Source organism: Aethalodelphis obliquidens, unplaced genomic scaffold (assembly GCF_003676395.1).
Source record: "Aethalodelphis obliquidens isolate GAN/ISIS:26980383/991018 unplaced genomic scaffold, ASM367639v1 scaffold43, whole genome shotgun sequence".
Lineage (NCBI taxonomy): Eukaryota > Metazoa > Chordata > Mammalia > Artiodactyla > Delphinidae > Aethalodelphis > Aethalodelphis obliquidens.
Window position 1 is genome coordinate 652320 of NW_020837987.1, and position 67524 is coordinate 719843.

Genomic DNA, 67524 nt, shown 5'->3' on the forward strand with positions numbered 1-67524 from the left:
CAGCCTCTGTTCCTACTGCATCAACTCTGTCAACTTTAATAATATAATAGTCAGATATTTTACGACCAAAAGCAAATTTATTTGGGAATAGCCAGAAGAATTGCAATTGGGGATATGCAAACTATGGTAAACCATAGGCAAATCCAGAGAACAAGGAAAGGGAGCTGGCTTTTATAGGGAAAAGGAGGGAGTTGGGAGGGGCTGTAATAACCAGAGTCCATTGAAGGAAGCTGGGAGCCCAAAGTATGAAGGCTTCTCATTGGTTGGGCTGCTGCAGTCTCAGATTGGCTGGGCTGTCAGAGTGGAGAGAAGTTTCCTTCTTCCTGCTTGATAGTAAGGTGGGTTACACCTTCCTGTCAGGATGTAGGCATCCTGTTGGGGGTGGGGGGTGGCGGCGGGGCGGGGCGGGAGGCTATGACAGCTCCCTCTACAGGCCTTCTTGACTCCAATTTTAGCTGAGGTTTCTTTAATTCCACAACTCCAATGGAATGCCTGGCCCATCTTTAATTCGCACACACCCACTTGCAAATGTGCTAGGCTTTGCTTAAGGGAGTCCTCTTAGGTTAGGTTCCCTAGCAGCACAAGAGGGGGCCAGATTTTGCACCCCCTTTGTCATTCAGTCATCTGCTGTGGGGAACAGGGGTGTGTAATCAGCTTGGGGCAGTTCCCCCCAGAGGGGGCAGCAGCTAACATTCACAGTTTGGGGGTGGGGGTGTGAAGCAGCAGCCCAGTAACCCTGTAACTGGGTCTGGCCGGGCACCACCAGCATCTGAGACAGGGCTGACATAGAATGGTGCTCTGAGGTTTCCGTCACAAAAACACAGCTCCATGCTCAGCATCAGACACCCAGTTCTTACAGTGTCCCAGGCCCGCAGCTCAGGGTGTCCCTCAGCCGCACGACTCCACCTTCATGCCCTCCTGCCCCTTTACTCCTGTTTTCCGCCCCTCTTTCTGCTATTTCCCCTCCCTCTCTGGAAAAAACAATTTTCATTTTCTTCTGTAGAACAGCTTAATCATTCTTTTATTCTTCTGTTGCCTGAGCTGCTGCTAACACCCTCTGTATATGGTGACCACCATCCTGGTTCACCAGTTTTAGGACTAAAAGTCCCACATCCCAGAAACCCCTCTGTCCTGGGCAATGGAACACTTGGTCACCCTCCAAATTGCTCATTCAGCCACTGTGACTTATCAAGGCTCCCTCCCAAACGGACATTAAGTTCGGTGTTTGCTAACATGGCTAATCATCTTTTCTTTGGGATCAGGAATGAGTGGTGAATTACATCAAATGCTGCTTCAACCTGTATTAAGAGACTCACATGATTTAATCTGCCAGTGAAGTAATTACATTAGTATATTTTCCAATGTTGAATGGTCCCCTGTTGCCGGAATAAGCCATAGTTGAACACACTATATGTTTCTTATGATCTCATTCTTGATTTGATGATATAGTAATATTTTGTAGATAACTTGTTTCTAAATGAGGTTCATCTACACTTTTCTTTTGCTGACTGTGTCTGATGTTGGTGCCTGGAATAGACTCACCTTGTAAGCTAAGCTTGGGAACCTTTCCACTTTTCTCACACCCACTTCCTTCCTGCTCAGCCTGAGCACATGAGTGAAAAATGAAAGAAGAGAGATATTCAAATATATAACACAAGATATTTTCCTCAAGATGAAGAACTTAATTTTTGCACCCAAAAAGAACAACATGTTCAGGAAAAAATGTGTTAAAAGTGATAGATATCAAGAAACAGAATAGTTAATAAAGAGAAATAATTCTTTGTGCATTCATAGAGGAAAAAGTCATTTTCAGAAGGAGAGAGGTTCATGAAATCATACTGGGTTCAGATTTTTCCTCAGCAATTTTCAATCCAGTGGATAAGAGAGAAATGTCTACAAACTGCAGTGAAAATGTGAACCTAAAATGCTATGACCATTCAATTTGTCATTTGAACAAAAAGAGCAACAAACATTATGAAAGAACATGAAGGGACTCAGTAAATATAGCACCCAGGAACTTTTCTTTAAATATCTAATTGACAGTTATATATAGGCAAAGTATATCCAAAGGAAAAGGAAACTGGAGAAATCATGATATTAGGGGAAACAATATAGAGAGGTGGGGGGGGGGGTTTGGTGTAACCTGGGAGTCTCTAGAGCATAGCTGAGGAAAGGCAGCTTTAAAGGCAAGACTGTATATGTTTCAGGTTGTCCTTGAAATATAAAATCAAGAGACAGGCATTTCTTAGCATGGAGAACTCAGGCAACACAGCACCAATGATTCTGAAAAGAAAAAAAAAAGCTATTTCACAATAAAATAGAACATCAAAATAGAAAAAAAATTTAATGGAAAAATAATGAAAAAATGACAAGCACTGAATATAATAAAATATAGAAATAAGAAACCCTGTAGAAGAGAATTCAAAAGTTATAAGCATAGACAAAGTAAAAGAATAACTTTGTGAATAAAAATTGGCAGAGAATCTTCAGAAGAAAAAAAATCTGCTAATTTCCTCATCTTTTAGAATCCAAAGGCAGCTCAAATTGTCTAGAACTGAAACATCCTTAAAATAAAATGACTCCCAGCTTATATTGTTTTTCGTAACTTTTTTTCTTAATCTGAGGCACTCTTTTAGGAATGATGGATTACGAGGTAAAGAAATATTGTTTCCATTTCACTTCAGGTTCTTCATTGCTGCTATTAAATTCAAGTAAAATCTGACAATTTTATTTTTAAATAGCATGTTGAAATAATCTCATTTTATCAAACTTTATTTATGAATCTGTACATGTTCCTAGAGAGATATCTAGAATGACAACCACCTAATTTTAACAGTTATGCCTGGATGGAGAGATGTTAGCTCACAAACAGGACTTCTCTTTTCCTCTTCTTTTTTTTTGCCTCTCTCTTTTGCTTGAATTGTTTGTGATCATGCATTATCTTTGTGAAATCAATAAAGCCATTATTCTTAAAGGAAAGAAAGCAAGAGAGAAAGAGAGGGAGGAAGGCAGGGAAGGGGGATGGGAGGAAGGGTTCAAGTATAGAAATGTGACTCAAATTGGTTGATGGCACTCACTCCTACAAGTACTGCTAGAACCACTGGGGAAGGGGAAGGGGGTCTCTTTCTGCTTGAGCAGCTAACCTGGTCAGATGACAGCACATAGACAAAGGGGGCATCCACGTGGGGGAGCATGCAAGGGGATTAAGCTCAGAGAGAGGGAAGGCAGATAAACACATAAAAATAGACAGCAGTTGAGCCCCTGGATCAAGCCATGCCTGAAACCTAAGCCTTCTGGTTACTGAGTCAACACATTTCCCTCTGTCTAATCCAGGTATATAATGATTTTCTACTGCATACAACTGCAAGCATTCCAAAAAAGCAGGCTCCGAAGGCCCTCCTAGTTTAGATCTGGGAATCCCTTTAACCTATAAACACCTCCCTGCTAAGCTCCTGCCAGTACTCCTGATTAAGTCTCAGCTGCACATCCTGTTCCGAAGGCTAATTGTCAAGTAAAGCAGTAGTAAGTGGCAGAGGCCCACTGAGCTGACACTGAGGTGGAATAGGAGGCTGCATGTGACAGTTCCCACATGACTAAGACACCACTCACCAGCCTCATATAGACACTGCCCTGGCAGGCCTTACTCCGCTTCAAAAGAACTTCAAGGGAGGACTTCAGCTCTCCCACCAATTTCCAGGAAGAAAATTCTGGGGTGGAAAGCAGGAGGAATTTAGGCCAAGCATCAGTTTGAAGGTGACTTTGATAAAGATCCAGGCTGACTTCCCCAAGGAAGATGGTCCTGTGGGAGTGTTGCCTGCTGTCAGCCGCAAAGGCTGCTCTTGGTGAGGACAGTGAGTTAGGAGCTCGAGGCTCCCAAGGGTCCCAGAAATTGAGGAAGGGAGTGAAGGTGAGAGGCACCAGCCTGAACTTTCTCCCGTGGCCTGCCGAGCCCCACACTGCAATTCCTGGCTCCCTCCCTGCTTTCCTTGACTTATCATAGGGGCCTACCTCTACCTCGGAGTAAAGAGCTGAAATCTCGGAACACCTTCAGCCTAGCCCCCGGCCTAGCCCAGTGCTCAGAACTGAATGAACAAATGAATGAGTGAATGAATCAAGCAGGTTCTGTGTACCTGGCACTATTCTTGGCTCTGGAGATTCCAGAAGTTTAAAGCAGGCAGGGTCCCTGCTCCATGGTGCTCACATTCTTTCAGATCACACATCTAACTGAGAGAAAGAGGCCATCTGGACAGGAGCCTGGTGTTGGGGACATCAGACCGCCTTGGGCAGTCTCTGCCAGTGAGAATTGCCCAACCTTATAAGTAGTGCCAAATGTCTCCTGTCCAAGCCAATTTCTTCAAGTGTCTGCCCCAGGAGACAGGGGCAGCTTTCCCTGAGCAGCAGAGCTGACGCAGGGAAACAGAGGGAAGAGACTTGGGGACAGGAGCCCAGGAGGAAGCAGCCCTCTCCTTTCCTGAGCTCCTATGGTGACAACTCAATCTGGTCTCAACTGTCTGTTTCAGCAATGGGCTTTTCCATAGAATCTTCACGTGCAGATGAGTGTCATGATCCATTTTATTGGAATCTAGAACCCATAGCTATGGCCAGACTTGGGTGTGACACTTCAGGGGGTTAGGGCTGAGGGGGTGTCTATTCAAGTAAGTCCCCTCTTCCCCAGCAACCAGCCCTGGGGCTAAGAGGCCAGAGGAGCAGGTCCTGAGGGACCCCTTCTGCAGGGCCATAGCAACCCCCTCATTCTCTGTTTGTATGATAAGAGGGCCACTCAGGTGCTCAAGGTCAAATAAGTTCAAGGAATTTCTATGTCCATCCACAGAGAGAGAGACAGCTGGCCGACCCTCCCCTTTAAAAAGTGAGTTGTGCGAGCTTCCCTGGTGGCGGAGTGGTTGAGAGTCTGCCTGCCGATGCAGGGGACGCAGGTTCGTGCCCCGGTCCGGGAAGATCCCACATGCCGCGGAGCGGCTGGGCCCATGAGCCATGGCTGTTGAGCCTGCGCGTCCGGAGCCTGTGCTCCGCAATGGGAGAGGCCACAACAGTGAGAGGCACGTTTACCGCAAAAAAAAAAAAAAAAAAAAAGTGAGTTATGCATCGAAGCATCCGAGATGTAGTGGGGGAAGGGATCTTGCTCCCCAACTCACCAATGGAGAAACTGAGGCCCAAGGACGGGAAGTGATTTCCCAAAGGTCATGTAGAACCTCCTCTGTGGACTCCTGGCCCAGTGTTCCTCCCTGTGCTGCAACCTGGAAGATGGTGGATTTTTTCCTCTCATACTGAAGTCACTAAAACAACCCAGTTGTCAAAAATATCAGGTGCAAGAAGAGGCAAGAAGATTCCATGCAAAAAGCAGCAAAATTTGGTGATTCTCCAAAATTTTCTAGTTATTTGAAAACTACTCCCTTCTCTAAAATTTCCCCATGCCTAACATGTTACCAAATTTTTTAAAGTCACAGATCAAATTGTTTCTGATATTTATTTTCAGAAGCTCCATGTCAGAAGTTGATGTTAATATTTCGTGAGAGACAGGCACAGTGGAACAAATGCAAAATCAATGTCAACTGTCTTCAGGGAACTACTCGAGATTCCAGACATCAGAAAAGCCTGATGCAAGCAGCTGAGAAACGATAGCCCCACAGAAGCGTGGAAAGATGGAAAGGGAAAAGATCGGTTTCCGGTCAAGAGAAATCCTTTGATTGTTAAAAACAAAATTAGTGAGATTAGGCCATTTCTGAATGATTCTTCCTTCTTTAAAATCCTCAGCCCAAAAACAACACATTATAACACATTCAACACATTTTGAAGCAGGATGGCATGTGGTCAGACAGCAGGAGAGACTTCCTCAGTAAAGAGATGTGGAGTTCAGGAATAAGAAATCCAGTGAGGGGCTTCCCTGGTGGCGCAGTGGTTGAGAGTCCGCCTGCCGATGCAGGGGACACGGGTTTGAGCCCCGGTCCGGGAAGATCCCACATGCCGCGGAGTGGCTGGGCCCGTGAGCCATGGCCGCTGAGCCTGTGCGTCCGGAGCCTGTGCTCCGCAACGGGAGAGGCCACGACAGTGAGAGGCCCGCGAACCGCTAAATAAATAAAGAAATAAGAAATCCAGTGAGGCTGATCAATGTGAATGCCCATTAGCCCAGGGCTGGGGAACTGCACACGATGGCCTCCCAGGGCACTTAGAAGCCAAGTTTTCCTGGAAGGCTGGCTCGGCAGGTATACAGTCAGAAGCCAGCTCTGGGAACTCGGGCAGAGGGAATGGTTAGAAAGAACCTGAGGACTCACAGACTCACCAGTGAACCACCTGGGCTTGGGAGATGGGCCAAGGTGGCTCCAGAAGTCCCAGCTGCAGGACGCACGCTCCAGACCTTAGTGGGGACCGAAGTGTGATGATGGCAAGATGTGCGTGAATGGGGAGCAAGGGGCAGATTGCAAATCAAGGGAATTCTGGCCCGTGGGTGTCCTCATCACAGCCATGGACCATCTGGCAGCCACGCCCCATACAGCTCTGTGTGCTCCAGTTTCCCTGCGTGTCAGCGACATTTGCTGGCCGGGCACACAGAGCATCCCCACCCCACGGTCCCAGCTCCTCCATCTGTCCAGATCAGGGTCTCCTCTCCCAGACAGTGCTGAGTGGGTGCCATGAGGTTAACCGACAGCTCCCCCCCGACACCATTTCCTCTAACCACGTGTCCCGCGGCAGTTGAAGGGACCACACCTCTTGTCCCCTTCGCTCTCTTTTCAGCCTGGTTTCCCTGAGGACTGCCTCAGTCCTTGATTGGATTGGGAGCTGCCTCAGTCAGAGAGCCCTTTGGTCATAAATGATGTTCACTGAATGGTTGAATTGGAGCAGATCTGCCAGGACGGGCTGATCTGCAGGACGGGCTGCAATGCTGCTGCATCCATCAGGGGCACAATGAGCAAGGGAGCCTCGGTGGCTGGATGAAGATGTCTCAATGTGGGTTGACAGGACCCAGGGTGACAAGTGACAGAAACACAATCCAAGCCAGATCTGGCAAAGAGGGAGGATGTGTGGGCTCAACGGCAAACCCCAGGAAGGGTGTGAGTCCAGAGGGGCCTTGGGGACGACCTGGGTCCTCAAGACTCTGCTCCTCTTCTCACTCTGGCTCTTCCCAGGTGAGCAGCATTCTGTCAGATACGCAGCCTCCACGTGGCTGGACCGTGGTAGCCACAGCTGCCGGGCTCACAAACCCCCAGCTTTCGTAGGGATGACGGGGTGGGGATGGGGCTCTTCCCTTGGCTCCAGATCGAAAATTCCTCCTGGCTTGCTGGCTTGGTTCACATACCCTCACCCCAGGAACTGCACGATGGAGTGAGGGGAGAAGTTCTCCCAAAGAGGACGGGTGCTATTGTTAGAAAAGAGGCAAAGGTACCATCCATCCAAGCAAAGTGAAGGATGCCCATGAGAACCGGACTCCAGCACACGCTGAGGAACCAGCTCCATCAGGGCTCCCACACTGGCAAGAGTTGGCCCTGGGTGTCAGTTATACACCCTCTATTATCTGGCCAGGGGCTTTTCCTGGCTCCATCCCAATCCGTGGAGCTGCTGGCAGCAGTGGAGAGGGGGTAGTGGGGCTCCCCTCCCCACATGTGGTCTGAACAGGGCCCTCAAAGCTTTACTGTCAGCTAAACACAATCAGCTCGCTGAGCATGTGTATTCGCCAGCGGGGGCCACCACGACAAAACATCACAGACTGGGGGTAACAGACATTTATTTTCTCACAACTCTGGAAGCCAGATGTCCAAGGTCAAGGTGCCAGCAAGGTAGGTTTCATGCTGAGGCCTCTTTTGGTTTATAGGCAGCTGCCTTCTCTGTGTTTGCTCACATGGCCTTTACCCTGTGCTTAGGGTGGGGAGAGAGATCTCTTTTCCTCTTCTTAAAAGGACACCAGCCCTATAGGATTAGGACTCTGAACTTATGACCTCATTTAACCTTATGACCTCCTAAAGACCCTATCTCCAGATACAGTCACATTGGATATTGGGAATTAGAGCGTCAACATATGAGGCTGGGGGACCCAGTTGGGTCCATAGCAGCATACCAGGCACCAAAATGAGTGGGGGCAGTGGAAGATGCCTGAAGGCAATGTGTTCCTTATGCCCTTCAAGTCCCAGGCACTTCCCAGCCCTGGCACCAGGCTGAGGGCAGGTACACCTCTGAGTACACTTCCAGGCACACGGTCATGCGGTCAGACCCCGCCCTACAAGTTGTCCTCCATCCTCTCCAACACTCTGACCACCCATGAAGCAGACCTGAGCCAGGGCTTAAGCTCCAGTAGTTCCGTTAGGGACTGGCAAGGAGCAATTCAGGATGTGGTAGTGAGCAGGTTGCTGCTGTGGGCAGCCCACTAGGAGACTGCAGACCACATGTCAGAGCTGTCCTACCCAAAAGGTGAGGAAGTTGGGGTGTTCATCCATCAACGCCCACTTGTCACTGCTGAAGGCTGCTCCTGGGGGCATCAGTTCCTGTGCATCTCCAGGCACGTGCTCCATGGCTAGAGGGACAAGCAGGCAGAGTGGCAGGTACCCACAGCAAGAAGCTGCTGGTGAGCAAAGCAAACATGAGTGACAAGGAGATACAGGCTGGTCACTACACTCTCCAAGCAGACACCTCTATGGGGAGAAGGTAGGCACCCCACAGGGCTTAGTCTCTATGGACAAGCCCAGGACTCGTTCAAAAATGACCAAAAGCCACCATGGGGACCTGGGCGCCTCCCGAGGACTCCCGCCCTCCTGATGCGAGTGTGGGAAGCCGTGTGCCCAAGTTGGCTGCTCACAAGTGTCTCTTCCCTTCCTGGGTCTGTGTGCACAGTGGGACCAGGACAAAGACTCAGTCTACCAAGTTAAATCAAGTCAGATAATTCTCTTGTCTGCATCATAATTTGCTTTCTTCAGAGGAGCACATTATGGCAAAATGTTGGGGAATTTTTTTAAAGAGAAGCCATTTTTCTCCCTAGTTTTATTTTTAATGAGCTAAGTGGTGCTAGTTTTTAAATTGTAAGAGAGAAAATACACACACACAGAGTAGATGACAATTTTAATTTTCAACAATTGTGATTGTGAATAATGCTACTAATGGCTTCCACAGTGGTTCATATTCATTTGCCTAAAAGCCAAACCCCAAACTTCCATATTGAAGAATAAAAAGATGACTTGGGCCATTTAGTGACAGTCTTGTGCATCTCGCCAGCCCTTCTCTGGAAAATCATTCTGTGATATACCCATTTTTCAGAATCATGAGATGTACTGGGGACCTTTACTGGGAAGTGGAACAGTTTGGGGGAAGAGGTTAAATTTAGACCTTCTGGCTCATGACCTGAATCAAGCATAAAGTGGGGCTCGGCCACTCCCTGCAAATGATACTCCACTGCCAAGAATATGAAATGCTCCAACACAAAATAATCAGATGGAGGGCAAGCGGCAACCAGCATGCTGTGGGCTCCTTTAAAAACAAGCCCCATGTTCCCCAACTATCTATTAATAGCTTTAAAGAATCTGCTCCTAATTTGGTCTTCTCAAATCAAGAAATCTTCCCTTCCGTTCCCTCCAGGGCCGGGAGGAAATCAATCAGTCAAGCAACGAAATTTATCAAGCAACAGGCACACTGTGGCCCAGAGCCCGGAGCTGTCTGCAGTCTGACCCAAGCCATCCAAAAGCCCAGGTCTGCAGGGAGCATGCACCCTTTCTCCAGCCCAACATCCTTCATCCTGCACACTCAAGCAGTGCAGAGACCACTAAGGGAGACCCCAGTGTTGGCAAGTCCCACCCCCTTCAGTACCCAAGAGCCCTCTGCTCCATCTCCAAGGGTCGGCTGGTGCACCAGATCCTGACTCCGAGCATAGCCCCCATTGGACTCTGCCAGTAACAGGCAGCTCATTGCTTCTCGGGGTGATTCTTCTCATCCCTGAATATCTACGACTATTAAACACACCTAAAACCCATCTCCACCAGTAGGTCTAATTCTGCTCTCAGGGGCCACGTATAGCAGATCAATTCTTCCTATGATAGTCCTTCAGCTATTTGAGGAGAGATGTCTGCCTGTCACTACAACTCCTCTCCAGCTTTGATACCTGGGTAGCAGGGGGCTGTTATGGACCCAATGCCAAGACAGGACAACTGAGTCTAGTGACATAAAGAAACAGGGTGGCTTTGCTTCATTTCTGGGCAGCACCCCCGAGTGTTCATGTATCCCCCCTCCACACCCCTCCTGCAGTCCCACACCTGCAGCTCACCTTCCCTGCACGCCATGCTCACTCCCACCCAGGGACGTCGCCAGCCCTTCTCTCCACACAGCATGATTTCTCTAGTTTCTACATTGCCATGTAGAAATAGTTTCCCATCTTTCAGGTCCCAGGTCCACAAGCAGCCTTCCCCAAGCTCCCTGCTAAAAGGTACCCCCCATCATGCCCAGGCACATCCCTCTGTTTTTAATTCTCTATAGCAGTGAACACTATCTGCTTTATTTTTCTTCCTTTTTATTCACGTGTTTATTATCTATCTCCCCCTCTAGGATGTAAGACCATGAATAAGCACGGGGTAAGAACTCAATAAATGGTTGTCATTTGAATAAAGAAAACAGCTTTCCAGGCAGAACAAACAGCAGCTGGAGCCAAAGCGCCCAGAGAAGCGGTAGAGCCTTTTGATTCTGAGCACAAGCTTTGAAATGAGAAAGATTCAGGTTAGCCAGCTGTGTGGCCTTGGGCAAGTTACTTGACCATCCTGAGTCTCAGCTTCTGCACCTGCAAAGCGAGGACAATAACAGCACATGCCTTCCATTGCTATGAGTGACGTGGTGTCTGGGGAGCATTTGGCAAAATGACAGTTCAGAACAAACTCTCCACCTATGGGGCTATGGTGAGTAGTGGGGGTGCCCAAGGAGCCCTGCCCTGTGGAGGGAGATGAGGCTGGGCTGGGCAGTGCGGAGGGGACAGCACGGTGGGAGGAGCTACCCAGCCCGTGGAGCTGAGGGTAGAAGAGCCAGAAATAAATGCCACCACTGAAGCCCAGACTAGGAACCCAGCCCCGACCCTGTCATCTGTTTCCCACACTTCTCCTTTTCACCCCTTGGAAGAGCCTCAAGCCCACTGGTGGCATCAAAGTCAGGGAACGTGGCTAAAGGGGAGCAAATCCACAGCCATCTCATCTGCTGCTCACATCCCCCAGGAGTGCAGAGGCCAGTGAGAAAGGAGCCAGGCCCAGCACTTCAGACACAGCCTTCAGCACCCCTTTCAGGAGGCTCAACGCCCTCCCCCTTGGCCAGTGTTGGCTCCCCATGGGCAGGGCTGTGAGAGAAAGTGGAGGCCCTGGAGAAACAGACTCCCTGAGGGCCCCGCCTCCAACCTCCCAGGCCCAAGGCCCCCCACAGGTCCTAGGCCAGAGCCAACGCACTTCCGTTGATCCCTGCTTCCCCGGGACACAGCCAGGATTGTCTGGCCTGCTGCAGGCGCCAAGCCACAGCTGAGGGGACAAGGCCCAGCTGTTCCTGGAGACAAGCAGGCAGCTTTCTTTCCACAAGAAAAAAGAACCTGTGTCCCCTGGGGGAAGGAGAGGAGCAGAAGGGAAGGGGCCAGGGCAGACCCAGGCGGGGCTGTAAACATCTCCTCGGGGTCCCCACTGTGCCCTGGAGCAGGGCCAGGAAGGGGAAGGCAACAGGGGTCCTGAGCAAGCTTCCCAGCCTCCTCACAGCCGTGGGCTCAGCCCTGCCGGGGGCCAGACAGCATGCCAACAGGGTTGAAAGATGAAACTGTGAGCACACAAACAAGGGCTTCTAGAAGGGGGGGCTCATTTATGCTGGGCCTTATTAAAAACAGCAGTAGCTTCTATTTAATGAGTAATTTTTAACTGGGGATAAAGACCTGGACAGATACTGCCGGAACTCTTCCAGTAGGAACTGACAGAAAACTGCACTCCAACTGGAGTGTACAAAGGAGGGTAATGGCCATGGAATTGAGGAGTCTGGGGGTGCACCTCCTTCCAAGTGTGGCTGCACCAGGGACTCGAGCAACTTCGTAGGATCAGCTGGGTGTCTGCTCTGCCTTCCCCCCAGAGGGAGGTGGCTCTGGCCATCTCCACAGCCCACCATTCTGGAGAACAAGGAGTGCTGCCCTCCCAGTAACTCTGGCCAGACTCCTTGTCATGACATGGACATTACCTCCAGCCAGGGTCCTGGGCATCCCTGGACCTAATCTTGTGGTCAGGAGCCAGAGTGTTCTGATTGGCAAGATCTGAGTCACATTTCTACCTCTGAAGCTGGGGAATGAGGTTAACTCCACTCATCCAATAAGGATAGGCCGTGCAAGAAAAGGCCATGTGGAAAAGCTGCAGGTTTTTTCCTTTAAAAAAATCAGCCATTGGCTATAAACGTGAACAGCATGCCAATATCACCCTTCCCCACATGGAGGGGGAGGGGTTGGGGGGTGCAACCTGCAAGAGTAGAGGGAATGAGGCTAACATGCAGAGAAAGAGCCTACAGAAAACAGACAAGAGTCCTGATAAATTCATTTGTGTCCCTCAATCAAGCTCTGCCTGAAAGCCATTCCAGTTATGTGAGTCAACAGATTTCATTTCATTTGCTTGTTTTAAATAGTGTGAATTGTTTTTCTGTCACTTGCAACCAAAATGAAAGTACGTTTAAATGCCTGCCCCTCCCACCTAGATGGTGAGCTCCAAGAGATGAGACAAGACACCATATCTTCTCCATCTCTGTACACCCACCACCTAGCACAGGGTTTGACATTGAGTAGATGCTTAAAGAGTGCTTGTTGGACTGGCCCCAGCAGGCTGTCGGGCGAGGCCAGGTTGTGTCGCTAAGGAGCTGGAGGCCGGCATCAGCCTCCCTCAGTGGAAGGAGCTCCCAAATATGGCTGCTGCCAGGATGAGCCCCAGTCTCTCCGCCTCAACCGGAGACCTTGCAAGACCAGCAGGTGCAGCACGTGGGATCTTCGTTGCTGCCTGCGGGATCTTCAGTTGAGGCATGTGGGCTCTTCGTTGCTCTATGTGGGATCTAGCTCCCTGACCAGGGATCAAACCTGGGGACCCCTGTACTGAAAGTGTGCAATCTTAACCACTGGACTGCCAGGGAAGTCCCTGTTTGTTTCATTTTAAAAAATAGCTATTGGCTTCCCGCTTCGCCGCCCCACCTGCTCTCCCGCGGGCTCCGCCGGCCTTCGGACTTCTCCGCGCAGCACAGCCTAGTTTGGACACCTCCCTCTAATGGCGGGAAAAGCGTTGGGGACACGACTCCGGATAGTAGCCGTGTGGAGGACAGGCTCGTGGTGCTCCAGCCAGGCATCAGGCCTGTGCCTCTGAGGTGGGAGAGCCAAGTTCAGGACACTGGTCCACAAGAGACCTCCCAGCTCCACATAATATCAAACGGTGAAGATCTCCCAGAGATCTCCATCTCAACGCCAAGACCCAGCTCCACTCAATGACCAGCAAACTACAGTGCTGGACACCCTATGCCAAACAACTAGCAAGACAGGAACACAACCCCACCCATTAGCACAGAGGCTGCCTAAAATCATAATAAGGCCACAGACACCCCAAAACTCACCACCAGATGTGAACCTGCCCACCAGAAAGACAAGATCCAGCATCATCTACCAGAACACAGGCAATAGTTCCCTCCACCAGGAAGCCTACACAACCCACTGAACCAACCTTAGCCATTGGGGACAGATACCAAAAATAACAGAAACTACGAACCTGCAGCCTGTGAAAAGGAGATCCCAAACAGTAAGTTAAGCAAAAGGAGAAGACAGAGAAACACACAGCAGATGAAGGAACAAGGAAAAAAAACCCACCAGACTTAACAAATGAAGAGGAAATAGGCAGTCTACCTGAAAAAGAATTCAGAATAATGATAGTAAAGATGATCCAAAATCTTGGAAATAGAATGGAGAAAATACAAGCAACATTTAACAAGGACCTAGAAGAACTAAAGAGGAAACAAGCAATGATGAACAACACAATAAATGAAATTAAAAATACTCTAGAAGGGATCAATAGCAGAATAACTGAGGCAGAAGAACGGATAAGTGACCTGGAAGATAAAATAGTGGAAATAACTACTGCAGAGCAGAATAAAGAAAAGAATGAAGAGAGTTAAGGACAGTCTCAGAGACCTCTGGGGCAACACTAAATGCACCAACATTAGAATTATAGGTGTCCCAGAAGAAGAAGAGAAAAAGAAAGGGACTGAGAAAATATTTGAAGACATTATAGCTGAAAACTTCCCTAATATGGGAAAGGAAACAGTCAAACAAGTCCAGGAAGCGCAGAGTCCCACACAGGATAAATCCAAGGAAAAACACACTAAGACACATATTAATCAAACTATCAAAAATTAAATACAAAGAACAAATATTAAAAGCAGCAAGGGAAAAACAACAAATAACACACAAGGGAATCCCCATAAGGTTAACAGCTGATCTTTCAGCAGAAACTCTGCAAGCCAGAAGGGAGTGGCAGGACATATTTAAAGCGATGAAGGAGAAAAACCTACAACCAAGATTACACTACCCAGCAAGGATCTCATTCAGACTTGATGGAAAAATTAAAACCTTTACAGACAAGCAACAGCTAAGAGAATTCAGCACCACCAAACCAGCTTTACAGCAAATGCTAAAATAACTTCTCTAGGCAGGAAACACAAGAGAAGGACAAGACCTACAATAATAAACCCAAAACAATTAAGAAAATGGGAATAGGAACATACATATTGATAATTACCTTAAATGTAAATGGATTAAATGCTCCAACCAAAAGATATAGATTGGCTGAATGGATACAAAAACAAGACCCATATATATGCTGTCTACAAGAGACCCACTTCAGACCTAGGGACACATACAGACTGAAAGTGAGGGGATGGAAAAAGATATTCCATGAAAATGGAAATCAAAAGAAAGCTGGAGTAGCAATTCTCATATCAGACAAAATAGACTTTAAAGCAAAGACTATTAGAAGAGACAAAGAAGGACACTACATAATGATGAAGGGATCGATCCAAGAAGAACATATAACAATTGTAAATATTTATGCACCCAACATAGGAGCACCTCAGTACATAAGGCAAATACTAACAGCCATAAAAGGGGAAATCGACAGTAACACAACCATAGTAGGGGACTTTAACACCCCATTTTCACCAATGGACAGATCATCCCAAATGAAAATAAATAAGGAAACACAAGCTTTAAATGATACATTAAACAAGATGGACTTAATTGATATTTATAGGACATTCCATCCAAAAACAACAGAATACACATTTTTCTCAAGTGCTCATGGAACATTCTCCAGGATAGATCATAGGTCACAAATCAAGCCTTGGTATATTTAAGAAAGTTGAAATCGTATCAAGTATCTTTTCCGACCACAACGCTATGAGATTAGATATCAGTTACAGGAAAAAAATCTGTAAGAAATACAAACACATGGAGGTTAAACAACACACTACTTAATAACTAAAATATCACTGAAAAAATCAAAGAGGAAATCAAAAAATACATAGAAACAAATGACAATGAAAACACAACGACCCAAAACCTATGGGATGCAGCAAAAGCAGTTCTAAGAGGGTAGTTTATAGCAATACGATCCTACCTTAAGAAAAAAGAAACATCTCAAATAAACAACCTGACCTCACACCTAAAGCAATTAGAGAAAGAAGAACAAAAAAAACCCAAAGTTAGCAAAAAGAAAGAAATCATAAAGATCAGATCAGAAATAAATAAAAAAGAAATGAAGGAAACGATAGCAAAGATCAATAAAACTAAAAGCTGGTTCTTTGAGAAGATAAACAAAATTGATAAAGCATTAGCCAGACTCATCAAGAAAAAAACGGAGAAGACTCAAATCAATAGAATTAGAAATGAAAAAGGAGAAGTAACAACTGACACTGCAGAAATACAAAAGATCATGAGAGATTACTACAAGCAACTTTACGCCAATAAAATGGACAACCTGGAAGAAATGGACAAACTCTTACAAAAACACAACTTTCCGAGACTGAAGCAAGAAGAAATAGAAAATATAAACAGACCAATCACAAGCACTGAATTTGAGACTGTGATTAAAAATCTTCCAACAAACAAAAGCCCAGGACCCGATGGCTTCACAGGTGAATTCTATCAAAGCTTTAGAGAAGAGCTAACACCTATCCTTCTCAAACTCTTCCAAAATATAGCAGAGGGAGGAACACTTCCAAATTCATTCTATGAGGCCACCATCACTCTGATACCAAAACCAGACAAAGATATCACAAAGAAAGAAAACTACAGGCCAATATCACTGATGAACATAGATGCAAAAATCCTCAACAAAATACTAGCAAATGGAATCCAACAGCACATTAAAAGAATCACACACTATGATCAAGTGGAGTTTATCCCAGGAATGCAAGGGTTCTTCAATATATGCAAATCAATCAACGTGACACATCATATTAACAAATTGAAGGAGAAAAACCATATGATCATCTCAATAGATGCAGAGAAAGCTTTCAAGAAAATTCAACACCCATTTATGATAAAAACCCTCCAGAGAAGAAAGAGGGAACTTTCCTCAACATAATAAAGGCCATATATGACAAACCCATAGCCAACATCATCCTCAATGTGAAAAACTGAAACCATTTCCACTAAGACCAGGAACAAGACAAGGTTGCCCACTCTCACCACTATTATTCAATACAGTTTTGGAAGTTTCAGCCACAGCAATCAGAGAAGAAAAAGAAATAAAGGGAATCTAAATTGGAAAAGAAGAAGTAAAGCTGTCCCTGTTTGCAGATAACATGATACTATACATAGAGAATCCTAAAGATGCTACCAGAAAACTACTAGAGCTAATCAATGAATTTAGTAAAGTAGCAGGATACAAAATTAATGCACAGAAATCTCTGGCATTCCTATACACTAATGATGAAAAATCTGAAAGGGAAATTAAGAAAATACTCTCATTTACCATTGCAACAAAAAGAATAAAATATCTAGGAATAATCCTACCTAAGGAGACAAAAGACCTGTATGCAGAAAATTATAAGACACTGATGAAAGAAATTAAAAATGATACAAATAGATGGAGAGATATACCATGTTTCTGGTTTGGAAGAAGCAACACTGTGAAAATGACTCTACCACCCAAAGCAATCTACAGATTCAATGCAATCTCTATCAAACTACCACTGGCATTTTTCAAAGAACTGGAACAAAAGATTTCACAATTTGTATGGAAACACAAAAGACCCCGAATAGCCAAAGCAATATTGAGAAAGAAAAATGGAGCTGGAGGAATCAGGCTCCCTGACTTCAGACAATACTACAAAGCTACAGTAATCAAGACAGTATTGTACTGGCAAAAAAACAGAAATACAGATCAATGGAACAGGATAGAAAGCCCAGAGATAAACCCACGCACATATAGTCACCTTATCTTTGATAAAGGAGGTAAGAATATACAATGGGGAAAAGACAGCCTCTTCAATAAGTCATGCTGGGAAAACTGGAGAGCTACATGTAAAAGAATGAAATTAGAACACTCCCTAACACCACACACAAAAATAAACTCAAAATGGATTAAAGGCCTAAATGTAAGGCCAGACACTATATAATTCTTAGAGGAAAACATACGCAGAATACTCTATGACATAAATCACAGCAAGATCCTTTTTGACCCACCTCCTAGAGAAATGGAAATAAAAACAAAAAATAAACAAATGGGACCTAATAAAACTTAAAAGCTTTTGCACAGCAAAGGAAACCATAAACAAGACCAAAAGACAATCCTCAGAATGGGAGAAAATATTTGCAAATGAAGCAACCGACAAAGGATTAATCTCCAAAATTTACAAGCAGCTCATGCAGCTCAATAACAAAAAAACAAACAATCCAATCCAAAAATGGGCAGAAGACCTAAACAGACATTTCTCCAAAGAAGATATACAGATTGCCAACAAAGACATGAAAGAATGCTCAACATCATTAATCATTAGAGAAATGCAAATCAAAACTACAATGAGATATCATCTCACACCTGTCAGAATGGCCATCATCAAAAAATCTACAAACAATAAATGCTGGAGAGGGTGTGGAGAAAAGGGAATCCTCTTGCACTGTTGGTGGGAATGTAAATTGATACAGCCACTATGGAGAACAGTATGGAGGTTCCTTAAAAAACTACAAATAGTACTACCATACGACCCAGCAATCCCACTACTGGGCATATACCATGAAGAAACCATAATTCAAAAAGAGTCATGTACAAAAATGTTCTTTGCAGCTCTATTTACAATAGTCAGGACATGGAAGCAACCTAAGTGTCCATCAACAGATGAATAGATAAAGAAGATGTGGCACATATATACAATGAAATATTACTCAGCCATAAAAAGGAACAAAACTGAGTGATTTGTAGTGAGGTGGATGGACCCAGAGACTGTCATACAGAGTGAAGTATGTCAGAAAGAGAAAAACAAATCCCGTATGCTAACACATATATATGGAATCTAAATTTTAAAAAAAATGGTCATGAAGAACCTAGGGGCAAGACGAGAATAAAGATGCAGACCTACTAGAGAATGGACATGAGGACACGGGGAGGGGGAAGGGTAAGCTGGGACAAAGTGAGAGAGTGGCATGGACATATATACACTACCAAATGTAAAATAGATAGCTAATGGGAAGTAGCCGCATAGCACAGGGAGATCAGCTCGGTGCTTTGTGACCACCTAGAGGGCTGGGATAGGGATGGTGGGAGGGAGGGAGATGCAAGAGGGAAGAGATATGGGGACATATGTATATGTATAGCTGATTCAGTTTGTTATAAAGCAGAAACTAACACACCATTGTAAAGCAATTATACTCCAAGAAAGATGTTAAAAAAAAGAGTGCTTGTTAAATGAATGAGTAAATATTATTAATGATGATGAAATTTTTGTCACTGTCCTCTGCAAACTCCTAGAATTTGTAGAACATGTTCATCTATTTCATTGCACCTGAACATACAGCATCTTCCCCAGCCCCCACAATGTCTCTGGGACTCAGGTGGGGCAGCTGGCCTGGCGCCCTTTCTACAAGAATGAGGGCTGAGGAAATTACCCAGCCTTCTTTCCTCAGGGACTGTCATTTTTTGTGTGCTGATTAAGATGTCTTGGAGAGGCCCGTTCACGTTACTAGAGAGCCACCTTTTGGACAGGTGGTGTCCTTGCCTCCTCAGAGGGTATCCCCTCTCCAGGGTCTCCCTGCAGAGCTAGTGAGGCACACAGGCACCCACTGATGTGGGGCTCCTGCAAAGCAAGGCAGGCAAAGCATCGGACATGTTTTAAGAGTGAGATGGAAGTTGTTAGCTCCCATTTTAATTTAACAAGCCCAATTTTATAAATAAGAGTAAATTTTCCCAGGCTATTGTTTCTAATTATGCATTTACATCAATTCACATTATGCGGTTGATGAAATGTTAATACCAAAGGCAATTTTCTGCTGACGGGTGGCATGGAGAAGAGCTTTCTTCCCATTACAAGTCAATATTTTTGGAAATAATTACCAAGTTGCTCACCAACGTCTGCACTGACTAACCCAGTAGCTGCGTCTACACAGCCCCCAACTGGAGATACTAAGAGGGGAAATCCCCCAACGGAGAAAGAAGGAGGAGACCAAGGACAGGAGGAGCTGAGCCAGGGACCCTGGACAGCTCCAATTGCTGGCCTCTGCTGGCAGAACAGGCTTCCCTCAGCTCTACCCAGTACCAGAGCTGTGCACTTGGCTTATGTTACTAAATCGCTCCAGAACTCAGACTTTTCATCTGCATAATGGGAATGATAATAGTAACTCTCCCATACGGTGTTAACGCATTCATGCCTTCATTCATTTATTTGTTCAGGAAGAATTTATTGCAGATCTACTCTCTGTTGGTACTCAGTAAATGGTAAGAATGATTATGAGGAAAAGAAGGAAACACACTGGACTTCCTGACAGACCAGGCTGGTGGGTGCCTCTCAGTCCTAAGTGACAACACATCTCAGGACTGACGGAGCCTTGCAGGAAAGAGCCAGAGGCCCACCCTTCAGCACAAAGACCCAGCAACTTCACAGAGCTTCTTTCACAATAGAGGCAAATGCTAGGTGCGGGAGACCTCAGCATGGTCCAGGGATGCCCAGGCCAGTTACTGAGACAGAGATGACCACCACGTTCGCAGCAGACCAGGCTTGTGGAGGGAAGTCATGAGCCTCAGGTGGACATCATGAGGATCCTTTGTGACATCTACATGGAAGCCCACAAAGACAAAGGACCACCTCCATCTGAGCCAGAGAAGAGGGCCTGGGACCAAGTTGGGCGGACTCCAACTCAGCAGCTTGGCAAAGATGAGCAGCCAACAAGGAGACTGAGGGGGTGTGGCCAGAGCAGTGGGAGGGAAGCCAAGAGACAGTGTCGCAGAAGCCCAGGGAGCAGGTGCTTCAGGGAGAAGAGCATGCCCAGCCATGTTGAATGTGCTAGAAGGTCCAGATTAGGACTAAACAGTGTCCCTTACATTGGAGAATCTTGAGGCACTGAGGTATCTTTTTGGGAGCCATTGCAATGAAGGGGTGAGGCCATGCTGAGAAGGACTGGGCAGCAAGGACACAGACACAGAGCTGCCCCAAGGAAGGGAAGAGAGAGGTGGATGGTGGCCTCTGTGGGCCTCTGCAGGAAGGCCTAGGAACAAGACATACCATCTGCCCTCCCTAGCCTGAGACCTTCCATCCCAGGAGCGGGGGGACAAAGCGGGCAGCGCAGGACCTATAGGCCAAGTTCCTCCTTCCTGTGTGTGAACCCAGCTTCCTCATCTGTAGAAGGGACAGGAATTCTAGACACAGGGTTGCTGGGAGGGTGAAACAAGGGAACAGAGCCTGACTGGCACCAGCTGCACTTCCCACCCCTCCAAGGCCACTGCTTCCCTGCAGCCAGCACCTCCCCAGACAGTCTTTGGGCTCAAACACTCTGGCGCCAGCACAGGTAAGAGACCTAAGCAACTGAAAAAAGAAAAAAGCCCGATTCAAGAATAACATTCTCACCTGAACTTGAAATGGAGAGAAAATTCAGGTGAGTCTGAAAAATCCACGAGTGCCGTACCTCATAGATACCTCCGGTCTCACAAGCGTCCCCACAGCTGGCACAAGGGTGTCAGTGTCAGTCCTGCGTCAGTGACTCCGCAGTTCCAGTGGGAGGGTGAGGGCCACATCAAAAGTGTCTTGCCTCTGGGGCCTCGGCTGGGACTGCTGATGAGGCATACTGGACCCCGGGGTCACATTTAGCCTGAAGACCCCGTAGGGTTTATTTTTGTTGTGAAATCAACTTTTAAAAATTAGATTTTTCATAAAAACCTGGATTTCCTAGCTTCATCTAAAACACTAGAACATCAGGCCTCTCAGGGTCTGCACTGAGCAGTGCCCCCCACCAAGGTGGGGTGTGACAGCGAGGGCTGCCCTGTCCTGGGTACTCCCCAGCACCTCTGGGACCAGCTGCCTCACCCCTTCCTCGTCTGCCTGGCCCCGCAGGCCGGAGAATGCACATGCTGAGCTTCGGGCCTCCAAGAGAGGCCTGGGACTCAGCATGAGGGATGAGGGAGTATCCATGCTCTGCAGGCAGGTGGGCCCTCTTCTGGCCACCCCAAGCCTGTCCAGAGTCCCCATCCACTCCCCCAACCAGAGCCGCCAGGCACAAGATGGAATGGCCCAGAGGAAGGAGGAGGAAGGGAAGCTGGCTCAGATTTGCAGTCCTTGGAGAGAGGAGAACCATTAAAAGGAGAAGAGGAAGGAAGAAAGGAGTGAGCTAGAGTCAAGGGAGGGAGAGAAAGAGGAGGAAGTGAGGGAGGGGGAGGGGAGGCAGGACAAGGAGAGCAGAGTCTCCTGCTTCCTGTTAGCCAGCCCCCTGGCCACAACTTGCCTCCCTGCCTATGTGTGTACCACACACATGCTCCACTTGCACACACACTGTCTGGGCATAGGCACACCATTTACACACACCCATGCTGTCTGCTCACACCAGCTGTCACTCATCCAGGCAAACGCTACCCGTGCGCACAGAGGGCAGTCTGTCTGTGCACAAGTGCCCCATCCACACACACAGACACACACACATCCTCCCTGCACATAAACACACCCAGCATGTGCCTACCACCCCTGTCCTGAGGGCGCAGCCTGGGACTCCAGTCCGTGGAAGAAGGGTTGGGGTAGGAGGTCGGGCCCATCGGAGACTTGTGGAGACAGAGGCTGCAGGATGTAAGAGGATGCGCACAAGCGATAGGGCCTGGCCATGCTGAAGGCGGAGGTGGGGTGGGCTGCCGCCCCAGTCTGAAGGCCAGGCCCAGGACTGCAGGCAGGTGTGGGGAGAGCCATGTTCCTTCGTCACCCCAGCCCGGGTTACTCCAGGTGCACTCAGCCATTCTTTCTTACCACAGAGCACTGCCAGCTCCTCAACCAGAGTGCCAGACCTTTCACAGCTATACCAGCCCCTCAACCTGGCCACCCTGGTCTCCCTCCACCACCCTCAGCCGGGTGGGCTCTGGAAGCCCTCCTACCTCAGAGAAGGCCCACAGTGGATGCTGTTGCGCTCCCGTGGGGCCAGACCTCCCCGTCCCCGCACCAGGAAGCTCCACACGTACTCAGAGCCCCTGCGCCTGCTCCTCTGTGTCCAGGCTTGATTTTCCCCCACTGGGCCATGCACACAGCAGGTGCTCACTAAACACTTGCCAGGCTGAGCTGAGTCTCTAAATACCACCTCTCTAAATGCCACGGCACAAGATCAAAACCTGACAAAAATTCTTGCACCCACACTCCACCCTGGAATGAGTAGGACTGGAGAGGGCAGGGCCAAGCCAGAGAGAGGAGGAGAGGGGCACAGGCTAGTGAGGGTCGGGGCCTGGGGTCTCCCCAACTCAGACCTCTTCCCAAACCAAGAATCTCATTCAACAGTTTTGTTTTGGTTTTTTTGGAAAGAGAAAAATGACATTTTGAAACATGACTGTGAAAAATTAATTTAGGTCTGAAGCATCAAAGACATTTTGTAAACAAAACCAGGGCATTTTGTGGCTGGCCACTGCCTGAGTTTAAACCCCCAGGCGCCTTGGCCCAGCCATGAGTCCCCACAGGGAGAAGCAGCCGCACCCATCCGAAACTGCTCTCCTGGGTAAAGTGTGGCCTGACTCCAGAGCCCAGGGGGACAGAAGAGTAATCACACACGTTCGAAGCCTTGGCAGCCCCTGGCTCCCCAGGCAGGGTGTCCTTTTGTCAACTTCGGACAGGAACACAAATCTACCTACCACCACTCTGGATTGGCCTTGATTGGATCAAAATCCCATTGGAAAACAGGGGTGGGGAGACAATAAAACCTCCAGAATTGATACTAAACCACTGACATTTCACAAACCGAGCAGCACACTGGCAGCTGCCAGTCTAACGGCAGGAGGAACTCTAAAGGGGCAAGTCAGGCATGAAGGTCACCGCTGTGCTGTGGAGCCTCTCCCAGGCCCAGGAGTTAGCACCGAGGGGGCAAAGGGCTTAGATGGCCAGGGTGGGAGCTCCTGCGTGACAGATCTGTCCCTTCTGCACCCTGTCTGTGCGCTTCCCCAGGTGCACCCAGGCAGGGGACGTGAGCTGACCTCCAGAGTCTCCCAGACCAGACGCTCTGAGGCTCTGAAACCAAAGATGATGTTGAACTCAGAACTTGTGCCCATTCCCTACTGTACCTACTGTAGCCCCAAAGCGGGGAGGGGCCACCATCTAGTATGAAACCGGGAAAGGTCCTTCAAAAACAGCCTGGCTCTGAAATTCTCCGCGAGCCGTGTAACTGCCCGAGCTTCCTGCCACATGCCAGGCAAAGTGTCCAGGCAGGTACAGACAAGCGTTCTTTTTCTGCAGATAACTCCACTTGGGCAGGAGCAGGGAGGCAGGCTGAAATATGGTGCCACCAGGACCCTGGCACCGGTCCCTGCCGCTACAGTGAGCCCTCCGGTTCACTCCCAGGCTCTGCCAATCCCAGGCACAGACCTTCGTGTGCTGGCCTTGAGGGGAAGCAAGAAGAGGAAGCTCTGTCCAGAGATCAGGGAGCCCAGGAATTCACTCCAGAGATGGCATATCCCCTGCTCCCTCTCAGCACCCCCATGCTGTTGGCAGACGTCACCAATCCATGACAGCACGCTTCCCTGCAGAACCCGGCTGTGCACCCCTGCTCTCCTCAACCAGAGCCCCAGCAGGCACCACCACCTCACAGGAGTCAGCCTGTGAGATGAGAGCAGGTCTAGGCCTTCCTGAGAAGAGAGCTTAACCCAGGCATGATGGACAAAACGCAAGGGCAGCCAAGGGGAAGGAAGAGACCATGAAGAAGGCTTACTGGAGGAAGAGGGTCTGGCTGGCTGGAATCAGCCAGAAGAGTGGGGTGGACAGGCAGGTGAGCAAGCCTGAACTGCTTTGGCAGGACCACAGGGGGCTGTGAAACGGGACTCGAGTCAGCATCCTGAGCTCAGCCTTGGGGCTTCTAGGTGGGGCCAGAAGTGAGCCTTCCCCCAGACCTGCAGGGGCTGCCTCAGCCCAGGATGGTCTCAGTGATGGAGAGCCCTGCTGCTTCCCCTCACCCTTCAGAGCCACTCACGACACCAAGTCCAGCACCACTTCAGCCCACCCTGCAGGGAGGGAGAGGGAGCCGCCAAGCACCCGGGAGCCTCCTGTGGGCCACAGTGCCTCTCACTGGCCCCAAGGCCCCCATAGGGATGCTCTGGGCTGAAACTTCTAGGTGGTGGCTCAGAAGGATGTGGAAGGAAAGATGCCAAAACCTTAGGGACCTGGAAATGAAGCCATCTGTAAGCCCAACTGGCTTTTCCTGAGTGGCTCCTGAGACCCAGAAATGCAGAGGATACTGGACCATAGTCATCAGCATAAATCCCCCACCATGACAATTCACAAAGCTGCTTCCCAGACTTCAGCTCATCACTTCCCATAGCAGCCCCAGGAGGCAGGGATCCTGGTGACCTCTGACAGGGGGAGCTGAGGCTCAGCTCAGCATGGCAGAGAAACAGCCAAGATTCCCAGCTTTGACCATCCCATCACTGCCTCCATAGCACTGTGCCCCAGGCCTCTGGGCTCTGTGCCTGTCTTGGTTCCCTGACTACATGACGCCGAGTCTTCAGAAGGCTGACTGGTCAAAGGTACTGGGAGGTCACCAGAGGGGTCACCTCTGGCCCCCAACAGCATCTCCAGTGGAACCATCAAACAACATCTCGCCAAGGGGGAGATTCTCATGGGTCTAGAGAAAGCATTGGAGCCAGAGACCCGGCCGGCCCCTGGTCATTATTAGCCAGCTCCATGTTTTCTAATCACCATCCTCACCATTAAGGTGAAGAACACTCATGGGGAAATGAGAGTTTTACCTCAAGCAGATCGATCCACTCAGATCCATCTGCCCCAGCCTCTTAATTCTCCATAATGTCAAAGCAACTTTTGGTTAAGTATACAGTCTGTCCTGTACTAAATTAAACTAATAGATCCAGTGGGAAATAAAACCCCAAGTGTATTGCGAATATTAAAAACACACAACTCTCCGTGGGTCTGTAAGATTTACTCTGGCAAATAATTGTGTACATAACACACACAAAGGCTATAATAAAATCCATCAGAGGACACTCAGCTCTACTTATCACCTCCCCCAATAACACCATCCCTCCCAAGTGCCCAGGCTCAAGGAGAGCCAGTCAAGACCCTGAAATCCCCCATCCAACATTGTCACAACACCAAAGTCAGATAGGCATGCACTTTAAAATGTGAACTGTTGCTGTTAGTACTACATCCCAGGTGCTGAGTGATCTGCTGTAAACACTTTATCTTAAAATCAATCCTTCTATTCACCCTCTGCAGTCAGCACGGCTGGTATACCCTTTTTACAGATGGGAAAACTGAGGTTCCAAGAGGGCCAAGGCAAGACCAGGATCTGAACCAAAGCCCATCTGACTCCATAGCCCTGGACACCACCTTGCTCTGCTTTGTTTTGTTTTGCATTTGTCTTAACCATTGAGCAATGGATAGCCCAGGCCATGAGGATGATGCTCATCAGAGATGGTATCTAGAGGCCCTGGAGCCTGCCCACATACTACTATTCCTGCCAACCCTGGCCTAGCACCATGGGCATCTCCATGGAAGGTGGGGGAGGGAGAGCAGATAGGGCAGAAATTAGAACCCATATTGCAGTTGGAGAACCTGAGGCTTGAGGGCTTTCCCAACCAAGCCCAGAGGTCCAAAGACCTCAGCAGGTCAAGGACCCAGGAAGGGTAGGGTGAGGCACTCTGCTGGGGACTCGGGCACCATGTGGTTCACCTGAAACCCTCACACCTTTTTTGGGCCAGGTGTGCTGCTGTTTTGTCAGAGCCAACTCTCAAGTGCAAAGGGAGTGGAGAGAAGAGAACAGTGACAGGTGAGGACTCATCAAAGGCCCCTCCTTGGAGCTGTGTCCAAACAAGGAGCGGTCTGTGGCAACTGCCTTGCACCTGCTCCCAGCTTCCAGACCTTGTCCATCTTTGAGACCTCCAGTTTCCCTGCTCCCACCCCTACCTCATGCTGCCATCAGGGTCAGATTTCCTCCTTGTCACCTCCAAGCCCAAAGCCTTAGCCTGTCCTGTCCCTCAACTCCACCCGATGATGCTGTCACTGGACTCTTCTCTTTGTCCCCAGACCTGCCACCTCCCATCCTTGCACCAGCAGCTACTTTGGGATGCTGACGCACCCAAACCCTGCCCCCACACTCAGTCAAAATCCTGCCCTGCGCTCAGGGCTGAGGAGTTCAGGAAGTCTTCCCAGGTGGGATCCACCTGCCACCTCCCTGAAGGTCCCCTGCCAGGGCTGGGGTCACTCTGGACTGGATTTGTATTCCCACTGGGCTCTGAGCCCCACTCTTCTAGGCCCAGAAATCCTTACTGTGGCTACAAGGCCCCGCATGCCCTCACCTGCCTGCCCTGCCTCCTAGCCCCACCTGAGCCCCTCATTCACCACGCTCTGCTGCCTCATACCCTCCAACCCCCTTTACCCTACCCTTGGCCTCGGCATTTGCCATGCCTTCTGCCTACAGCACCCTTCCTCTCCCAGGTCTTTACCTGGCTGACACTTCATATCTTCCCTGACCACCGGGACTCCCACTGTGTGTGTCTGTGTGTGAGAGCATGTTCGTGTGCGGGCTGTGGGCTGCACATTACACATCACTGGCTGAGAGGATGAGGCTTAGTTTTTGTTTCCTCTTTGCGGGTGTGTCTCTGCCCCCTTCTGGGCTGAAATGCAGGCAGGATGAAATGTAGGCAGGATGCTGTGGGCTCCCCAGCACCGGGCACACAGTTAAATTGGTGCCCACAGATATGCATTGGATAAATGAATGAGGACGTTCTCAGGACACGTTGGCTAAATAAATGTTTGAGGTGAAACAGGCTCTGCCTGGAGTTTCTCTCCCTTATTCCATCTCTCCAGACAGTCTCCAAGTCCCAGCAATCCTGTCTCTGACGCAAACAAATAGCCCCAGGCTCAGGGAACCCAGCGTGGTGACACTGACACAGCATCCATGGGCCAGACCCTGGGGCCTGATAGCTATGGGTCCCCAACTGCTGCCAACCCAGAACGAGCTGACTGCAAGTCAGGCCCACTTTGCGGTGTGCACACAGGCAGGGGCGGTCTCACCTCCCTGGCGGCCATGAGGCCTGTGAGAGCAGAGGGCCCTCTCTTGCCTCTGTGCCATTCAGGGGCTGACGCCCCACTGTCTTTCTCCTGGAATTCAGGGCAAAAGAGGGCAACAGGAACCCAAACTGTGAGCTTCCCCACTTGCCCTCCCCGCCTCGGAGGCACTCCATCATCAGCTCCCTCTCATCATCCAGGACAGAGACCACCAGGGCACAGAGAGGGCCATGCCACTGCCACCCCCACCACCCCTCAGCTGCTGCAGCTGACCTGAGGCGTGCCCTTGGAGGGGAGTCTCTTGGGGCTAGACTTCAGGCCTTTATCCCCTGACACTAATGGCAAGTGAATGACTAAACTGGCCAAAAATAAAAGTCCCCATAAATCTGATCTTTTCCTTTAAGCTGTAGGGGACACAGAGTGTGGCCGGGATTATTGATGGAAAAGTTTATGGATGGACTGAATCTTAAAATCAAAATACATTACGCAAAATCAATGTTGCTGTACGTGGTATGGGGAGGACAGGAAAGGTCAGCCGAGAGAAGACTATCGAAACCAAAACTCCAAGAGGGCCTGAACATTAAAATAAATTTTGAAAGTGAGTTCCAGGAAAACCATTTACTCAGGGCTGTAATTTAAGGGTGCTTTCATGAGAGGCTGGGCAGTCTTTCTAACTAGCACTTTTGAAGCATCTTTGAGAGTCCGGTGAAGTCATCCACAAAATGGTATTGACAAGCACCGCATACCTCAACTCACAGCCCGATCAGAACAGCGTGTGCTGACGGTGGGCGTGAGTTAGAGAGCTGAGGATGGGCACAAGCAAGCCCCCAGGCACTGCCAGACCGTGGGTCAGGTGGGTTGAGTGATTATTGATCACATTACAGAAGGGCTCACCTCCAAGTCCCTATACACAGCGATTCTGAAGGCATTTCAGAGCCTGTGGATGGAGAGAGGGAGGGAAAAACCTGTAGCGCAAAGGATGGTTGTCACTACCTACTGATGAGCACTCAGGACTGGGGATGCAACGGTTCTGAAATGCTCTCTCACAAATCCATCTGTGGGAAACCAGCTTCATTTCACATGGCCAACATTACCTCTAAAGAGGGCATCTTTGTGGAAACGCAAGGGACACTGGCATTTGGTAGGGTTGAGTAGCTGTGTCCCCAGAGAGTAGTTTTCCTTAGGAGAAGCAACACACATACTCCATCACAGATGCCTTCCTTAGAGCTTCCAACTGAGACCACATCCCACCCTGACTCAGTGAGAAGGAACTGGCTTCCTTGCAGGAGCGGGGGCCAGCCAGGCATCGGCAAGGACTGGTGGGGGCTGCTGCCTGGTTTCAGCTCACCGATCCTCCAAATGGCCAAAGGGCTATAGGTGAAAGAGACAGAAGTCCCTGCCCTGCCCATCAGGAAAGCAGGAGCAAAGCACTGCTTCTTGACACTTCTTAACAGTGCTCCTGGTTCCTACATTCACGGAGCCCTACGTGTGGGTCAGCCCCAGCTGGGAGTTAAAGACACAGGGAAGAAAGATGCAGCCGTGGCCTCACAGTCTACGAGACAGGACAGAAGAGCAAACAGACCCTTTCGATACAGAGCTGCTGTGCACCACTGAAAAGCAGGGAAGAAGATGCACAACTAGCTCAGACCTCACCGGGCTGCCATCAGTCAAGGCAGAGGGGCCTTACCTTCTATACCAACTCCAGGTACAAGGACCACAGTCTCACCTGGGGTAGGGGTGTTTGGGTTAAGAATTAGGACCCGAGAGTAAGACAGACTTGGGATGAAGCCTCACTTAGCTGTGTGACTTTGGGCTAATTCCTCAAGCTCTCTGAGCTCAGCCACCACATCTCTAAGATGGGTGAAATCACAGTGTCTACCCACTGTTATAGGGTTTACATGAGCTCATTCATTCACTCCACAACTATGTATTGAGTGCCTACTGTATGCCAGACCCTATTCTAGGTGCTGGACATACATCAGGGAACAAAGCAATCAAAGAGCCCCACCTGAGTAGAATCTACAGACCACAAACAAGAAACACCATAAATAAGGATATTGGATCGTATGTTGGAAGGAAGTTAGCACTAAGGAAAGGAGAAAAAGAAGAGCAAAGAGGGATTGGGAGTGCTGGAGGTGGGGGGGTGGAAGAGTGCAAATTGCAATATTAAAATGGTGGTCCCAGCAGGCCTTATTGAGAGGTGACTTCTTAACAAAAATCAGAAGAACGTGACAGAGTTAGTGAACCAGGTAACAGAGGAAGGATCATCCCAGTCAGACGAAACACCTGGTACAAAGGCCCTGGGGGTGGGAATACACTATGTGAGTGGTATTGTAGGAAGGAGGCCAGTGCGGCTAGAGGAGTGTGATCAGGAAAAAGACAGAAAACATGAGATAAGGACAGAGGAGGTGGAGGTGGAAGGCAGATGGTTTGACCTTATCAACCACTGCACGGTCACTGATGTTTGTCCTGAATGAAAAGGGAGCCGCTGCAGGGTTTTGAGCAGAGGAAGAATAATCTGAATTCTGTTTGAGAAGGATTGCTCAGTTGTCATGTTGACAACTAATGCATGGAAAGCGCCTGGTACATGAAGAGTATGTAAAAAAGTATAGCTATTATTCTTATTAATAATAACACCAACTCATGCAGTGGGAAAGAAACACCTTACCCCACAAGGTGGTACAGGTTTACAAGATTCACAAACCTTAAAGTAAGCGAGGTATAACTCCCTCTAGCTGCAGGAATTCTCCCCATGTGCATCCCTGATCACTGGCCATCCAGCTTGACTTGGAGCTGGTATCAGGACAGGAGATCGCTGCATCTCCAGGCAGGCCACTGCACAGCAGGCAGCTCTTGCCATCATAATCCTGCTTGGACTCAGCCCCCAAATGAATCTGCTTTCCTAGAATCCCACTGGTGTCCTGAGTCTGTGTAGTACAGTGCAAGTCTGCCCCCTCCCTTTAGAAGTTGAGGACAGCAATGGGGCCCTGCAGGGTTTTACATTAAGCGATCCAAGGGTAGTTTCTAAAGGAAGGTGGAATTATCAAGGGAAAGTCCCCTCTTGGGGGGTGGGGGGTGGGGGAAGTTGAAAGGGCAGAAGGCAGCTGGCAACTGCTTCCTTGGGGCACCTGGAGAGAAACTGTAGGAAGAAAAGGAAGTCCCTAGACATTCCTCCCTTCGTAGCCAGAGACCTTGGCTAACAAGGGCTCAATAGATGAGCAACAGTGGTCTGAGTGGGTAGGAATGACTCCTTGGCCCAGATGAGATGCTGAAACCCAGGCCTAGGAGGGGTAAATGGCCCTGCCCAGGGCACCCCGCTGGTAAAGACATGGCTTAGAAAGGGCCTACGGCTTCTTCCCCCCCCCCCCCCCCGCTTCCCCCCACCCCCAACCGTGAGCATCCTGGACCAGGTCAGCTGCTGGTATTTGCCCAGTCGTTTTCCTTCTCCTTAGTTCTTGGGGAGCCCTCTGGCAGAGCCTCCAGGAAGGTTAGTGAGCAGGGATAGCAGCCTCGTGAATCTGCAGGAGCTCCTCTCACCCCAACCTTAGGTCAGAGCTAAGAGGTTAGAGACCAGGGATAGCGACAGAGATACTGAACTCCACGGACTGGGGTCTCCCTTGAGGAAGGGAAGCAAGAGAGAGCCAAGCCGAGGTGTGGGAGTCGCCCCTACAGCAAGGTGCCCCTCCAAATCACAAGCCCACCCCACGCTTCCCTTTGGGGACCAGACTGCACCCCCGCAGACGGCTGAGGAGGGAGAAGGCTCCGGGTGAAAGCTGTGAGAGGTGCGGGTTGCGGGGGGATGAGAAGCCAGGGGATGGGCTCCGGAACGCGGCTGTGGACCCGACCTTTGCCTCCTGCCGCTTCGGGATACTCCCCTGCACCTGGTAAAGCGAGGGCCGCGACCCGCGAAGAACAAGTGGGGACGCAGGGGTCAGCGAACAAGGTGCAGGAACCCCACCCCCGCCCGGAAACCTCCGGGGCCTTGAGTCGTGCCGGGCGCTCCCCCACCCCACCCCACCCCCGCCGCCTCTGCCGTCACTCACGGCTGCTGCTCTCTGGCTCGCTCTTGCGCTCTCCGCGCCACTGGCACCTGCTCGCCGGGCGCTCTGCGCTCACTTCTCGTTCGCACACTGCAGACTCCCGGCGCTACCGCCGTCACCCAGCCTCGTCCCCGGCCCAGCACAGCGCTCCGCCCTTCTCCCGGGCCCACGGCGCCCACCCACCCGCCATGGCCTGGGCCTGGGACAAAGAGCGGGGCAGCTTATTGCCCAAACCGGGGTAAGAAGTTGAGGGCGGGGGTCTGCGGAGAGGGCCTCGGAACCCGCGGGAGGCAGGGATAAGCGGCTGTCTCCGGCTCTGGAGGCTGGAAAGAAGCAAGGGAGAGTTTTGGTGGGAGGACCCCCAGCCAAAGCGGGTGCGGGGCGCAGCTGCGCTCCAACCAGAGAGACTGTGGTCCCTCCAAGCGACCGGGGTGGGGGGGGAGCGCTCCGGGGCGGGGGCGGTGCCTGCTGTGGAAGGGGAGAGGAGGGGAGGGGAGGGGAGGGGAGGGGAGAGGAGAGGGGAGGAGAGAGGAGGAGAGGGGAGAGGAGGGGAGGGGAGGGGAGGGGAGGAGAGGGGAGGGGAAGGGAGGGGTGATGCAGCGGTGGAGGTGGCACAGTGCCCAGCCACTGACAGCCCCCTCCCTTTCTCTTTCCCCTCCCCCACTCCTGCCTCTCTCCGGCTCTGGGTCGGCCGCGCCGGACCCTCTCTCCCCGGCGCTGCGCTGGGTCGGACGCCAGGTCTGCGCGCCGCGGCTGAGCGCCCACTTGCCTTGCAGAAAGAGCCGAGGAGGGACCGGCGGAGGCGACAGCGGGAGGGCTGGGCGGGAGCCGGAGGAGGTGGCAGTCGGGAGCCAAACCAGAAGGAAACTGAGAGGCAGAAGCTCACGGCTCCGAGGCGCACACTCTCTTGGCCAGGGATGGGTCCCGGGGCGGCCCAGCCCCTGACCGGCCCGCCCGGCAAAGACTGAATTGCGGGTCCCCATCGGTCCAGTGTATAACCAGAGAGAGGGAGGCACGGACCGATCGCCAGTAGCGTCCCGGCGGGACCTCGCGTTCTGCGCACCCGGAGCAGCGCCCCCAGCCGGAGCCGCGCCGGGCAAGCCGGCGAGGGAGCGGGGCTGATTGGCGGCCGCCGGCGGCCGGGGGAGGGAGCGCCGCGCGGGGCCATGGCAGGCTCGGAGGCGTCCTAGCCCGAGCCCGAGCCGGATCCGAGCCCGAGCTGCCGCCACAGCCGCCTCTCCGCGCCCGCGCTCCCATCGCCGCCGCGCCCCCTGCGGGAGATGGAACAGAGGAACCGGCTCGGTGCCCCCGGATACCTGCCGTCGTTGTTGCTGCACGCCCTGCTGCTCTTCGTGGCCGACGGTGAGCGCGGGAACTTTGCTGCCGCTGGGGGCTCGGGGGTGCTTGCCGGGGCCGCCAGAGCCAGCCTGCCCTTGTCGCCGAGGAGGAGGAGAAAGAGAAGGGGAAGGCTTCACAGTCTCCAGCAATCCCGGTGTGCAGCCCGGGCCCGGCGGGGTAGGGGGTGGAGAGAGGCAAAGGGTCGCCGCATCGCTGGCGCCCGCGCCCGGGTCGTTCGGAGCCGGACCGGGGCTCCAACAGCGGACAGGCTGCTTGCGGGGTGCCGGGAGCTGGCGCGCCCCAGCCTGGCTCTGATAGTGCGGCCAGGCGCGGGGAAGAAGCGTAAGCCGCCCCTGCTGCCCCTCGCGATCTGGAGGGAAGCAGCCTGCAGCTGTAGCCGGTCTCCCCTGCGGCCCGGCAGCTGCTCGACCGAACTTTGCCAGCGCCTGGGCCACACTAGTAGCTGGGGGGTGGGAAGCACACGGCCAAGCGAGCCGGGGACCGACCGTCTCTCCTGGGGTTGCCCCAGGCCTCCGCCCCACAGCTGGTCACGCCTCTCTCTTCCCCCGCCCCCAGCTACATTTACTGAAGTCCCCAAAGATGTGACAGTACGGGAGGGAGACGACATCGAAATGCCCTGCGCGTTCCGGGCTAGCGGAGCCACCTCGTATTCGCTGGAGATTCAGTGGTGGTACCTCAAGGAGCCGCCCCGGGAGCTGCTGCACGAGCTGGCGCTTAGCGTGCCCGGCGCCCGGAGCAAGGTAACCTGCCGCCCACGCGGCGCCCGTGCTCACCCGGCTCGTGTCGGGCGGCTGGGGTAACCCGGGCGAGGAAGGCAGGGCGCCGCCCTGTGGTGCAACCCATTTCCTACCCTCCCCATGTCCACAGCACCTTCAACAGCAGCATTTGTTACCCCCAGATCCTGTTAATTCACTTCCTTCGCCGGAAACCTCCCCGAACTCCACGCCTAGCCCCTAAGAAGCCGCACCTCATCCAGTTCACCTGCTTTTGCTGGCTGCGGGCCCAGAGGCTGATGGGTGCTGGGTGTTGAAAGAAGACCCCTTGCTGGGGCCGGGCTTTCCCTGCCCTCTGCCACTTTGAGGTCCCCAGGGCACAGGGCCAAGGAGTTAAGCTCCTCTGGGCTGCGTTCCAGAGGCCGGCAGAGCACGGTGTACAGGTTACCTCCAGCCCCCGCAGGATCAGAGGGACTTCCCCCACTGCCCATCTGCCTCTTAAACCACAGTCTCTAGCACTGGCGCTCTCTCATTCTCATTCTCTCTCTCTCTCTCTCTCTCTCTCTCTTTCTCTCTGTCTCTCTCTCTCTCTCTCACACACACACACACACACACACACACACCACCTACCTACCCTCTACCCAGAGTCCCACCCTTAGTTGCTGCTCACGTCTCCCACTGGGTCCTGTCCAGATACACCAGCCCCTCCATCCAAGGGGTTTAGAGAAACACAGCAGGGAATGAGGATGCTCCTCCGGAGGGAAATTGGCCTTTCTTCCCACCGGGTGGCAATCCAGCCTCCCCTCTTTGGCAGGCAGGTGTGCTAGGGCAGCCCCTCCTTGGCCGGGCGCCATGCTAGCTGCAAGCCCTGCTTCCTTCAGGGTAAAACTCCTGAAAATCCTGATGTCCTTCGTGCCCTCAGCTGTGGCTACCTCCCGAGCGGTTTCGAGTCCCAGCCCGCCTGCGGAGGATCCTCTTGCAGGAGGCTCATCTGAGTTCCCTGAGCCTGAAGGCCGACAGCCTAATATCTCTCTCTCCCTCTTTGCATTTTAGGTAACAAATAAGGACGCAACTAAAATCAGCGTAAGTGTTGAGCCCAGCGCGGGCCGCGGGAGACCCCTTCTGGCCGCTTTGCGCCCCGCAGCTTCCTCCCTTTTAGAAAGGCTCAGCGGACGTGCGGTGTAGGGCCGTGCTCGCAGCCTTGCATTGTCGGCTGCTTGGCGTGTCGGAGCGCCGTCCGTCACCGGTAGCGGATAGGGTTCTCTTTCGTGTAAATCAAGGGTCCCAGGCCTGAATCTCCTTCCTCCTCTGTACAGTCACCTGTAAAATTCCCCTTCAGTCTCCTTGCCCTAGCTGCGACCGGTGCTTAGGCTTGTGGCCCCCACTCGTGCCCTGCACACACCTGGCGCTCCGCTGCAGCCCTCTCCTCCGCCTGGGTTGCGGGTCGCGGTGCCGGGGTGTTGTGGGCTGGCTTGGGGAGTTGTGGTAGGGGGAGGAGTCTTGCCAGTGTTGGGGAGGAGACGTGCCCAAGCTTTCCCAGCTGGAGCGTGGAAGTATCAGGGCCTGGAGACGACCAGGTCTTATGCTCGGTTCAGAGGTGACGGTTCTCTGGGAGCTCGGTGAGGGCTACAAAGCTGTTGCTCCCTGGCGTCTCCACCAGGCGGCAGGGAGATGAGCTTTGTCCGGAGCTTCATGCTGCCGCGGAGAGGCAAGTTCATAAGTAGCAGGGACTGAGCGGGTCCGGCAGCAGCCTCTGCATCACCTGCCTCCTTGGGAGGGCGGAGGGTTAGCTGAGAAGGGCTGGAGCCGGGAGCAGGTATATATGCGCACTCTGAGGGCAAGGCGGCTTTCCTACGGACACCACCCCGGTCCACCGGATTCTAGAATTAAGGAACGTTAGTGCGAGTAGATGTGGAGGACCGGACGTAAGGCCATACCTCACAGTGGATGCGGGGCCGAGCCTGAGGTTTCTCCAAGGTGCCAGAGGGAGGAAGAAGGGGTGGGTTCTGCGGCTCTGAAGGGAAAGCTATGGGAAGACGCGAAGGTAGGTTTGTATGAGCAGTGGGTGCAACCTGAGGCACTCCTTTAAGATATGGGGCAGCTGGAGACTCGATGCAATGGGCAGGGCCACCCAGGGTCCACTCAGAGTTGGGAGCTCCATACCACTGGTGAGCCACGGGGGTGAAGGAAACCTGAATCGTGATGATGGGCAGAGCCGGGTCTGAGAAGTGTTGGGGTGCTGTGGCCTGGGAGCGCCCTGCGGGGCTGGGCACAGCTGCACTACGCTGGCCAGGAGCGCGGATTACGGGCCTGCCCATCCCGGCCTCTGACCCCAGCCCCCCGCTCTCTTGCAGACCGTGCGCGTCCAGGGCAATGACATCTCGCACCGGCTGCGGCTGTCGGCCGTGCGGCGTCAGGACGAGGGCGTCTACGAGTGCCGCGTGTCGGACTACAGCGACGACGACACGCAGGAACACAAGGCCCAGGCGCTGCTGCGCGTGCTCTCACGCTTCGCGCCGCCCAACATGCAGGCCGCCGAAGCCGTGTCCCACATTCAGAGCAGCGGCCCGCGTCGCCACGGTCCCGCCAGCGCCGCCAATGCCAACAACGTCGGCGCCGCGGGCCGGGCCACCTCGGAGCCCGGCCATGGCGACAAAAGCCCGCCTCCCGGGAGCCCTACCGCCGCCCCGGGTCCCGGAGTCCCCGAGGCCGCCGCCAACTCCGCGGCCCACGCAGCCGCCACCACTGTCGCGGCCGCGACCGCTGCTTCCTCAGCGTCGCCGCCACCCCGTGAGGCGGTCCTTCTGCGCCAGAGGCACGGCTCAGGTAAGGGCGGCGCCGAGAGGGCGCGCTCGCGCGGGGGTGGCTCTCGCCGGAGGGGCGGTCCAGCTCGGGTAGTTTGCGGATGCAGAGTCTTTGGTGGTTCATCTGGGTGCGCCCGGGAGCGTTTTCCGCAGCCTCGCTTCTGCGCTCTTCCTGCTGTTTTCCTGCCTTCACTGTTGGCCGCTTGGAGCATTCGGGACGTGTGTTTATGAGTGTGCGCGCTGCCCAGCCAGCGACTTCCAGCTACACACGGGCTGGAGGGAGGGGAGCCCTCCTTGCGTTGGGAGAACTGAACCCTGCGGGCTGCCCTCCGACGGCAGTGGGCCTGCTTTTCTCCTGGAACCCTTAGCGCCTAAAGGGTGGGCACTAGCACCCAGTCTAGAGCGAGAGGAGGTGGTTACAACTCAGGTCTGGTAAGTCTGGCTGGTGCCTGACTGGACTGAACGGACATACTTTGTTCAAGCCAACAAGGGTGGCCTGGCTGTGTAGGCTCTGCTCTCCTTGGCTACCTCCAGGCTGGTCCTAGACACAAGCTCTGCTATAACTCACCACTCCAGTCTGCTTTAGGCCCTCGTGGTGGGGGGTTGGGGGTGAGGATGGAGCCCTGCTATTGTTAGAAGGGCACCCAGAGGTTAAGGCCTGCTCTCCTAGGGAGCTGAGAGGGTTGGGGGAAGGGGAAGGGAGTGATGTTGAGAAGGGAGTCAGAGAACAGAGAGTAAGGACAATGGACTGACTGCAGAGCAGGCAGGTCTGGAGAAGGAGGGGCTGCTTAGCAGTGGTGAGGTTTTATGGAGGGTGGAAGGGCCTACTGCCCAATGTGCCCTTCCTCCCAAGGCATCCCCCACTCCCAACTCAAAGATGGGGCCTCAGAAATGAGCTCAGCCCCAGTACTCACTCTCTGTGTCTGACTTTAGGCTCATCACTCCCTCTCAGTTTTGTTTGATGCACAGTCCCATAGAGAGCATCTCTACTGTCCTTGCATCACTGGGAGGCTGGGCTCTGGGACAGTCGTATATAAACCTACTGGGGGGCAGGGAGCACACTGTCATGCCCTACTCTCATGGTTCTTAAAGTACAGACCACCTGCCACCAGCATCAGCACTTTATAAGGATGCAGGCTCCTGGGATCTCCTGCTGAATCCGAGGAGACAGGCATCCTAGCCTCCCTCCCTGGCTGATTCTTAAGCCTTCAGACCCTGCCAGTTGTCTTCCACGTCAGTTCAGTTGTTTCTCACGAAGTTATACTCCCTGTGGGAGCTTCTCCATGTGGCTCAGACTGCTGGCTACATCTGGAGGCCTCGTCCCCCTTAGGGTCCACAAGACCTTCCCCCAGACTGTGGGGGAAGGTGGGTCAGCTGGGAACCTGTGGAGGTCCTCTCCCCAAACTCCCCCACCTGTCTTGGAGCTTTCCCCCATATTAGTTTAAGATAATACCAGTTTCTGTGCAAAACCTCAAAATGCCAGAGGCTTAACACAATTCAAATGTATTATTTCTGGTTTACATCACGGGGGTGGGGGGGTGGGAGGAGTGGCTCTGTTCCATGCAGTCATTCAGGGACTCAGGCTGACAGAAATTCTACCATCTTTAAGAGGTGGCTTCCAAGCTCACTCTGGGCATCAACATACAGCCCACAAACAAGGGAAAAGAGAATGGAAGCAGCTCTTCTCAACCCAGTTCCCTGAGCAAACCAAGCCCTAGGGCTCTAAGGCACACATTGCATGTGATGAATTGACTTCTTTCTTATGCATTTAGAATGGATCTAGTTATCTGTCATTCTTGTAAGATTGAGAAAATGGCCACTCAGATCATTTTGGTAGGGCTTAATTCTCTCAGAGAAAAGCTGATATGGGGAATGACAAAGGAAGTTTTTAAAGGCCAGGCCTGGTAAATGTTAATTCCACCCTCATCCATTGGCCAGAACTCAGTCAGATTGTTCAACAGATGCAAGGCAGGCTAGAAAATGTCCTCAGCTTGGCAACTGTTATCCAGCCTCATCTATTCAGGGTGGAAGAGGAGCCTGAATCATGGGGCACGTAGCCATCTCTGACTAGCACACAGTACGTATACTGGAAAAGCGCTTACTCACTTGCAGGGTGACTGGCTTAGTTGATGAAGAAAACACCCTTCTGCCCCATCCCCTTGGGCACTAGCAAGTAAACATGTGTGTCTTGAGCTGGAATATTCCTCTGGGATATCCCCTAGACCATGAGTAGAGCGGCAAAGCAGAGGATTTGGAAGGCCAGAAGCCCAGATATGCATTGTGCCTCCTTCATTTACTGGCTGTGTGACTTTAGGCAAGTGGCTTACCATCTCTGAAAGTACTTCTTTCAGAAATACTTAGTAATCCCTGACCTCAGAGGGAACTCAGAATGGAAATTGCTGTATAAGGCTCATTGTTATCACCAAGGCCATTATCTGCTCTGGCCAAAGAGGAGAGGTTGAGGGAGATGAAGCTGAGTGCCTGGTGGTTGGCAAGCTGTGGAGGGCCTTGAATGCTGAGTGGAGCAACAGGGATCATTAAAGCCTTTGGTCAAGGAAGCGCTATGTGAAAAGAGATCATTCCTGCTTGAATCTCCCTTGCCCCCTGGCCAGAGCCTGACCCCCTGAGCCTAACCAAGGCTGACCTGACTATGCCTGCCATGGCTGGTCAGATGTCCAGTCTCTGGGCTCGACCACAAGGAGGCTCCACGGTAACTCATCGCTATAGCAGGAACCCAACCATGGAAGGTGGCATGGACAGTGCCCTTCTTTCTGGAAGGTCCTCAGGTTAGCCCAGTTCTGATGGCACCTGCCAGCCACAGGACAGCATATTAATGCCCACGTGGATAAGGGCAGCAGCCCAGGCAGGCGACTCCTCTGCCCTCCCTGGAGAAAGCACAGCCAGCTGGGCTCCCACCAGGGCTGACAGGGCAGCGCAACTAGGATAGGAGTCTGGTGGCCCCTAAGGTCTCTGTTGCCCCAAAACCATTGCTAGCTCCTGAACAGGCCAGTAACCATGCAGACATATCTCAGAAAGAACCCCAAATTTCTCTCCATCTCCAGTTTGGAAGGCCAGTAAGGTGGGGCCTTCAGCTGGAAGACCAAAAGGCTTGTAACCTCCACTCTCCAGGTGAGCTCTTGGGAGAATCACTGTGCTGTGGGCCCCTCTGTGTCCCACTCTGGGCATGGAGAAGTGGATTAGAGGACTTCTAATCCACAAACATACCTGAATGGCTTGATGCCAAGGAGGGACCCATACCATCTTAAGTGCCCCATCTCGCCTCACCACTCAAGGCTGTCAAGCCTGTGGGCTGTGGACGGAATGAAGACTGCAGACTATGTTATGAGTCACAGCATTAGTAACCTTTCTATAGGGCTGTGTTGTCGAGCAGTGCTTGGGCCTCCCGAGCCTCCCTGGGATGCAGCAGCCCAACCAATCACTCAGAGCCACCACCAGCGTGAGTCAGAAAGGGAGCTCGAGGCGGTGACCTCAGTCTTGCTCCCCCCGCCCGCTGTCCCCACTCTCCTCACTCCACTCTCAGTTCTTAGCAGCTTAGAGGGGAGGGGACGAGGAAGGACTATTGCCCCTTGGTTACCAGGCAAGGGTGTTTGCAGAGTATAGCAGTGAGGATGCTGGCGAAGCAGATGGCACACTCAAGCAGAGTCATGGAGGAGACGCAGTGAGAGTATTTTTTAAAGGTGTGAACAAGGTTAGGACAGCTAAGGATGAGAACTGGTCCCCAGGGCTAGTAGCACTGAGAGCCACTGGCCTAAAAGGGCCTGAAAGGGGCAAGGGGAGGGAGCAATTAGCAGAACCCAGAGAGGTTAGCTGGATGGAGAGGCCTGCCTGAAAGAGCTGAGGCCTTGGGAGAGGGACACAGCCGACCCACAGTAGCCCAGCAAGAACCTCACTCTTCTCCTGCCCTCCAGTTCCCTGTCAGGGCCTCCCATTGGCCAAACCTTCCTGGGCATGGAGGGTAAGGGTACCAGGTGATGCAGGCTATACAAGCCAGCTTCCAGGGGCTCAAAGCAGAGTGGAGAAAGCCGACGGGTGGATCTGGAGGGACAAAGGGAATAACCCAGCTCTCAAGGGAGGAAGATGAATTCTGCCCCACCCCAACTCCAAGACAAACCCAGAACTGAGTTTCTAATTAAAGAGGTCACATAAGGCCTGGGTTGAGTGGATACACTAGCTGTTTCAGATTGGCAACCTCAGAGTTGGTCCCAGCCCACCTCCCCAGACAATTGTTAAGCAATTGCTCCTGGGAGGAAGTCAGAAGCCCCAGACAACACTGTGTTGCTGTGTTTTTTAAGCAAGCCTCTTTACTAACGCTAGGAAAGGGATGAGGGTACTTACTCAGAACTTCATACTTTAGCTACCGCACAGCCAGGCCAGAAAAGCCTTCCTATGCTCCATACATGCCCAATGTAGCCAAATACATATTTGCACTAAAAGTTTATGTGCAAAACTCATTCATTTCACATCTCATTTGTCAAAAGACATTTTGATATTTGTGCTTAAAAATAACATGGGCTAGATTAACACAGCAGAGCCAGCACAGGGGATTGGGCTCCTTCTTAGCCATGTTCATAAATCTGACTCCTAATTAATCTGAACACTGAAAATATTTCATGAACACTTTGTTGCTGCCTGCCATTTCCAGAAAAAAAAAGAAAGAAAACAAAACGGTATCTTCCAGATAAACCCTTCTAGCTGGAAAGTTGCCACAATGAAGCCAAGTGTGGCCTTAATAGAATACAGTTTGCAGCTGAAATGCCTTGTATGTTGGCAAGAGGTTCCCCTCTGCAGGGACCTGGGGATCAGCTCTGTGGCGTGTGAACCTATAATTAGCCTTGGGGCTCCGGCTTCGAGAAGAGCCACCATGGCCCCTACAGAGAACCAGCTGGATGTGGCAAACTGCTGCCTGGTGCCCACACAGAGAACTGGCTCTCAATATCTCAATTAATAATGAGAGAAAGACAACCAAGGCCATAGGTGTGACAGCTTTAGAGAAACTGTTACTGCTGGGAGCCATCAAGAGGAGCATCCTTGGGTGTGGCCATGGCAACCGTAAACCATGACCGAAGGGGACTGTGGATAAGGTGAAGGCACTTACTCTCGACCCATGCCCCTGGTGGATGACAAAGCTGGCGGAAACAATGCCAGTGTGACCAGGGAGAATCTCCTTGCAGTGGGAAGGGTCTCCAGCTAGGCCAGCAAGCCAGGCGGCAGTCACCTGGTCTTCCCATCTCCCTAGGCCCACAAGGACCTGAAAACCATCACCTTAAATAAACAATCCACTCTTCCCTCAAGCTCTGATGTGACACAAGGATCATAATTAAAGAGAAAATAAATCTGGCAAAAATCGTCCCAGAGAAGAGAAAGTGAGGCTCTCTGAGCATCCTGAAAGAGAAAATTAAAGGATTTCATAAAGGAAATGGCTGAGCCTCACAGCTGACAGGAGGCACCCACATCAGTGGCAAACGTGTGTGATTATCAACTACATGGTGTCCCCTCCCTCATCTGCCAGTCCCATGGTTGCCATGAGCAGGAACCAGTGATTGCAGTCACAGACTCAGTTCAGAGCATCAAGGGCACCCGTGGAACTCCAGGACAAAGCTGTCTGTGTCAGTGGAAGTCCCGAGGGAGGATAGCCCCAATCCAGCTGAGGCAATCAGAGGAGGCCTCCTGTAGGCAGTGTGTGATTTCAGGCTTGAAAGAGGCTCCTGGGGCTTTGTCCTCCTGCTTAGGTCAGTCCTGGGGAAGTTTCTGGAGGCCTCTCTTTTCCTCCCCACTCTGTGCCCCATGGATTGAGAAAGTCACACCAAATGGAAGGGCCTTTGTCCATCACCGAGCAGTCAGTCGGCTCACTGTGCGGCTGTTCTCTCAGCATCAGGGAGACCCCAAATTAAGGACGAAACAGCTGCACTAAGGATTGTAATAATGATAAATAATACTTGCCTTTCACTGAGTACTTAGTGTATGCCACACACACATCTCACTGATGTCCCCCCTTTCTGCAGTTCCCCATGACTCTTTCTGCCCCACTTCATCCAACAGTCCCCTCCCCAGAGCCCAGACCCTTTCTTCAGCCAGGGTGGCAGCCCCCTGGGAAGGGTGGAGAGCCAGGCTTTCTAAGTGTCACCGGGAGCCGAACCCACCAAGAAGCTTCTCATTAAATATGCCAGGCACACATTTTAAAAGCTCTGAATATTAAGGATTCCCCAAGCATCCATGGGAATAAGTGAGGTCAAGAGCTTTTGTAATATGATATTGATTACTTCTGCCCCATGTGGACAGAGGCAAGGGCTCGGCTGTGGGCTAAACCTCTAAGCTTTATGGCAGATGCCAACTTGGTTTTAAGACACCTTTGCGGCACAAGGAAAAAAAAAGTCTCATCTTTTCTATTCCCCCATGCTTTGCTGACGGTTACTAGGCATCTCTTGGAAACTCCAAAGCAGTGAGAAGCTTCATTTTGTCTTATGTAAGGGCTGCAGGAGAGTTTAAGATTACAAGCAAACAGGCCCAGCACCTACAACTGCTGATCCCTACCTCTTCCTTATGAAGGATGACAAACCTCCTCCCCTGGGATGTAGCTTCTGGGGGAAACAGCCTGCTTGGTGGCGGTTTTGGTGTTCTCAGGGAAGGTGTGCTATAAATACAACATGGATTACCCAGTTCGGCCTCCTCTGGGTTAGGGTTTAGCTGCCATTGAACAGAGAGCCGTGCAAGCGGCTGCAAGGGGTGCTGAGCAGCAGCGAGGGTGTGAGGCCGACCGGGACCTCACTCGGGCCCCCTCTCATGCCACCCCCTCCATGAGACAGCCCTTGAGGGGCAGGCCTTGTGAAGCCTTGTCCCTGCATCTGCAATCCTGGGTGAGGCTATTTCTGGAAAGTACTGGTTGTTCCATTCCATCCTTACCACCCCCCAGGCTGAAATATCAAAGCTACTCTGGACTGGCTTCTGGTCTTTGTGGTTCAAGGAGAGTGTTTTGGGGGGCCCCACCATTCACCCACTCAACCACGCCCTCAGGCTCTGCTCCGTCCATCTCAGAAGTGACCACCCTTCCAGAGGGCTACTCATGTGTGAAGGCCAGCTGTGAACAGGGCACCTCCCGAGTGCACCCAGCTGGACACCCAGCACTGTTAAGGGGGGAGACCATGGTCAGTCAGGGCCTAGACAAGATCTCTTAAAGGAGCTGCCCATGATGGTGGAAAAAACAAAACAAACCTGAGAGAGGCTGACAACAGTTCAGGAGAAAGTGTTACCACTTTTCCAACCACTTAATTCTTCCTCTGCATCTCACACATTCAGCTAGCTGTTCAGCTAGCTGGCTAGTAGGCAGGCCAGGGTTTGAATGCCAACCAATCTCCCTATTTCTGGGACTTACAGAGCTCCAGCCACCCAGAAGTCACAGTACATGCCTCATTCTCTCACCCTTCGTAAGTACTGTGCTTCTCATTTTCCACATGAGTCCAGCTGCTTGCATTCGAATCCTTGATCCAACGCTTCCTGCCTCCCACATGCAAGTTCTCACGCCTGTTATCATCTGGATGGCACCAGTGACCGGTGCCAGAAGGCGAGGGGCGGGATCAGAGGAGATAATCCACAGAAAGAGTGGAGCTCAGCACAGGGCCTGGCACCTAGAAAATGCTCAGTAGATGCTGATCTTATTATCAGCGTTATTCGTGGGAATGGCACTGACTGGCCAGGGTCGTTTCATGAGGCCTAGGGGCTCCGATCTTGAGACTTCGCTCTGAGACGTGTCTCCCTCCATGCACTGTGCATGTCATGGGGCTAAAGGAGAGGAGCTGATGGAGCTTCAGAACAGAAAATGCCCTCAGATTGCCAGTGGCTCAGTGAGATGCTATTTTTGTCCTTTCTCCCTCCGTGCCATTTGGAGGGGGGAGGAAAGGAAATGGGGCTGATGCCACGTCCTCATCCTTGTGTGGTGGCGGCTATTTTGCATGAGTCAGGAGCTCCTTGGTGAGCAAGGACAGGTTCACCATGGTTCCTCGTGTCCCACCTGCACATTGCACCATCACATCTGTGCACCTGGACCCCTAGTGACGGTCAAGCAGCCAAAGAGCCTCCAGGGCCGGCCTAAGTGGAGAGGAGGTGCCCAGTGTCCTCCTCACTGGGACTCTTAGCATACGAGATGGAACCACTTGTGTGGGGAGGCCGGCTGCCCCGCAGGGATGGGCGTGTCAAGTGATGGGGCTCGGGCCACTGTTGCCGGCTCAAGCCTGCACTGTCTTCCACCACGTGCTCTTGCATTTTGTCTTTCATATCCATACCTGCCTGGATCCCTTCGCTGTGGCTCACTGAACCTGATGACTGCCAGTGAAGGTGCTGCTTGGCACCCAGAGACCAATGGGGAGAGGGTAGGATGAAGAGCGGGCTGCATGCAGAACCAGGAGGCCAAGACCCCTTCAGGCCCCACATGAGGCTCATCAAGAAGGAGGTCTGCCTGCCTTTAACGGATGGATATAGCCAAAGGTCCAGAGCCCCTCCCTCTGCTGCCACCCCCCCCCCCCCACCGCTGCCTTTGGCTCTCCTCAGGAAGGTCTTGGTTTTCTTTAAGCCAGGAAAGCCCAGCTGCAAGGTCAGTCCCCTTACAATGACACTTATTACAATTGATTATCACACAAATGCCGCTTAGCCCAGAGAAAAGATCCTTAATAAACCCCCGGGGAGATGGAGCTGACATAGTTCCAGGGCTCATTCTGAGCTGGGGTAGGGGTTCCTAGCTAACTATATCTGGTCTGGCTAGGGCCAAGGGGTGGGGGCTGCCCAGGGCATCAGATAGACCCCACCTCTGCCTCAGGGAGGAGCTGATGGCCCAGCAGTGGTGGCCAGACTGAGCAGCAGGTACTCTGAGAATGAACTCAGGGCTCAGCTGGGACACAAAAGGGGCTCAGAAAAGGTGCAGCCAGGGTGGGTTGGTAGTGGGGGATCACTCCACAGAGGGAGGAAGTCTTCCTGACCCTGCAGCCCAAGGGGTCTCATCCATCCTGAGCACTCAGAAGGGCCCCACTGCTCTCTTAGGCCCCCAACGTTTCCCTCCTGTCCTGGAGTCAGTGCCTGACTGAGCACCCCATCCAGACTGATGCCCTGGGAAGGCAGGCCCAATTCTTTCTCATGTCTGTATCCCTACCACCCCACATTCACATTCACTGGGCATGGCACTGGTTTGTTCAATCATTCATTTACTCGTTCATTCAGAAAATGTCCATTGAGCATCTTATGTGCAAGAAATATGCTAGGCACTGAGAACACAATGTGAATAGGACCAACAAGGTCCTGGGAGTCAGAAGAGGGAGAGACAGACATTGATCAAACGGTCACATAGCAAGTAAAAATTTGCATCTGTTGCTGGCACTCTAAATGAGGGACCCATGGGCTATGGGAACTAAGAATAGGGGGATGTGACCCAGTCAGGAAAGGGTCCCTGAGGGAATGACACTTAAGCCATAATCTGGGAGATGATTAAGAGTTGGCTTGAGAAAGAGAGAGAGTAGGGCCTTCCAGGAAGCAGGGACAGCATGTGCAAAGGTCCTGTGGCAAGGCCTGACAAAGAGTTACTATGACTAAGGCAGAGAGAGCAAGAAGGGGTGCAGGGGGAAATTAAAGTCAAGAGTAGTTCAGGGGTTAAACCCCACAGAGATGGAGGCTTTGGCTTTTGGCAATGGATGGGGAGCAAGTGGCTGGCAGGGCATGATGCTTTTTGAAATGACACCCTAGCTGCAGTTGTGGAGAATGGAGAGGTAGCAGCAGAGTGGATGTGGGGAGAGCACTTTAGAGCCAGTGATCCAGCCAAGAGATGGCAGGGCTGGGACTAAACGTTTGGATGGATGAGTGACGGGATGGATGGATGGGTAGCAAAATAAGTATCTGATGAGTGAGTGAAGGGAAGGATGTGTGACTGGATGACTGAGGTTGGGGGTGGGTGGGAGGAAGGATGAATGGACATGTGGATGGGTAGATGGATGGAAGGAATGTGTGGGAAAAGGGTGTAACTGGGTGGATGGATGGGTAAGTGGGGGATAGAAAGAAGGATGAGTGGATATGTGCATGAAACACGGATGGGAAGTTGAGTGCATGCGGCATGCAAGATGGGCCTTGCAGGAGGAGTGGGGCTGGGGCTGCAGACGTGCCTAGGGTTCACATTCCCCACACCTGCACTCTGCACACTCAGTCCATGTCCTCCAGGAAGGGGAGGCCACAAGGAGAAAGGTCCCAGGTGGTGGCATGGCACAGACTGGCTAGGCCCAGAATTTCATGCCAGGTCATGCTTCTGCCTGCTGTCCCAGGCCACAGAAAGGACGGGTAGAGCAAGGGGACACAGCCAGTCCCCAGCCTGCCCCAGATCCCCGAATCCCTCAATCTTCAGAAGATACCTCTGTCACGCGCTGTTGAGGGGCAGGAGCAGGGGACCCCTCCTTCTGCTGGACACTGGGCACTCTGGTGGATGTAGCCTGGCCAAGACTTGATGACTATTGCACATGTAAAAGTTAATATAGATATATTTTTTCAAGCATTTAAAAAATCAAATCTCCAGGTGGGCAGATGAATAACTGTAGTCACGTTAAAGACTAATGTAACAAAAAATACACAAGGCAATAATTCATAATGCATTCTATTCTACAGAGTCATATTTTAATGTGTGACATATCCTGGGCAGCTCCTCTGTGCTAATTTTTTTTTTTTTTTTTTGTGGTATGCAGGCCTCTCACTGCTGTGGCCTCTCCCGCTGCGGAGCACAGGCTCTGGACCCGCAGGCTCAGCAGCCATGGCTCACGGGCCCAGCCGCTCTGCGGCACATGGGATCCTCCTGGACCAGGGCACGAACCCGTGTCCCCTGCATAGGCAGGCGGACTCTCAACCACTGTGCCACCAGGGAAGCCCACATGTTATAGAATTTTCAGAGCACTATCCCTGGGTAATTAAAATGTGTTAACCTTTTCAGTTAAATTGTTTCTGAAGAAAAGTCCTCAGTGTGAAACAGAAAGAAATATCCAGGTGTCACCGAGGTGGAATCTAGAGGAAGGAACTGCTGTTGTGTCCTTGCTGTGCTGGCCTCAGGGACCTGCAGCCCTTCTCCCCTAGCCTTGAGCTTCCAGTCTGTCATTCCTGCTTTTTCTTGGCCAGGCCCAGCTCCACTGAGTGGGACAAGGGAGACTGAGGCCTGGACCCACACAAAGAGAAGCCTGCACTGAGCAGGCATTAACTGAGTGTTCACTGTTTGCCTGACCTGGGGAATTTGGGGCACACTCTGCCTCAAGGGACATAAAGGCTATGGAGGGGACAAGTGGGATTTAAACAGGGCTGCAATGCTCCAAAGAGGGGAAGGGACCACTCACTTGAAGCCCTACAGGTCTCCCTTTCCCCATCTGTGTAATGGGCACCCCAGCACTCCAGCATCTACAAGTCCATGAGTTTTAGGTCTGGAAGGGGCCCTGGAGAGTCTCTAATGAGTGGTTCCCAAACTTTGTTCCTTGGAACCCTGGGCCGCCAGCCCTACCTCCAGCTTCAACCAGAGCAGTTCTGCCTCTAATTTTTTTTTGGGGGGGGGGGTTGTGTGGGTTTTTTCCCACACCGCCCGGCCTGTGGGATCTTAATTCCTCAACCAGGGATCGAGCCCACACCCCCTGCACTGGAAGCACAGAGTCTTAATCACTGGACCGCCAGGGAAGTTCCCCCTCTAATGGTTTTAAATATTGGGGTTCCACGCAGCATTTAGCTTGAAAAAGGAGTTCCACTGCTTTAAAAGATTTTAAAACAACTGATTTAGACCAAATATTTATATATATATATACATGCAAATATATAAATATATAAATTATACAAAATATACAAATACATTTTTATATTTTTATGTATATAAATTTTTTTCTCCTAAGGGAAAAATTTGAAGTGGTTTATAAAGCTGCACGTGGCATAATAGAACAAAAATTATTTAATGAAGAAATTGGAATAAAGGGAAAATGGTGAAATTCATTTGAGAAAAGGTAGACAAAGAGATGTGTGTACACAGTCTTGGGCAGTTGAAAGGTCAGATAGCGATGGGCCTCCAGCCCCAGAGTGTATTTGGAGATACAGCTTGTGTTTAAGATGACAAACATGAAGCATCTGGCCGATGCCTGGCGCACATCATGCCTGCTTAGACTGCTGGGGGCGTCTAAGAAAGACTCCCATTCATTCGTTCAACAAATACATTGTGAGCACTGCAGGTGTGGGCAGGGTGCTAGGTGATGATGGGTTTACCCACTGGCAGAGGAGACAGGGGAGACAAGTCCCGGCAGGATTGAAGCTGCTTCCCTGAATTTGCAATTCAAAATGATCATTCACCACAGGACTTGGCAAAAAGAGGACTCTACCCCTGTCTTTAGATTTACAGTCTAAAGACAAGTAAACCGCAGTGGCTGCCCAAACACAGCCCAGCGTAAATGTGACTTGCTCCGGAGCCCATGGGACAAAGGGAGCCTCCAGCAGGGCCAATCCAGCAGGGCCAAGGAGGACATGGTGTCTGAGGGAGCCCCATGGAGGGGAGGGGCAGGTGGTGAATGAGAGGACAGGGGGTAAGCAGTGTGGAAGGATGCTGGACCCGGAAGGGAGAAGTAAGGGTGCAGGGGGGCTGAGGAGGGGCCCAGTGAGGAATTAGGTCTTCAGCCTAGATGAAGCCTCTAGGGGTTTAGCAGGGTGGGGGTATGATGTGTACTTTGCATTTTAAAAGGGCACTCTGGCCTCTGGCTAGGCAGTTGCCTGGCTAGTTGGGTTAGTGGCTGTGGAGAGCCCAGTCAGGAGTACTGCGCGGCCAACCTGAGCGCTGATGTGGTAAGATGGAGGGTTAAAGGACCAGGGCAGGGGTGGGCCTGGGGCAATGTGGGTCAGGGCTGAGAAGCTGACAGATTAAGAGCTGTCTTGGAGGTCACCTTGTGGGTGTCTCTGGGCTGAGCTGCAGAGGATGGGTGGGTTCTGGGCAGGAGGGAACAGGAAAGGGCTGTCAGCACCAACAAAGACCTGGGGGGGCAGGAAAGTGAGGGCACGTGTGGTGTCTGTGCAGCAGCCCAGTTTGCCTGGGTCTTGGGGCACCTGAGGCAAGTGTGGAGGCAGTTGAGGCAGACCTTTCCCCGAGGGTAAGGTCAGGAAGGTGTCCTGGACTTGATTCGAAAATACCAGGGAGTAAACTAGAGATAACTCCTCTACTGCCTACCAGCTGTGCAACCTTAGGCAAGTCACTTTACCTCTCTGTCTCACCTGTGGAAGGGCATAGTGGTTCCTACCTCCCAAAGCCTCCTGAGAGGGTTAAAGGAAAGAATTCTCTCAGCACCAAGAACAAAGAACCACAGGCCTATTTGCATCCCGCAGCCTCAAAGTTTAAAGAATATGAATGGGCAGGTGGGAGATCCTCCCCTGAAGACGAGGCTCAGAACTGAGAGAGACCCCCCCCCCACCATCCCTGCCTGGGAAGTACCCTGATACTGTGGTCAGGGCTGCCCTGGCCCTGCAGACACCAGCCGCCTAACCGTAGGGAAAGGCCTGTTAACCATTTTCATTAAGTGGCACCATTAAAGGATCATCTGGGGCAAGACTTCATTTCAAAGGAATTAAGAAGCTGGAAAGGAGCTAGCAACAAAGTTGACCACATTAAAAAGCCATTATAAATGTTAAAATCCAAAAAAAAAAAATCTCATTCCCATGCTCTCTCCCTTAGAAGCAGCCTGGAGCTGTGGTCTAGCCGAGGCACTGTGGGCAGAAGAGTTCTGGCTCTTCACCCCTGAGAGTTGGTGTGTGTGGTGGTTACGTGTGTGGACAGAAGCCAGATTGTCTGGGTTCATGTCCCAGATCTGCCATTGATTTTAGTGTGGCCTTGGTAGGGCTGCTAGATTTAGCAAATAAAAATATCGGACACCCGGTTAAATTTGAATTTCAGATAAACAGTCAATAGTGTTTTAGTATAAATATGTCCCATGCAATATTTGGGATAAATATATACTTAAATTACCAGTTGTTTATCTGAAATTCAAATTTAACTGGGCATCCTGTACTTTATCTATCAACCCTAGGCTTTGGGCAAGTCAGTTTACCTCTCTGGATCTCAGTTTTCCCATCTGTAAAATAGGGATAAAATAGTAATTCCTGCAGTAAAGAGAATGGGATTTCAAGTAACGTGCTTGCCACGGTGCCTGGCCCCAGCAGGAGCTAGCCAGGTTTGCTATCATTATCCTGAAAGTGCTTGGCTTGGTCTACTTGAGCCCCGGATGTGGGTGGGGCTGCTTGCTGGGGGCAGAGGAGGGGAGGAGGCCTGGGGCCAGCCCTCTGGCACCTGTGGTTCCACCATGGCTGGAGAGGTAGGACATGTGAGGAAGCCGTTTATGGGGCTGGGGGAGAAGGGGACACGGGCAAGGGCCATATGAACACAGACATTCATTTGTGCCAAGCCCTCTGTGTCTGGGTGCTCAGAAAGGGCTGCCTGGAGGAGGCACACTTGTTCCAGGCTTAAGGTACAGGTCAGACCCAGACAGAGAAAAAGGAGGACTCAGTGGTTCTGCAGGGTGAGCCTGGAGTGCACTCGAGGTGCTGGCAGGGAACAGTGGATCAGAGCGCATGACTGGTGGCAGAGGAGCAGTGAGGGTGAGGCTGCTGGGGAGGGTTACGAAGCAGCCCCAGCAGTGGCACTGACATGGTAGCACTTTCTCCTGAGGGCAGAGAGAACCCATTGAAGATTTGCCCCTTAGGGATAGTTATCCAGGTGCGTCAGAAGGTGGGAGATAGGCACAGGGTGGCAGTTGAGGCAGGAAAACACTTTAAGAGGTCACTGCTGCACTGGGGCCATGGCAGGGGAGAGGGCACAGTGAGGCGTGGCTAAAATAAGCGCGACCCCTTTGTCTACCCCCTTTCAGCCCGGGAGCACTCAGGCTCCTCCCACTGCCTAGACAAGGAGGCTGCCCGTGGGCATCACTCCCAGTAGGCATGCTGTCACCCACCAGGAGGACAGCTTGTTCTCAAACCCAGGAGCCAGCTGCCTAAGGCTGGGGTAGGACAGGCCAGCAGAGCAGGGTCAACACAGGACTGAGGGACCCACATCTCATCCCTTCTCTCGCATCTCCACATCCCACACTTCCAATTTCCTTTAAAACCCAAGGCCATTTGTTGCTCCTAGTTTTTGCCCTAGTTACCAGCGCACATTAATCTTATGGCAGAAATTAATTCTGTCCAATTCCATTAGTGCTTGATTATTCCTTGCTGACTCCCTTTGAATAAATATCCATGAAGAGGCTTAAATTAAAACATCAACAACGGAAGTAGCCTCTTCCAAGGTGGCATCTTCCCACCCAGCTGCAGCTGGGCCACCTGGCCTAACCAGCACAGTGTGCAGGGGAGGGCAGAGAGCCAGAGTAGGATGGGTGCAGGTGGCCATCAGGAAGCCAGGAATGTCAGGGCAAGGAGGGCTAGCTCCCCATCATCACACAGTGGTGTAGGTTTGAAGTCGGCTTGAAAGCCAGGCCCCCTGGATCCCACACCAGAGCTGGCTCCGAGGTTGCAAACTCAGTCAGCCACAAAGGGCCAAGTGTGGGGGATGGAGGTGAGTGAGGCGGGTTGGGAAGGGAGGCCTGACTGCACAGGGGGCCAGGGAGGTAACTGGAAGCCTCCCTGTGCCCAGCTGAGGGTCAGGAGAGAGCAATGAGAAGGAGATTCCTGCAGAGAAGACAGCTGCTGGTCGTGTAGCTTGGTGACTAAGCAGGCCCAGAGCTGCTGTGTCTTGGGCCTTTCCAGTAGACATTCGGATCTGTGCTTTTAGGTAGAAGTCTCCCACATTTTACATGTTGGATTATAATTTACAGTTTTTAGAGCTCTGTGTGCACCAAGTCAGACCCTTCTGCAGTCCGGATTGAATCGTCAAGTGGCGACTTGGTGCCTTTCTGTTGCCCCTGGGCTCTGTGACCTTACGAATCTCCCCTGCAGATAATGGCATGGTGCTAACCGTAGCCAAGATGACTCCTAAGAGCTCTCTCTGTTCTACTCCACAAGCCCCTGCAAAGCACAGAGAGACTCCTTGTACCCTGGCCCCAGGAAGCTCCAAGGGGAGCCTTCCTCTTTGGCTGGGCTTGGCCACCACCACACTCACAGCGTGGGTCCAGGATGGAGCTGGGTCAGGGCTGAGGGTGCAGGGCCAGTGATGGGAACAAGGTGTAAGAGCTGGTCTCTACCCAGCTGCCCCAGGCAGACAAACCGTGGTTTCCATGATAAGCGGATGTCCAAGTCCAGCCCATAAAGGCCAGCCAAGCTCAGACTGTTGCCACTTGGGAGGTGTCCATCTTCTCTCATTCTCAGATGGCAGCAAAGGGGGAAAGGAATAGAATCCAACATCCACGCTGAAAGAACCTCATCCAGGGCACTCCATCCACTTGGTTTTCTAACTTTTTTAGCCAAAAAGCACTTATTCAAAAGACATGTCATGACAGCACAAAATGCTGAATGGACATAAGTGGGCTTGCTCTTCTTGACACAGAGGAGGGGTCTGTCCTCCAGACCCTCATCATAGTCCTGATGTTAGGATATCCATGCTTACCGGTGGAGTGGCTTTGTCCTCTGAGACTGGACTAGTTCTCTTCTGGCTACCTGTACTCAACATGGGAATATTCTAGTGCAGCGCTGGAGGGGGCAAGGGCAAACCCACAGAGTGAACCTCCAAATTTGCTTAGGTCGTAAGAGCAGAATCAGCCTGTTAGCCATTCCTGCATGTGGAACCAGACCTCAGATGTATCTTAGTTTTACTTACTCTTCTCAAACCTGAAATAAATTTTTAGTTTTTAAGCTATAGCCAAAACAAACAAAACAAAAAAATACAGCCTTTGGGCAACACCAGACTCTGAGGGGCACTGTTTGCAAACTCCTGACCCAGATTGGCCCCTTGGCTGCAGCTCCCAGGCCTGCAGTGGGGAAGCGGAGAGGCTGCAGCTCTCTCTATCCACAGCCTGCATGACAGGTGCTGCAGACCACAGCCGGGACAGAAGTTACCCTTGAGACCAAGAGAACCATCCGTGATCCTAGAAGCGTGGGCTGGGCAGGTGGAGGGAGGGCAGTGTCTGTCCTGGCTAGCCATCCTCACTGGTCAGCTGGGGAGCAGCCCACCACGATTCTGATGCCTGCAGAGTGCAAGTGGTCCCCTCCGTGCCTTCAGGCCTGTAGGAGTCCAGCTACCACCTCTGCATCCCCCCAGGAACCAGACTCACAGGCTTGGCCTCCAGACAATGTGGGCAAAGTGCGGATCCCAGAGGGTGTCTGGAGCCAAGCCTCCTCCTTCACTTTCATCACTAGGTGATAAACGGCCCCAGAGGTTCCCTGTTGTTTTCTAACATGGTCTTTGGAGTTTTGCCATTGCTGGGTAAATAGAGAAGCAGGATTTTCCAGTGGAAGCTGCTTGGACTGGTGCCTTTGCTGTGCCCATGGGTCTGGGTGAGCCCACATTTTTGGGAGCTCCTTTTAAATGGCTCTGGCGTGAGTCTTATCCCACTCACCATCCACATGATAAAAGTTTATATTCACAGAGCAGCTTTGATTTCTTTAAGAATGATTAACAACATGGTGATATTTGTTTCATATAAAGAGTGAATCAGCTACTACTCCATCAGATGCTTCCCTCACCTCTCAAGCAGACTGATTTTCCAGCTTAACCGTGACATAAGCAAGCTTCTGTGTGTTGTAGAGCTGTCCCCGGTACGCCTTAGGAAATGGGGAAATAGATAGATTGTTAGCAACCAGTCATCACAGCAGCCTCCACGTCCTCGGGAACACCAGGAACACAGACCTCTCCGTGCCGCATGATAAAAGAGGCCAAGATAGGAGGTCCTGCCTCAACTGAGGCGCCAAAGGCACCCTCCTGGCCCCTGCCCTGGAGGGTCGAGGTGAGCCCTGACAGCAGTGGGCAGTCCTAGCTTGCTCCAGGAAACAGTGAGAACAGGGACTAGGGCAGCAGACGCTGAGGGGTCGGGGGGGAACAGCCAGATACTAGACAATTGTCAGTGGCCCTCCAAGTGGATAGTATGTGGGGAGGGGGACAGTGGGCTGCCAGACTCCTGCATTCTAACCCATTCTGATGTGGAGACCCCTCTTCCTCCAGGAGCAGCCTGGAAGCCAGTCTTCCTTGGTCTGCCCTGGCTCATTTGGGTATCCGATGGGTGATGTAGCAAGAGGTTCCAAAACCTGAGTCCTCCTTTGCCCTGAGGTCCAGGCATGTCGGTCCATCTTGAAAACAAATGCTTGGGGAGATAGTTTCCCCTGCTTATTCTATCTTGGAAAATGTTTCTCTTAAAAGGAGGACAGGGCTTCCCTGGTGGCGCAGTGGTTGAGAGTCTGCCTGCCGATGCAGGGGACGCGGGTTCGTGCCCCGGTCCGGGAAGATCCCACATGCCGCGGAGCGGCTGGGCCCGTGAGCCATGGCTGCTGAGCCTGCGCGTCCGGAGCCTGTGCTCCACAACAGGAGAAGCCACAACAGTGAGAGGCCCGTGTACCACAAAAAAAAAAAAAAAAAAAGGAGGACAACCCTCAAAACTGGTTCTTCTCCAACACTTTTCAGAAAAGGAACTGTGTTGCCCGTTTCATTGACATTTTATTCACTTCCAGACTGTTTGAGGCCCTTTTGTTTACATGATTGTATCTATCAATGAGCTTTTGTTGTGTAACACGAGACCTAAAACTTGGTGGCTTTGGTGTGACACCACAGTCATCTGTTTAGGTCATGATTCTGCGGGTCAGCTGGATGTTTCTCCTGCAGGTGTCTGTCAGGCTCATTCATGCATCTGTGGTCATCTGCCCTTTCATTTGGGGGCTGGTTGGTCTAGAGGGACCTCTGCTAGGATATCTCCTAGCTCTTACCCTGCAGCAAGCCAGCCCAGTCTTCTTCACATGGCAGTGGGTGCCAAGAGCCACAGAGAAAGGGCAAGCCTCAGTGCACTTTTCAAGCCTTTGCTTGTTTCACATTTGATACTATTCATTGGCCAAAGCAAGTCCTGTGTCCAGCCCCAGCATGAGTGTGCAAGGGCACTATCATAGAGTGTGGACACTGGGGGCAAGTAGATGAGGGAGGATGGGGCATTTGTAGCCATTTTTGAAGTCTGCCACTACGATCTTGCTAATCTGGACCCCAGCCTGGTGAGACATGCCCTGCACGTACTCGTTTCCTGGAGCCATGCATATGCACATCCCCATTTTATGGAGTGTGCCACAGGACCCAGAGAGGTGAAGGGTGTTGCCCAGGTCACACAGCAACCTGGCCTGGAAGCTGTCCTGGTGCCAGCCCACTGCCCCATACCACCTCCCTTAGTCCCCTGTATGGTGATGCTGGGTCAGAGAGAGGATGAAGTACCACCCAGGAGCCAAACCTAGCTCCCCCCACCCCCAGACATCCACCAGCAGAGACACTGAAGACCCTGGTGTCCACCCTCCCCAGATATTGGCCTCTGGGAGCCACCAGTCCCATCCTCCAAGCCCCAGCTGCTCCCCCCTTGGCCCAGCACAGTGGCAGGCTGGTTGTTTCAATCCAGGGTCTTTTAAAAGTCTCGTGCAATTTTTAAAAATTTTAAATGTGAGTAGGTGAGACTGTAATAGTGGAAAAGACAAGTCAACAGTATTTGGAGGCAAATTAAAATTTCTCCTCCCTTTTCCTGTGCCCATCGTTCTGCAGTGTTCGCCTTGCCTGGCTCACAGCCCATTTGCCATGCCTCCTGCCCCTGAGTGCCTTGAGGACCTGGAGTTCTATTGCACACATACATCTGCTTTTAAATGCCTCACGTGCTTGTTTCTGTCTCGCCTGCATGGGCCTGAGTGTCAGGGTTTGCAGGAGCAAAAAGATCGGCACCAGGAGATGTGGAAGCCAGTGGGCCCGGTCTGGCCACATGAGCCCTGTGTGCCCAGGAGCCAGTGTTCTGCTGGCTACATCCCTATTTCCATGCATCTGAGCCTCGGTGAATCCACCCAGGCATCTGGCCATCCATCAACTAGTCCATCACTGCATCCACCCTCGTCCTTCCCAGAGACACGTGGCAATGAAGAACAGCAAAAGAAGACCCAAGTCTTTGGAGTGACCACACCGTGGTCCTCCCCAGTGACAGATGGCAACAGGCAGGATGTCAACTCGGGGCAAGCTGCACGGAGGGCCAGGAGTGACGACTGTGTGAAAAATTAATACCCCAAGGGAAGGTTAGCACGTTTGGATTCTCCAGTCCTTGTGCTTCTCAGTGGGGGCTCAGAACTATGTGCAGAAATGATTGACCTTGGATAAGACAGGCACGGTGGATGGTCTATGCCCTCTTTTATTTCAGATCTTCAAACACAACCCTTGTTTTTTGAAAATGAACAGATGGAATCCTGGCATCTCAAGTCAGAATGGTCCTGGATCATTTGTCCAACCCCCTCCTTGTACAGAGGGGAGACTGGGGGCCAGGACACAAGAATGATTTGGGATTGAGGGAAACAGCTTGGATAGAAAAGACAAATGGCTCTTCCACCTAGAAAGGGGAGGAAGTTGTGGGTTCAGGCCCAGCCTTGTCAGGGAAGCCACAAATCTGGCCAGCCTGGCAGCAGCTCCTGCAAGTGGCTAAGTGGAAGTGGCCACAACCTCTGTACCATCTGCTTGGCACAGGGAAGGGCCTCCTGTGTCTCTCCTCCCAGGTATGGAGCTCCAGCCCAGCTGGCTAGGTGGGGTGAGGGGAGGACAGGCCTCCATGTGTTGCAGGTGAGCAGGGTGGGGCTGGAAACTGCTTCCATGGATGCAGCCTGATTCTATGCAAGTTAGTAGTGATGTCCCCAGGGTTTGGGCAGTACCTGGGGCGTGCACGGTGCTTCTACATTGGCTCCTCTCGGTAACCCTGGAGGGAGCATCCCACTCCCAGGTGAGAAGCCTGGAGTTCATGGGTAGGCTTTCGCCCAGTTACACAGGAGGCCTTCCAACCAGATGAAGACCTTATGACAGACAGATGGGGAGCTGAGCAGGCAGCCCAGGTGAGGAGGAGGAAGACACGGTGTTGCCATCCCAGGAGTGGCCAGAGGCTTGGGTTGGAGGCCACGCTGAAGGAGCAGATGGGAGTGACCTCCCAACAGGACAGTGCTTGGGTCACTCCTGGGGGGCCCTGGCCCACCCACCTCCACCAGCCAGTGATTGCTGAGCACCCCACTGTGACCCCAAGGGCTGGACTGACAGTTTGTGGAAAGGACTCATGCACAGACATCAGGATGCCTCAAGCGGGATGTTTGTGAATGCAAAACTGTGCAGTTCAGGCAGGAGTTGGAGGGCCTGGAGTTGTGTGCAACCACGGAGTCTCTCTGGAGGAGCGGGGAGCTGGGCCTTAAACACTGAGGCCACTTTGCAGCGTAGTCTTGCGGGTGGGGGTGGAGAGGGAGCATATTGTCTTCCTATTCAACTAAAATAATGTTTGGATTTTGGATCTACTATCTAGCGCACGCCCTTCAGGCAGGGGCACCCCTGTGTCTGACCACGGTCAGCTCCTGTGCGGTCGGTAAATAGGAAGCGAGCGCAGAGCAGCTGCGTGCCAGCTGAGTACCAGCTGGGTGCTGACATCAAGAGCCCAGCCGGGGGAGGGCTCATCCTCCCCCATCTGTGCATAGGCCACTGGGTTCTGGTGAATCAGGTGTTAACCCTGTCCCTCTCTCGTCCCCTGCAGGCACCGGCCCTAACTACGCCGCAGACCCACTCCTGTCCCTGCTCCTGTTAGCTGTACATAAGTTCCTCCGCCTGCTGGTGGGCCCCTGACAGACTCGCCGTCCTGCGCTCCTGAGTGGGCCCGCGTGGCTGCCCAGTCCCTGGGTGAGGACTGCGTCGCCAGACAGACGCAGACAGACTCAGAGAAGCATGACCAAGTCCACGTGGAAAATAAATAAATCATATTTTTGGGGAAGTTACACAAATGTAGACCACCTAAAATAATGCATCTAGTTTCCAAATAAGATGGAGTTTGGACCATGCAGTATGCATGGGATCAATGATTTCTCTATTTTAATGTATTTTTCTTTTCTAAACTTTTCCTCCAAGTCTTCATTTTGCACGAACTGTTGAGCAGTTATCTTTAGGATACTATGTAAAAATGTTGGGTTAAAGCCTTTCTGACAAAGCAGAATATTTTTAGTAGATTATTGTGTTTAGGAAATTTTTAATTTACTTTTTCCTTCGGGGGCTTTTCTCTTTTTTTATTAAAGTAAATTATTTCTTTTGAGACATTTTGATTAAAAAAAGATACATCTTATCATAATTAAAATTCACTGTCAATAATATTTATTTTTAAATAAAGATTGGAAACAAGGTCAGACACTTGTTTATAAACTGTATTGTATAATGCTGAATAACAGTTGAATAAAAAACAACTTTGAAATAACCTTTCTACAGACATGTATGAATGTTAAGCCTTAGTGCCCAAAGCAGCCCGAATGCTGAATGCCATGACCTCATGGTCTCTGATGCCAGCTGCACCCTCGGCTGGCTGTGGCCCAGCCTGGAGGACAGCTCAGGGCACCCGGCCAAGGCCACACTGAGTAGACCAGAGTGCTTGCCCAGCCTCTGCTAGGCACAGGGAACCTCATGGAACCAGGAGTGAAAGGCACCCCAGCCTGGGTCCTGAAGGAAAGGAGTTCCTGTCCTGGGAAGAGGTGTGATATAGATCAAGAACATTCTTCTCCCTTTTGGCTTAACTCTTCGTGCAAATGCATTTGCCCAGTTAGAGATTATGCACCCAGGTGTGATTACCATTGTTGGACTCACTGCTAGTTGGAGGAGAGCATCTGGGGAGAAGGTGGGGCATTCCACACTCTTTCTTCATGCATCCAGAGATTGCTTTGAGCCTCTGAAATGTGTGTGTTTGGGGCAGGTTACACATGTCTTAAAGAAATAGACAGGCTCTAGGCTCAAGATCACATTAAAGCCCCAGATCCCATGGATTCGTTTAAAACCGAGCCAGTTTTTAGACAAATGTGCTTGTCACTGATGTTGCTCACCAAACATCTCTATCTCTTCCCTGGCTGGCACGTGATTAGGACTGTGCTTCTTGGTATCCTGCGTGGGATACCAAGAAGGTGGGGCCGTGTCACCAGCTCTGGCCAGCGAGTTGTGAACAGAAGGGGCATGCACGATTTCCAGTCCCAGACATTGGTTTGCTAATGCAAGAAGCATTCTTTTACCCTAATAGGATGACTGGCAACTTTCAAGACAGTAAATGCTCTGGCAGCCAAGGTCCCAAGTTTCTATGATGGGCAGAGCCTCCTCTGCTGGCCAGCACTGGAAATGCAGCATGATGAGGTATCAACCTTGGCTGTTTCAAGCCACTGAGCTTTGGAGTTGTTTGTTATTGCAGCATAATCCAGCCTATCCCTACTGATTTAGCAAGGTACTGCCATATTTATTTGAGAGGAAAGAGAAAATAAAAGTGAGTTTGGACAATCCTACATGTGCAGAGAGCCCCAATGTGGAGCTGACATACTGGGATACCTGTGAGAAGACAACCTCGGACCAGCTGTTTCTGGTGGCTACATTAAGCTGATTCACATTTCATTTATATTGATCAGCACCAGTTGAGTTGTAAATTTAATCATTTTGTCTGGTGGGTAGTGATTCTGTCCAGAAGGATCATCTCTGTTTATAGCTAACGCAATACTGCAGCAGGCTGTCATGTTAAATACAGGCCCTCTGTGCTTAAAAAGAAAAAGGAACTTCCTGGAGGCCGGGTTGAATGGAAGCAATGTGTCAGTGATGGGCTGATGTTGTGCCAGATCACTCTAGGGGCCAGGAGCCGGGGAGCCATTTTCCATCGCCAAAACCAAATCCCTCTGCATACGTGCAATCAGCCAGGTTCCTACCTGGAAGCGACTGGTCCTGGTGTGATGCGTGTGGGAAAGAGGAGGCAGGTGTGCTTTGGGGAACTGCTCCCACGGGCTGCCCCTTTGCAGCACAGAGAGGCAGTGTCTCGCACCCAGAGGAACAAGCCCTTAAGTCTCTCCTTGGCGATCAAGGACTTCTGGGAAGGAAGTCATGACGGGGCTTGGCAAGTTCCCTAAAGTGGGAGCTTAACTGCCCCCCCGCCATAGATGAAAATGGAAGTCAGACTAAGGAGGAATGAGTGTCCATAGGAGGCGACAGCAAATCCCTCTGACCCTGGGACACCCATGGCCCAGCATCCCTGCTAGTTTAGTGCCCTGGACTCAAAGGAGGGAGAAGTGAAGTGTTCCCCTGCAGATCCACAAAGCAGACAGATGGGGATCTTGGCACATGCTCTCTGGGGCCCTTTATGCCACGCTCCAAGATAAGGACAAAGACTGAATAGCCTGCATTGAATTTTATGGGATGCATACAAACCAGGAGGGCCAAGCACCACTGAAAAGGGAAAAGGTGGGATTGGACTCACCACCCAAACCACCTTTTCCTTTGGATTTTAGTTCCAGCCCAGGGCAGACAGGGGTCCAAGGACAAGACAATTTATTTCAGTTTGGGAAGGACACACTGTGGGTGATTCAGGACCTCTGGTCCCAGTCTGTGAGGACCACCCACTCTGCTTGAAGGGACTGTCAGCATTGCAACCAACACCAAAATGAGGGTGTGGAGGCAGGAGGGAAGAGGAGGGAGGTGATGGCGGAGCGAGCCATCCAGCCCTGCCAGAGGCGGAGCGAGAGGGCGGAGGAGGGCAGTAGGGGAGGTGAGTGGGGAGCAGCCCCCGCATCTACAGTTGTGACAGCACCTCCTGTTGCTGACCCACATGGGCCCTTCAGACAGCAGGTGGCACTTCAGGGCACAGCCTTGGGGGAGGGACAGGAATTCTCAGTCTGACAGGAGGTGATGTGACCAGAGCCAGGGGCATTCTGTGTTTTGAGTCTATCACCACCCCACAATCTTAGTTACAGCTCTGAGTCAGAACAAAGAGCTCTGACTGATTCAAGACTGGCCTTGGTTGGAGTATAACCAATCAAGCCGTTTGTGAGCTGATCTTGTAGCTAAGGTGCTTCTTACACAGGCAGGCAGGGGTACCCGTTCTTATCTTTGCATTGCTTCCCCATACATGCCCACCTCCACATCAGACAACATTGGCATCCGTTTTGCCAGGGTTCAGAGGGTGCAACCCCTTCTTTTTCTGGATAACAAGAGGCAAGAAGCTCAGTGCATCTGCTCCCTGTGTCCGTGCATGTGCCTGCTTAGCAGTCTGCTGCTCTAAACACTTTCCTTCCAGAGGGAGGAAGGGAAGGATGCAGCAGTGGAGTGACCCACCCTGTGCACCAATTCAGCCAACCTGGCTGCACAGTGATGCTGCGGCCCTGCAGAGCTCCCTGCCTTCCTCAGCCCAGAAGAAACTTTATCTCATCCCTGGGACTCCAGGGGCCCTAGAATGCATGGAAAACCCATGTCCTTTAGGAGGGACCCATCCTATTTTGTGGCTGCAGACACAGCACGAGGTAAAGTCTAGAAACAACACTGGCAGTGACCCCTTTTAAATGAGAAAGAGCCATGGAGCACTAAAAATACATTTCAAGTTAGAAAACATGACTTCACACCAAGTCTAATCTGCCAGCAACTAGCAAAAAAACCAACAAAAATCAGATTTGTTCCCCGGATCTAATTTTTTTTAAGGGGTAAGTGATAAGTGATAGCTCTTATCACTAAGTAATACTCTTGGAAAATATAGATGATATATCTTTTAGATTTTGAAGTCAGGGAGGATTTCTTAAATAAGACATCAAAAGTGGTCACTATAAAAGATAAGATGGATAATTTTGACTGCATTATAATTAAGAACATTTCTCAAAAGCCACCGTAAAGAAAGTGGAAAGAATTCATGAAATACAACCAACAAAGGATTAGTATCAAGCATGTATAAAGAACTCGTAGGAATCAATAAAAAAGCACAAATAATACAATGGGAAATTAGATAGGAGACATGAACCACCGTATCATGGAAGAGAAAATACAGCCAGAAAATATATAAAAAGGTGTTCAGCCTCAAAGTGATAAGAGAAATGTGAATCAAAGCCACAATGATTATGCCCACTCAATTATCAACAATTTAAAAAGTTTGACAGTACCAAGTGTTAGAGAGGATGTGGATCACAAGATCTCTTACTCATTGATTGTAGGAGGGTAAATTGGTCTAACGTCACTGGAAAACACTTTGGCACTAATTCTTAAAACTGAACATCCACATACCTTGTGGCCCAGGAGTTCCACTCCTAAGTGGCAAAAACTCTTGCTCAGGTTTGTAGGCTCAGGGAAGATGTAAACAAAAGTACACGGCAGACCCATTCACATAACCTGGAAATAGACAAGTCCCCACAGGCAGGAGAATGGCTGAATCTGCTGTAGAACACACTGATGGCATATTACACAAGAGCCAAAGTGGATGAACTACATCTCAGCATCTATTAGTTGAAAAAAATAAATTACAAATGATTACATATAGTATAATACCCTTTTTATAAAGTTAAAATCCAGCTAAAACCAAGAGATAAAGAATCTAAAAAGGAAAGTAAGGGAGTGATGAATATGGGTACCTTGGTAGAGGAAGGCAGGAAGCGGGCAGGGAGAGAGGAGCCCACAGGTGGACGTAGCTGATTCTCATGATCCTAGTTTTCGAATTGAGTGGTGGGGTAGGGAACTTACTGTATTATTTTGAATGAATGAATGATGCCATACAGGAATCAATGCTGAGAGCCTATCATAAACAAGGACAGACCTTCTGTGCATGTGAAATTAAAAACAAAAGAAGCCAAAAAGACTGAGACCTATCAGGGATTTATATTAAAACAAAATAACTTTCCCTTTCCAAGCCCCCAAGACAAATGCACATCTTAATCTCCCACCCAGAGGTTGCAAACTGGCAGTTCGTGGGCCACACAAGGATGTTAACAGGCCTGCACAAGGATTTTTATTATTACTTGACAATATTGGGAACTCTCATGTAAAAATCAAATTTCTGGCTTCTCTTGAAAAAAATCATAATATGGGGCCCACATTCCCACATGGTGAATGTGTCGGTGCCAAGCAGTAGCTGTCCCCTACAAAAGGACAGTCTCCCCACTTCCCTACAAGCTCTACCACTCCCCATCACCTTACGCAGCCTGCTGTATGCAGATACACAGTCTGTGAGCACCTGCAGGAAAATGAGTATGCACCCAGGTCCTTTGCCATCTCCATCCCGCCTCTGCCCTCAGCAGCCTCTGACAGCTGTGGTCACTTACAGGACCAGAAAGCAGCCATTCAGAATGCTCCTCAAAGAGGCTGAAGCAAGAGAAGGTTCAGGGTTCACCAGAATCCCATTCCCAAAGCAGGTAATGGATGTTTTCAAGTACCATGTATCCAGTTTTTTATTTAAGCACACAGCAAAGTTCAACTGGATTGCAGATAACCTGAGTTTTCTTTTCCTTGCAAATGCTAATTTTTCTGTGCCTTTTGTTTTTAGTAAATTATAGTATACAGAATTCTCCATTTTGCTTTGGAAGGTCTGTGGTATGTCTGCAACACAATCTACCAACATACTGTATGTAACTAATTCAGTTTGCAGCTGAACAGATTCCTGCTCCTTGAACACCAAAAGCCTTGGTCTTGTTATTCCAGCTCCCTCCACTCACCCAGCTCTAAACGCTTCCACGGTGAAAGTTTGATCCCTCCACCACCTCCTTCCACAGCTTCCCCGAACTGGGCCCTCACAGATCATCGGTGCTTTTAAATAAGGCAGAGCACAGTCACTTTTCAAAACGTTAATTCCCATAAAATGGAATGTCAGTTTTACACAGAAGGCTCTCCTTTATCAGCAAAAACTGATTCCATTTGACTGATTAATTGTCCTTAGTACTGTCAAGGCTTCCAGACTAGAGGTGATGGCTGGGGAGGACGCAGTGTTGTGATGTGGGCACTCCTGGACTGGGGAAGCCAGGAGATTACAAATGCACAAATAATTAATTCAAATCAATACAACGAGGGCTTCAGGCTGAGAGACATTCAATTATATTGTTCAAAGAGAAGATGCTCATCTTTAGCTAGTCTGCTGCATGCTGCAAATGATAGAACATTTTTAATTTGTATGGCAGGGATGTTAATCTTTTGCCGTGTAATCCAGTCCTTGAGGCACACCATGAATATGTGGCACTGGGTGTATGAGGCTCCCTGAGGAGGGCACTCGATCAAGCCAGCGCTGGCTTCCCTGCCTGTCTCTTTATCTCAATCTCTCAACACTCAGTTAGGAAATATACGATAAGCTAATAGATGATGGATGACGGATGGATGGATGGATGGAGGGATGGATGGATGGATGGGTGGGTGGATGGATATAGAGGCAGAGATAGAGACAGAAATTTTCAAAAATGATCAGACACAAACCCCCCAACCATAAACAGTTTATGACTTCCAGATTTTGCCTGATCCAGTAGCACAAATAAATCCCAGAGGAATTATTCACATCCCAAAAGGAATCACTTTAGAATCCCTTTAAGTAGCAAGCTTCTGTAGCATGTTTAAAATAGGATTTGAACCCCAACTTTATTACACAGAGAAAGTGAAGCACACTGCAAATATTAGGTTTGGAAGGTTATACATCAAGGAGTTAAACGTTTATGTCTCCACGGTGGGTGGGATGATGTATAATTTAATGCCTGACTGTGAGGTTCAACTTTTCTGTGATGAACATTTATTACTTCTGTAATAAGATAAAAGCAATAAAATATTTTTAATTAAAGAAAAGACAATTTCACACACACACACACACACACACACAGGAAGATTCAGTTATGAAGGTGTAACTTCCCAGTGGTTTTCAGAAGAACGTTTACTCTATGGAGAGGCTCTGCAGGAATGTAATTTTTCTCACACCTGGCTCCGTGGTGGCTGAGAGTGGAGCGGATAGCTGAGGCAGGGAGCCTGAGGCACACCTGGGGTGGGTGATCTACTACACCTGCCACCGGCAAAAATGGATCTGTTTGGCCTAAGCAGGGGAGAGGTGGCAAACAGGACTCAGAGGAAGGGGAGTTTAGGGATGTGGGGTGTCCTGGGGGCCAGGGACCCACAAGGTCTGCAGGGCCTGGACATTAGCTACTTGTATTCGTTCAACAAACACATTGATTATTATTCTGTAAACTGCCCCATATAGCAGAAAGAGATGAATACGGAAGGATTCACCCCCAGCCCATAAAGGAGCTGGTGGTCCAGCAGGAGGGATAACACATCCACAGTTAACTGGAATTTAAGTTGGACCATGATAAGCACAGAAATGGGGTAGAAAGGGGCCCCGAGGGAGGAATAATTAATTGCGAGGAGGTGTCGGGGAGGGATAGCAAGGACTCATCAAATGTTAGTGGAATTGAATTGAAGTGGCATTTGAGCTGAGACTTACGAGGCCTCCCTCCCTCTCCCCAGTGCTTGGAGAGTCCTATTAGACCAGACACAGATGGATTTCCGCTACCACCAGAGCTGCTGTCATTTGGGCAAAACTCAGTGCTTTTTCACAAATGGCTGTTACCAGAAGTAGAGGCCTTATTACATCTCCTTCCAAGATGTGTTGAGATATGGAAACAAGAACCAGTGAGTCTCAGGGTGTCTGAGCAAAAGGCAGCCATGTGGGGGTCTCAGAGCCCACTCACGGGCATGGGTCTGGACAGGGCTGTGACAGGCAGCAGGTGCAGAGTTGAGTCAGGCACAGGGAGTGGGACCCGTTCTGAGCCATTCCAAGCAGGCGGTGCCTGGGAGAGACAGTGCTGCACCGCATGAATCAGAAGGCACCTATAATGAGGGAGACAGATGTGGTGGAAGCCAGGCACACCACAGATCAAAAATAACAAGGAAAACTCCAGTCAAATAAGACTGAAGAAACGTCAGCTCTTCTGCTCTTAGCTTTGCCAGAGCCGGCCAGTCTGTGCACAAAGACTCACCTGGGAAAACAGAAACATGAGCCACGTGGAAATTTTGCAAATGAATAGGCGGATCCAGGTCCAAAGGATGCATTTGTTGCCTTTGTAGAAAACTAAACTCAGTCAAATAAATGAGACATTTGCCACTTCCCTCCTAAATTTTATAAGATAGGGACTAAGAAAATGATCTATCAGGCAGGAAATACTTCAGCAGTTGGTTTTTATTTATTAAAGAGCTGCACGGTGTTTGGCATGCTACAGTGTACATTTTCTACAAAATAGAAATCGTAGAAAGAAGTCCATAAAACTGGGGAGAAAACTCAGAGATTTTTGTCCTTGCTTGTTAATATAAATAAGGTCTCGGGCTTCCCTGGTGGCGCAGTGGTTGAGAGTCCGCCTGCTGATGCAGGGGACATGGGTTTGAGCCCCGGTTCGGGAAGATCCCACATGCCACGGAGCGGCTGGGACCGTTAGCCATGGCTACTGAGCCTGCGCGTCCGGAGCCTGTGCTCCGCAACGGGAGAGGCCACAACAGTGAGAGGCCCGCGTATCGCCAAAAAAAAAAAAAAAAAAAGTATATATATATATATATATATATATATATATATATATATGTTCTCAATTTCCCAATTTATGCCGTTGGTAAAGATTAACAGGGAAGTTTCGCTGGAAGATCATTTGCTCTTGCCACTTGAGGTGATAATTTCAGCCATTCCAATTTGGGGGCATCTACTACGTTCCCACATCTGGGTTACTTAGGCACAGAGGGGATGGAGATGTGACTGTCAGTATGTCCTGACTGTGACGGGTACTTTCTGGGTCACATAGGACTTTGCCTCAGCCCTCTCCGACTTCACACAGCTGTGGTGGATGCTTCCAGACAATGACTGAGGCCCCACCTCAAGGTGCAGCCTGTGCTCTCTACTTTTCTACCAAGGGCTTCCTCTAAGCTGTGGAACCTGTTTCCATCAAGAGAAGACACAGTAGAAGCACACTGGGGGGGGGGGGGGGGGG

At 51.0% G+C, this 67524-nt stretch overlaps 1 protein-coding gene across 1 annotated transcript; it reads left to right on the forward strand.

The window, feature by feature from the left end:
• The first annotated feature begins 32418 nt into the window (after window positions 1–32418).
• Window positions 32419–59012, forward strand: VSTM2B (V-set and transmembrane domain containing 2B). Its single transcript, XM_027079254.1, has 5 exons — window positions 32419–33104; window positions 33657–33841; window positions 34868–34897; window positions 36169–36640; window positions 58305–59012. Exons 1-5 carry the CDS (start codon window positions 33023–33025, stop codon window positions 58391–58393), a joined length of 858 nt encoding a protein of 285 aa, XP_026935055.1. The 5' UTR covers window positions 32419–33022; the 3' UTR covers window positions 58394–59012.
• The last annotated feature ends 8512 nt before the right edge of the window (window positions 59013–67524 follow it).

Coding starts and splice junctions, on each gene's coding strand:
- VSTM2B (XM_027079254.1), top strand. CDS start 33,023: ATGGAACAGAGGAACCGGCTCGGTGCCCCCGGATACCTGCCGTCGTTG. Junction 33,842..34,867: donor TGCCCGGCGCCCGGAGCAAG/GTAACCTGCCGC, acceptor TTTGCATTTTAG/GTAACAAATAAGGACGCAAC. Junction 36,641..58,304: donor GCGCCAGAGGCACGGCTCAG/GTAAGGGCGGCG, acceptor CGTCCCCTGCAG/GCACCGGCCCTAACTACGCC.